This window comes from Miniopterus natalensis, chromosome 7, assembly GCF_054644295.1.
Source record: "Miniopterus natalensis isolate mMinNat1 chromosome 7, mMinNat1.hap1, whole genome shotgun sequence".
NCBI lineage: Eukaryota > Metazoa > Chordata > Mammalia > Chiroptera > Miniopteridae > Miniopterus > Miniopterus natalensis.
Window position 1 is genome coordinate 80,731,994 of NC_142087.1, and position 69,011 is coordinate 80,801,004.

Consider the following 69,011-nt stretch of genomic DNA (forward strand, 5'->3'; position numbering starts at 1 on the left):
ACAAAAAACAAGCCCCAAATGAAAGAACAAGAGAATTCTCCAGAAGAAGGGCTAAGTGAAATGGAGATAAGCAATCTATCAGATACAGAGTTCAGAATACTGATTGTAAGGATGCTCAACAGCATGAGAAAAGATATGGAAATGATGCAGAAAAATGAAGAATGACATAGCAGAAATAAAGAATGTATTGGAAGGAACAAACAGCAGATTAGAGGAAGCTGAGGAATAGATCAGTGAATTAGAAGACAGGGTAGAAAAAAAACACTCAATCAGAGGTCCTAAAAGAAAAAAGGATTAAAAAACATGGGGACAGTCTAAGGGAGCTGTGGGACAACATGAAATGTAACAATATTTACATCACAGGAGTACCAGAAGAGGTCAAAAGTAAGCAAGGATTAGAGAACCTGTTTGAAGAAATAATGGCAGAAAACTCTCCTAACCTAATGAAGGAAAAAGTCATACAAGTTTAGGAGGCACAGAGTCCCAAGCAAAAAGGATCCAAAGATGCCCAGAAATATCGTAATTAAAGTGCCAAAAATTCAAGACAAAGAGAGAATCCTAAAGGCAGCAAGAGAAAAGCAATCTGTTACCTGCAAAGGAGCTCCCATAAGGCTGTCAGCTGATTCTCATCAGAAACTCTACAGGCCAGAGGGGAATGGCATGAAGTATTCAAGGTAATGAAAAGCAAGGATCTGAAACCAAGAGTACTCTATCCAGCAAGGCTATCATTCGAAATAGATGGTGAAATAAAGAGCTTCCCAGACAAAAAAAGGCTAAAGGAGTTTATCACCACCAAACCAGCATTTCAGGAAATGTTAAAAGGACTGCTGTAATAAAAAGCAGAAATAGAGAGAGAAACATGGGCATAAAGAATTAAAATGGCAATAGATAAGTACCTATCAATAATAACCTTAAATGTAAATGGATTAAATGTTCCAATAAAAAGACAAAGGGTAGCTGAATGGATAAGAACACATTACCCACATATATGCTGTCTACAAAAGACCCACCTAGAACAAAAGACTCACACAGGCTGAGAGTGAAGGGATCGAAAAATTTTCCATGCAAATGGAAATGAAAAAAAAAAAGCAAAAAAAGCTGGGGTAGCAATACTCATATTGGACAAAATGGACTTCAGAATGAAGACCATAATGAGACAAGAAAGTTCACTACATAATACTAAAGGGATAGATCCAACAAGAGGATACGACCCTGATAAATATATATGCATCCAATATAGGAGCACCTAAATTTGTAAAAACCTTCTGGAGAACTTCAAGGGAGAGATCTACAGCAATACAGTCACAGTAGGGAACTTTAACACTGCACTGCCTTCGCTGGATAGGTCTTCCAGACAAAAAATCAACAAGGAAACAGTGACCCTAACTGGCACACTAGATCAGATGGATTTAATTGACATTTACAGAACATTCCACCCCAAAGCTGCAGAATGTACATTCACCTCAAGTACACATGGGACATTCTCAAAGATAGACCACATGTTAGGACACAAAACAAGTCTCTACAAGTTCAAGATTGAAATTATATCAAGCATCTTCTCGGACCACAATGGCATGAAATTAGAAATCAACTACAATGAAAACACTAAAAAACATTCAAACATGTGGAGGCTAAATAACATGCTATTAAACAATGAATGGGTTACCAAAGAGATCAAGGAAGAAATAAAAAAGTTCCTGGAAACAAGTGAAAATGAACACACAACAACCCCAAATCTATGGGACACAATGAAAGCAGTCCTGAGAGGGAAGTTCATAGCACTACAGGCCGACCTCAAAAAATAAGAAAAACTTCTAATAGCCCGGCCGGGCGTGGCTCAGTGGTTGAGCATCGACCTAGGATCCAGGCGATCACGGTTCGATTCCTGGTCAGGGCACATGCCCGGGTTGTGGGCTTGATCAATGACTCTCTCATCATTGATGTTTCTCTCTCTCTCTCTCTCTCTCTCTCTCTCTCTCTCTCTCCTTTCCTCTCTCTGAAATTCATAAAGGTATATTAAAAACAAAAACAAAAAACAAAAAACTTCTAATAGACTCTATAACCCTACAACTTAAAGACTTAGAAAGAGAACAACAAGAAAAGCCCAGAGTAAGTAGAAAGAAGGAAATAATAAAGATCAGAGCAGAAAGAAATGACATAGAGGCTAAAAACAGTACAAAAGATCAATGAAACCAAGGGCTGGTTCTTTGAAAAGATAAACAAGATTGATGAACCTTTAGCCAGACTCATCAAGAAATAAAGAGAGAGGACCCAAATAAACAAAAGCAGAAATGAAAGAGGTGACCCAATAGAAATAGAAAGGATTGTAAGAAAACACTGAGAACAACTATATGCCACCAAGCTGGACAACCTGGGTAAAATGGACAAATTCCTAGAAAAATACAACCTTCCAAAACTCAATCAAGACGACTCAGAAAACCTAAATAGGCTGCTAACTGCTGATGAAGTGGAAGCAGTAATCAAAGGGCTCCCAGCACACAAAAGCCTTGGCCCGATGGCTTCACCAGGGAGTTTTAGCAAACATTCAAAGAAGAACTAACACCTATCCTCCTCAAACTATTCTAAAAAATCCAAGAGGAGGGAACACTTCCAAGCTCTTTTTCCAAGGCCAGCATTAGCCTAATTCCAAAACCAGATAAAGACACTACAAAGAAAGAGAATTATAGGCCAATATCCCTGATGAACATAGATGCTAAAATCCTCAACCAAATATTAGCAAATCGGATCTAGCAATTAATTAAAAAGATCATACACCATGAAAAAGTGGGATTTATTCCAGGGATGCAAGGCTGGTACAATCTTCACAAATCAATAAGTGTGATACATCACATGAACAAAATGAAAGACAAAATCACGTGATCATATCAATAAATGCAGAAAAAGCATTCGACAAAATCCAACACCCATTTTTGATAAAAATTCTCAGCAAAGTGGGGATAGAGGGATCATACCTCAACATAATAAAGGCCATATATGACAGACCTACAGCCAACATCATACTCAATGGGCAAAAATTAAAACCATTTCCCTTAAAAACAGAAACAAGACAGGGGTGTCCACTTTCACCACTCTTATTCAACATGGTACTGGAAGTCCTCGCCACAGCCATCAGACAGGAAGAAAACATCAAAGGCATCCAAATTGGAAAGGAGGAAGTAAAACTCTCATTATTTGCAGATGTCATTGATACTGTACATAGAACACCCTAAACACTCCACCAAAAAACTACTAAGTTTAATAAATGAATTCAGCAAGGTAGCAGGATACAAAATTAATACCCAGAAATTGATGGCATCTTTATGCACAAATAATGTACTCTCAGAAAGAGAAACTAAAAAAACAGCCCCATTTACCACTGCAACAAAAACATTAATGTACTTAGGAATAAACTTAACCAAGGAGGTAAAAGACCTGTACTCGGAAAACCACAGGACATTGCAAAAAGAGATAGAGGAAGATATAAACAAGTGGAAGAATGTATCATGCTCATGGATTGGAAGAATTAACATCATTAAAATGTTCACACTACCCAAGGCAATCTATAGATTCAACGCAATTCCTATTAAAATACCAAAGACATATCTCACAGATCTAGAACAAACACTTCAAAAATGTACATGGAACCAGAAAAGGCCCAAGTAGCCACAGCCATTTTGAGAAAGAGGAACAAAGTTGGAGGGATCACAATACCAGATATCAAGTGATACTACAAAGCCACTGAAATCAAAACAGCCCAGTGCTGGCACAAGAACAGACCTATAGATCAGTGGAACAGGGCAGAGCACCCAGAAATTGACCCAAGGAATTACGCTCAATTAGTATTTGACAAAGGAGGCAAGAGCATACCATGGAGTAAAGACGGTCTCTTCAATAAATGGTGCTGGGAAAACTGGACAGGTACACGCAAGAAATAAAACTAGACCACCAACTTACAGCATACACAAGAATAAACTCAAAATGGATAAAAGACTTAAATGTAAGATGTGAAACCATAAAAATCCTAGAGGAAAATGCAGGCAGTAAAATCTCAGACACCTCTCGTAGCAATATGTTTGCTGATACATCTCCTAGGGCAAGAGAAACAAAGGAGAAAAGAAACCAATGGGCCTGCATCAAAATAAAAAGCTTCTGCACAGCAAGAGAGACCACCAACAAAAGGAAAAGGGAGCCCACTGTGTGGGAGAACGTATTAGCCAATGATACACCTGATAAAGGGTTAATGTCCAAAATATATAAGGAAGTTATACAACCTAACAAAAGGAAGACAAACAATCTAATTAAAAATGGGCAAAGGACCTGAATAGACACTTCTCCAAAGAGGACACATAGATGGTCAACAGACATGTGAAAAAATGCTCAGTCACTTATCAGCAGAAAGATGCAAATTAAAACTACAATGAGGTATCGCTTCACACCTATCACCCATCAAACAAATCAACAAACAACAAGTGCTGGTGAAGATGTGGAGAAAGGGGAGCCCTAGTGCCCTGCTGGTGGGAATGCAGACTGGGGCAACCACTGTGGAAAACAGTGTGGAGTTTCCTCAAAACATTAAAAATGGACCTGCCTTTTGACCCAGTGATCCCACTTCTAGGAATATACCCTAAGAAACCCGAAACACCAATCACAAAGAACTTATGCACCCCTGTGTTCATAGCACCACAATTCACAATAGCTAAGATCTGGGAACAGCCAAGTGCCCTCCGTAGGTGATGGGTAAAAAGCTGTGGGACATTCACACCAGGGATACTACGTGGCTGTAAAGAAGAAAGATCCCTTACCCTTTGGGACAGCCTGGAGGGACCTGGAGAGTGTTATGCTGAGCAAAATGAGCCAGTGAGAGAAAGACAAGGACCACATGACCTCACTCACATGTGGAATCCAAAGAACAAAATCGATCCAGAGACACAGAAGCATGGAGCAGACTGAGGGGTCTCAGAGGGAAGGCGGGGCTGGGGGAGTGGGTGGGGAGGGATTAACCAAAGAACTTAGAGGCATAAATGCATAACCCACGGACTCAGACTATAGTATGGGGAAGGCCTGGGGGGGGGGCAGATGTGGGGTGGAGGGGATCAATGGGGGGAAAAGGGGACACCTTTAGTGCTCTCAACAATAAAGATAAATTTAAAAAAAGAAAAGAAAATCAACAAAGTCAAGACACAGAAAGTCAGGCCTTTTATCTAATTCTTCACACTGGGCGGCTCCGTTGATTCCGAGTCTCCAGCCTAGACTAGCATACATGTCACGTAGGCCTGAGATTACCTGAGCACCAGGCAAATAGGTCTTCTTCCTTCATTTCCTTCAGAGAAATGTGGGAGGAGACTGAACATACCCAGATCTTTGGTCTATGGGATGCTCACTCCAAGTTCATGCTCATTATTGGGATCTTAGGGACAGTGATGTCTCCATCATGTGCCACTGGGAGGGAGGACTTCGTGGATCATGAGATAAATGGAGTGATGACTGTTACAATCAGGTACACCTCTGCAAGCCCATCCTGAGGCTATTTTCTGTTAAGTGAAAACAGTTGGGATGGATGTTCTCAGGAGCAGGCAGAACCCCTCACTGCTGACAGGCTCAGAGTTAATGCCACCACAGTTGTCAGGGCCAGGGGAACATGCTGAGCTCTTTCCCTCCAAAACAGCAACCCAAAGCAATGTTGCCTCCTAAGGAAGATATGGATTGCTGTCACCACCAAATAACTGTAAGAGGCCCCATGGTGATTCCTGTGACTCCCTCACGAGGCCACAGTCCACAGGATTGGGCAATCGCCCCAGCCAATTATAATTTCCTATTGGTGGGAACATTTCCAGGGGAAGACACAGAAAAGCCAACTGCAATGGATTTTGCATGAAGGAAACCTGAGTGGCGTGAATAGAACACTCCACACAGCAGAAGCAGAGCACATTTTTCAAGTGCACATGGAACATTCACTGAACCAGACCATATTCTGGGAAACAGAGCAAACCTCAACAAACCTGAAAGAATTGGAATGGTGTGAAATATGTTTTCTGACCACAAAGGAATTAAACTAGAAACCAAGGACGAAAGCTACCTGGGAAATCCTCAAACATGTGGAAATGAAACAACGCACTCTAAACAACCCATGGGTCAAGGGAAAGTCACACGGCAGTTAAAGATATTTTGAATTAAATGACAATGAACACACAACCAATCAAAGTTGCAGGATAAAGCTGAAGCAGTACTGTACTGAGAGAGAAAATGATAGCACTAAATATTTACATCAGGAAAGAAGAAAGGTACTGGATCAGTGACCTGCACCCCACTTTCAGGAACTAGGAAAAGAAGAGTACCTTCAACCCAAAGAGAGCAGCAAGAAGCAAACACTAGACATAAAAGCAGAATCCATGGCATTGAAAACAGAAAAATTATAGAGACAGTCAGTTAAACCAGAAAGTGGGTTCTCAGAAAGATCAATACAAGTTATAAACCTCTAGCCTAATTAAGAAAAAACTTCAATACAAGTTATAAATCTCTAGCCTGATTAAGAAAAAACTTAGAAGACATCAGTTGCCAGCATAAGAAAGAAGTAAAGATGCTACACTATAGATCTTAGACATCACAAAGGATAAGGTCATAATTTAAACATTATGTCTATAAAAGTGACAAATTAGATGAAATGGACAAATTCTTTGAAAGACATAAACTTCCTAAGCTCACTAAAGAGGAAATAGTAGGCGATCTAGCTTTATACATATAAAAGAAATTGCATTTGTTTAAAACAAAAACAAAAAAGCAAACCGAAGTCCAGGCCTCGATGCTCAGGCGTGAACTGCACCAAACACTAAGGGAGAAATGGTTCAGATTCTCTTAAAGCCCAGAAAGCGGGAGAGAAGAAACTGCCTCCCAACTCATTTTTGAGGCCGTTACCTAATAGCAAAACCTGAAAGAAAGATTATAATAAAAATGATCTTCAGGCCATTATTTCTCCTGAACATAGAGAAAAAAAATTATAACCACAAGGGCAGCGACCCGAGGCCGGCAGCGCCTGCACGGAGCGGGAGGAAGGGCAACGCAGGAGCAGGGCAGGGCCCGGGGACCAGGGGACACGCGAGGAGGCAGAGGCGGACAGCCTCCGGCAGGATTCAGCGTCACCTTAGGGTAACACACTTTCCGCAAGCTCGGAACATCAAGGGCAACTGACAACTAACATACTTAACCGCAAAACGCAAGAACAAAACAAAAACATGTATTTTAGCATCTGATAAAGGTTTACTTTCAAAATGTAAATGTACGTCCAGCAGGGCGGGGCTCAGCGGTTGAGCGTCGACCTGCGATCCAGGCGATCAGGGTTCGATTCCCGGTCAGGGCACATGCCCGGGTTGCGGGCTCGATCAATGACTCTCATCATTGATGTTTCTCTCTCTCTCTCTCTCCCTCTCCTTTCCTCTCTCTGAAATCAATAAAGATATATTTTAAAAAAAAGTAAATGTATCATTTCTCTAAAAATATTAAACACACTCGTGTTACAGACAGCACAGACCAGTGCAGCCCATTCTTGCTGCTGCTCCTGGACAGCAGCCCCGGGGTCACAACAAGAAAGAAAGTCAGGTTCGGGGGTAACAGTAAAAGTCTCCATTCATGGATGACGTGCTTGTCTGCGGAGAAAATACAAAAGATTCTACTCTCAAAAGCTTCTAGAATAAATGCATTCAACAAGGTCAGTTCATCAATTAAATTTCTATACATTAGCAATGAACGATTACAAAATGGGACATTTCCAAGTACCACTGAGAGGGCACTAAAACCGTGGCAGCGGGGGCTGACGTCTGACAAGACCGCTCGCTGCGAAACCCCAACCGCTCGGGAGGGCGCGGCTGGGCCTGAGAAAGCGGGCAGAGAGTCTCTTTCCAGGGTTGGAATACTCAGTATGATTCAGGTGTAAATTCCGCCAAGATTGAACTGTATGTTCAGTAAAATACTCACCAAAGTCCTGCAAAGATTTTTGTAGAAGTTACAAGCTGATTCTAAAATTTATTTGACAGGGCAAAAACAAAACAAAACTAAACAAAAAACCCCTCTAAGTGCAAAATGCTGTTTGAAAGAAAAAATGGGCCTCCCGGTGTGCAGTCTGGCCCGGAGGGAGCTCAGAACTTACCAACCACTCCATCCAAACAGGGAAAACTGAACAAACTAAAAATCAGCAACCGTTAGATCGCAGGGCGAACCGTTGTCCCCAAGTTGGAGAGTCACAACTGGAGCAGCTGCCTCCGCAGGAACCAGCAGGGCAGACCCCAATCCAATCTCCAAATTGCTGGAGGGTCAAGTGCTGACAATCCTGAGGGTTAAAAACTCTGGGGTGACCCGGTGGTAGGAGAACCACCACGCTTTTGTGGTTTGGCTTCCAGGAGCCTTGCTAGATCCTCCAAGAAGTATCCGAGAACAGTAACCTCTGGCTTCCAGGCAGGGCCAGAGGTAGTCACTTTTATGCCTTGTGCCCTGAACTCAACAGGGCCACCCTCAGGAGAAACTTCTTGATGCAGCCGACCCGGCGAGGGTTTAATCAGGCACAGCCTCCTTGGGGCATGGGAAAGACCCAACTCCAAGCGGCTCCAGCCTTCCCCAGGGAGGACAGGGAAACGCACTCCAGTTCCCCAGCCACCCTCCCACCCAAAGGGCTGGAAGGAACAACAGGAGCGGGAAGCTCCTGGTCCACGGGCACAGGCTCGCCAAAGATGGGCCGCCACCATCGGGCTGGAGAGCCCGGCCCTCCCCCACGGCGCTGCGGCTTTGCAAGAAAGGCTGTTGTCTAGGGTCCCTTTTACCCAGTGCATCCTTCCAACAAAAGTTAGAAGGCATAGCAAAAGGCAAAAAGCACAATTTTGAGAGACAGAGCAAACACTAGAACCAGACTCAGAGATGACAGGGAGGTTGGAATGATCAGACCAGGGGTTTTAAAATTATGATTAATAAACTAATGACTAAAGTTAAAAAAAAAAAAAGCTAATGGCTTGAATGGAAAAAATAGACAGCGTGCAAGAACACAGGGTAATGTAAGCAGAGAGAGAGAAATTCTTAGAAAGACTAAAAGCAACGCTGGAGATTAAAAAACACTGTAACAGAAAGGATGCCTGCGATGGGCTCAGCACATCTGTGACATGTGTTATTACATGTCACAGATGTGTTGGGGCTTTTTACAAACTGAAGGCGAGACCCTCCACCAGCAAGATTACGACTCACTTGCACGGGCCTGGAACCAGACCCGCAACACCTCCGAGCAGTGCTGGTACATTGGACACGGCCGAAGAAAGAATCTCTGAGCTTGGGGATATGACAATAGAAACGTCCAAAACTGAAAAGCAAAGAGAAAGAAAACACTGGGGAAAAATAAATAAATAAAGACCGGAACAGAATAGCCACGAATTGTGAGACAACTGCAAAAGATGCAACATACTCGTAATGCGAACACCAGAAGGAAAAGAAAGGAAAAAAGGAATATAAAAAATATTTGAAACAATAACAAAAAATTTCCTCAAATTAATGTGAGACGCCAAATCACAAGTCCAAGAAACTCAGAGAACATCCAACAGGATAAATGCCAGAAAATATACCCAGGCATGTCCTATTCAAACTTAAGAAAATCAAAGATAAAGAAAAAATTTTGAAAGAAGCCAGAGGAATGCAGCCGCCTAACCTGTAAAGGAGCAAAGATAAGAATTTCATCTGCTTCTCAGAAATCATGCCAGCAAAGACAGAGTGAAACAAAATCCTTAAAGTGTTGGGAAGAAAAAAAAACAAAAAACAACCCACCAAGCTACAAAATAGGCCACATTCTGGGCCATAAAACAGACCTTAAAAAATAAAAATCATACAATGTCTTCTCTTAGGCCACGGTGAAATAAAAATAAAAATTATTAACAGAAAGATAGCTGGAAAATCCCCAAGTATATGGAAATTAAACAACATACTTCTAAACAATACATGGGTCAAAAAGAATTTTCAAGAGAAATTTAAAAATATTTTGAACTGAATGAAAATATGTTTTCAAAATCTGTGGGATGCAGTGGAAGCTTGGAGGAAGATTTCTAGCATCAGATACATATACAGGGTGTCCCAAAAATGTATACACACTTTGAATAATTATTAATTCTGATGGGTTAAATCTAAAAAGAAATATCAATTGAGCTATCAGCTGTTAAAGTGTGTATATGTTTTTTGGGGACACCCTGTATTTGAAGACAAGAAAGATTTAAAATCTAAGTCTAAGCTTCAACTTTAGGAACTAGAAAAAGAAGAGCAAATTAAAACCAAAGTCAGAAGAAGAAATATAATCAAAATGAGTGTAGTAATCAATGAAATTGAAAAGAGGAAATCAATAGAGAAAATCAACAAAACCAAAAGTTGGTCCTTCGAAAAGTTTAATAGAATTGATAAGCCTTTATTTAGCCAGGCTAACTAGGAAATAAAGACACAAATGACTAATAGAAAAGAGAAGACATCACTACAGATACCATGGATATTAAAAGTATTATAAAGGAGAAAAAAGTAGAATAAAGGAATATTATGAACAACTCTATGCCCACAAATTTATAATAACCCAAATGAAATGGACTGATTCTTTGAAAGATACAGTCTGCCAAACTCATGAAGAAATAGACAACCTGAGAGGGCCTATATCTATTTGAAAAATTGAATCAATAATTAATAATAACCTTCCAAAACAGAAAGCGACAGTCCCACATAGGTCACTGAGGAATTCTACTCACCCTGTAAGAGAGGAATCATATCAGTTCTCTCATCGCCTTCAGACGGCAGAAGCAGAAGGAGTACTTCCTAACTCATTCTGAGGCCAGGGCGACCCTGTTACCAAAACCAGACAAAGACATCACAAGAAAACTACAGGCCAACATCTCCCAGGAACACAGATCCAACAGTCCTCAACAGAAAATTAGAAAATTGAAATTCAGAAAGAATTATATACCGCAACCAAGTGAGAGATTTATCCTAGGCATGCAAGACTGGATTAACATTTAAAAATCAATTAATGTCGTCCATCACATCAACAGGCTAAAACAAGAAAAATCACGTGATCATATCAATAGAGGCAGGAAAAAAAGTCTGACAGAATCCACCCCCCCGTTCATGATAAAAGCTCTGGCAGCCACCTCCATCCCGTGGCAGCCCTCTCTTGGTGGCTCCAGGCCACATTTTCTTGATCCGCGGAGGACACCTCATCCGGGCTGCACTGTAGAGTCGCCAGCTCCCAGCTGGACGTGAAGCCATGGTATGGCCGTCTTAACCCGGATAATGTTTGAATGGGGGGATGTAAATTTAGGAGCTTTTGATGGTCACAATTTCTGACATGGGTCAAAAAGGTCTACAATCCTTTTAATTTAATTTTTATTTTTTTAATCCTCACCTGAGGGTATTTTTCCCATTAATTTTGAGAGAGAGTGGGGGGGGGAAGCATTGCTGTGAGAACATCCACTGGTTACCTCCCTCATGGGCCCCACCCAAGGCCGTGGATCAAACCTGCAACCCAGGTACCCGCCCTTGATCCGGAATCGAACCCGGGACCCTTCACTGCGAGGGCCGATGCTCTACCATTGAGCAACACCTGCCAGGGGTCTACAACCCTTTTCATATGTTGCTGGATTTCGTTTAGTTTGTTCTTTTCCTAATTTCTTGAAGGAGGAGCTTAGGTTATTGATTTGAGACCTTAATTATTTTCCAATACAGGCATTTGCAGCTGTAAGTCTCTCTTTAAGCCCCGCTTTAGTGACATTTCCTTATGTTGCATTTTCATTTTAATTCTCTTTGAAGTATTTCTTTACCTCTCTTGTGATTTCTTTCTTTGTTGACTCATAAGCTGCTTAGAAATGCTGTTTAATTTTGAAAGTGTTCAGGTTTTCCCGGGACTCCTTCTGCTCTGGATCTCCACTTTAATTCCCTGTGGCGAGAACATCCCTGGTATCACTTTAGTCTTTAAGAGTCTGAGTCTCATTCCGTTGTACAGCTTACGGCCTAATCTGAAAATGCTTCATGTTCTCTTGAAAAGAATGTGTATGCTTTAGACTTGGGTGTTTTCTATAAATGTCAGGTCAAGTTGGTGGATAGTGTTTTTCAAATCTTCTGTATCCTCGCTATTTTTTTTTTTATTGTGGTTAAAACACATAACATAAAATTTACCATCTTAACCATTTTTAAGTGTATAGTTCAGTATATTCACACTGATATGATACAGATCTCCAGAACTTTTTCATCTTGTGAAACTGAAACCCTATACCTATTAAAAAGTAACTCCCCTTTCTCCCCTCACCCTAGCCCCCGGTAACCACCATTCTACTTTCTGTTTCTATGAATTGGATACTTTAGATACCTCCCATAAGTGGAATTCCACCATACAGCATTTGTCTTTTTTTTTTTTTTTTAATATATCTTTATTGATTTCAGAGAGAGGAAAGGAGAGGGAGAGAGAGAGATAGAAACACCAATGATGAGAGAGTCATGGATCGAGCCCACAACCCGGGCATGTGCCCCGACCAGGAATTGAACCCTGATCACCTGGATCCTAGGTCAACGCTCAAGCGCTGAGCCACGCCCGGCCGGGCAGTATTTGTCTTTTTGTGACTGGCTTAGTTCACTTAACATAGTGTCCTCAAGGTTCCTCCACATCGTAGCCTGTGACAGGATTTCCTTCCTTTTGAAGGCTGAGTAATATTCCATTTTGTGGACAGACCACCCTTTGTTTACCCAGTCGCCCGTCAGTGGACTCGGGTTTCTTCTACCTCTTGGCTATGGTCAATCGCGCTGCTATGACCATCAGTGTGCGCATAGTCTTTGAGATCCTGTTTTCAATTCTTTTGACTATATACCCAGAAGTGGAATTGCTGGATCATATGGTGACTGATTATATTTAACATTTTTTGAGGCACTATCATACTGTTTTCTATAGTATTGCACCATGTTACAGTCCTACCCTTGCTGGCTTTTTTGTCTAGTTGTACATCAGTTGTTGAAAATTAGGTATTAAAATCTCCAGCTATTATTGTTGACTTGCCTATTTTTCCTTTCAGTTCAGTCAAACTTTCCTTCACTTACTTTGGGTTAACCAACAGAGATTGATACATGAATATACATTTATAATGGCTGTTATCTACCTCATGTATTGGCCCATTTGTCACTATGATTTGTTTTTAAGTCTTGAAGTCTATTTGTCTGATATTAATGTACAAATTCCAGCTCTCTATGGCTGCTGTTTGCATGCATGTCTTTTTTCTATCCCTTTGCTTCCAGCCTATGTGTGTCTTTGACTCTATGGGGTTTTGGTTTATAGACATGCAGTTGGGTCTTGCTTTCTCATCGAGTCTGACAACCTCTGTCTCCGAGGCAGCTTACTCACATTTCACGACATTCCTAATGTGATTGGATTTGTGCCTCTCACTTCCCGCTTTGTTTCCATTTGTCTGTGTCTCACTTGCTCTTCTTTACTGTCCTATTTTATGTTAAATGTTTTCACAAACCACTCTGATTTATCTGTTAATCTTTCCTTTTTACTATTTTTGAGTTATTTTATCAGTGATGGCTCTCGGGATTACAATATGCATCTTAATTTAGCACAATCTGCTTCAGAATAATATTAATTTAATTTCAGCAGAATATAGAAACTTGGCTCCAATATGTCTCTTTTTTTCTCCCCCATTCTTTGGGCTGTAATAAACCCAACCACACAGTGTGGTACAATTATTGTTTCATCCAATCTTATATATTTTTAAAGGGCAAGAGAAGAAATAGAACCCATTTATAGAATCTTTTATATTTACCATTTCTGGTAGTCTTCATTTCTTCTTGTGAATTCATTACTGTCTACTGTTAGCTTCAAGAACTTTCTTTAGTATTTCTTATAAGGCAGGTCTGCTAGCAACAGATTCTTTCAGTCTTAGTTTATCTGAGAATGTATTTATTTCCCTTCTTTTTTTTATATTTGCTGGGTATAGAATTCTTGCTAGACAATGTGTTTAATCTCAGCAATTTGACTATGTCATTCCCCTGCCTTTGGTCTCCCTATGGGAAGTTGGTCGTTAACTGTATTTCCCTAGTTGCTTTCAAGAATAGGAACATACTCAGGTGAAAATGTCACAGATTCATACTGTTCTTACCTGAAGTTTAGTAAGTTTCATTAATAAACACTTCTCAGTGACTCTATGTCTTTGGTTAATTTCCAGAGCCCTGCAATGGCTATTTTTGAGTTTTGCCCAGCTTTTGGGGAATAGGGTTTATTGACCTCACTCTGTCATCAGGCCACACATGAAAAAATGTTCTTTGTTGTTTCTTTCTTTCCAGGTGGAATGGGAAACCACCGAGGGTCTCAAATAGAGAAGGAGCCTAATCTGATTAACATTTTAAAAGAATAGTCCTGGAACTTGTATAAGTTAATTATTGCTGCATGAGAAATTACTCCAAATTTATTGGCTATAAACAACACACTTCTGTTTTCTCATGGTTAGAAATTTGGAAGCAGCTTAGCTGGGCAGTTCTGATACACCGTCTTTCCTGAGGTCACCTTCAAGACAGCTGGTTCTTCACCGGGCACGGAAGCTCCACTTCCAACCTCACCTCCTTGGCTGTCGTAGGGCTCAGCTCCTCACCAGGTGCTTCTCTCCATAGGGTTGCCCGTGTCTTGGCGTGTGTCTCCTCCAAAGTGAGTGACCCAAGAAACAGTGGGACCACGATGGAAGTCCTGGTGTCATTTTATGACCTAGTCTGTGACATCTCACACTGTCCTGCTATATTCCATTCATTAGAAGTGGATAGCTAAGGTCAGCCCACAGTCAAGAAGAGGAAAACTTAAGCTCCACCTCTTGATGAGAAGACTACTAAGAGCGCTGGGAGAAGCAAGAAGGAAATTTAGGGGTGGGAACTGCACTCCCTCCAAATCATTACACGCACTGCTGCCGATTCTTCTCACCGTAACAAAGTGTGCTCATGGTTTCCCATCGCCTCTACCTTCTGGAATAGAGGTAACGTCTTTAGCAAGTACTGAAGGCATTCCAAGATCTCATACTACTTTCCAGCTTTCTCCCTCACGGCCCTTTGCCCCTTCCTGCAGATCAAGGGAACCGAGTCATTCCTCATTTCCAGATGCCCTTCGCTCCTGCCCCTTCTCCCTAAACGCCCCTTTCTCTAATCTCAACATGCTCAAGTCCTGCCTACCCGCTAAGTATCTGCACAAAAGCCATTTCTTCCAGGAAACAGCCCCAAACCATCTCAGCCAGAAAGAAGGTCTTCCTCTTCTGGGTTCCCAGTGTGTCATTTTTATCCTCGGACTTCAGTGATCTATATGCATATCACATCTCCCCTGGTGGATCTGCAGCTCTTTGATGGCATGGGTCACATTCACACTCACCTCCTTGCTTTCCTCTTGGCACCCAACCTTCATCTAGAAGTCCCATAAGTATTTGTCAAGTTTACTTGCACCATAAGGACACAAATTATAGCAAAAAACAGGGGAGTTTTACAATCTTTGGTGTTTTTCATGATAAAGTGATTTAGCAAAATGTAAAAAGGCAAAACATGTGGATGTTTGGGGAATGGACTATAATAGAGTAAGGACAGATGTGGCCAGGTTAGCTTGAAGCTATTGCCGTTGCTTAGGTGACCTAATGGAGATCTGGACTAAGAAGGTAGCAGTGGAGATGAGAGATGTGGGGAGAGTGCCGGTACGCTTTCAGGGAGCTCATACAGGAAGGATTTGGGGTGGATGGGGAACAGACGTTAAGGATGGCTTCCAGGTGATTGGTATTGGTGACTGTGGAGCTGGCGGCCCCATTTCCGGCAGAGATGCCATGAGATGACTGTGGGAATCCAATGGTGAGGCCGAGGGGCAGTTAGGGCACTTAGGTACACAAGCCTGGAGGTGGGAGAAGACACAAGGCTTGGAGATGCAGATCTGAGAGTTCTCAGCAAATAGATAGTTTTGAAGCTGTGGGAAGGATGAGATCCCCTAGGAAGAGGGTGGAGGTAGAGAAGACTCCAAGCCTGAGTCCCCAGGAACTGAAATATCTAGAAAACATGCATGGGGACAACAGGGAAAGAAGTTTGAGAGGGAATGGCTGAGGGGGTGGGAGGCAAATCAGGCAGGTGCAGTGCTGCGGACACAGAGGAAGGACAGTCTTTCAAGAGGTCAGGGCTGTCTGTGCCAATTAGTGTTGGAATATCAATTAGAATGAAGACAGAAAAGTGCTCTTTGGATGTGGCAAAAAGGTTGGCGTTGACAGGTGTTATTCAGTGGCATGAAGGACACAGAAGAGAGGAACGGGCTGATGCACGAACAGAAGATGAAGGGCTTAAATATTTGGGTGTTTACTATGCACCCACTGGCTAAGACCCTTCAGACCCCATCTGTCTGGCCTCCTGAGCCTTTCCCAGATGTGTTCACTTCATCCTCGAGCCTGCCTTAATCTCAGTGACCAATGGCCTCACGTGGATGTCTTGTTAACAGCATCCTAACTGGCCTCCCAACCTCGGCTTTGCTCCCTTTGGATCCTTTCTCCATGGCAGCCAGAACGACCTTCTAAAAACCTTACATCTGATCATGTCACCCTGGTGTGTAAGAGCTTTCAAGGGACACCTATTCCCATGGGGATCAAGTTCATACCTCTTGCACATTTTTAGGTCATCTGACTCCTGCTTCTCTCTCCAGCATCCCCCTTTCTCCCCTTTTAACGTCTGCACTCCCGCCGCCTTCTTTCACTGTCATCTTCATCTCTGCTGAGGACTCCACAGTCAAGCCTGGAGTCTCAGCTTAAACATCATTTCCCTAGAAAGGTATTCCTTGACCTCTCCGCGAGCTCAAGCCCTACCCTCTGCACTTTCCCTATCATGAGAGACAGTGTTTCTTTTTTCCAACATTAGCACTAAACTGTGTCCATGGTTTACAGCTATATCCCAGGACAAGACACTGAGAAGGGGCTCCATCAACATTCCTCGAATGAATTAAGTGAAACCAACTCCTCATTTCCATGGAAATTTTCCATCAGAATTTTTCTTAAACAGGAAAACATCTTAAAATGACTTTAGAATATTTATTTTAAGTAATGCAAGCTAATTTGGACATTTTCAATAGGCTTTTCAAAAACAAGTCAACAAATATTTCAGGAGACAAGGCCTATATACCAAATCATGCTAAATCACTGCGACTTACAGACGGGATATAATGCTTTCATTAAGGGCTGTTTATTAATCCACTTAATGAGGAACCTTTTGGTTGAGGGAGAGGTGAGTTAAATAATCCATGCTTCTATATGAGCAATTAGTTATACATGTATTAATTTGTCTGCTTTCAATTCAGGCACTATTTTATAAAAGGAAATCCAAGAGGAGAGAAGGTAGGAGTTTAACAGCCATCCATTCAGAAAGCACATGAAAATGAACCTGCAACAAGCCACCAGCAGGCATTCATGGACTTAATACCCGCTCATTTTGTGAACAGGAGCTGGAGTCACAGACTTTCACCTCCAGCCACCTGCAAGGCTTCTCCACCTGGAGGTTCCGAAGGCACTTCCAATGCTGCGCGGCCTTATCTGAACTCATGGTAGTCCCCTGCAGAAACCTGCCTTCCTCCTGGGTTCCCCGTCTCCCCCGGGCACCATCCCGGGCACACTTCGTGCCCCCCAAAGGCTGCCGCGTCCTGTGGACTGAATCTCAATCTTACAGCAGCTGCCCCAGTCCCCTCTCAGCCCCTTAACTCCCACCGAGGAGAAGTACCTTACCCTGCGTTCCCACTGCCAAGCTCCCCAATGTTAAGTCTTCCCCCCTCAGCTGACAGACGCAGCATCGAGAACCCAGATACGGTCTGTCGCTCCCGCAAAGCAAGCAAACCCCAAACCCTCAAACGTTTCCTTCTTGTCATAGTAACTAATACTTACTAAGCGCCTTCTGTGTGCAAGCTCCACGCTCAGTGCTCTAAGTGCTCCCTAATAGCCCGCCGTTAAAAATCCAGCTCCCCGCTAGGACCTGGCGCAGCCTTCCTCGGCCTCTTCATCCAGGCTTCTCCAGGGCCACCAGGTGCCACTTTCAATGGCCTTTGTGTTCCAAGGACACATGGCAAGCAGCTCTGCTCTCCTAAAATGTTCTCTCCTGGTCATGGCTTGCTTGACTCCTTTTGTCATGATTCAGAGACCTTCTCCGATCGCCCAAAGGCACTCTCTCCTGTTATCACAGAACACTAGTGCTTGCCACCCTCTGTTCTTGTTTTATTTGTTCCCCTCATCCTGCTCCCTGGTAGAATGGAGGCTCCCTCCCCCAGGGCAAGGATCATGTCCAATTTGTTCACCTATGAGCTCCAGGAGCAGCACAGAGCCAGGCACTTACGGGCACTTGGTAAACACTGTCCGAAGGAATGAAAGAAGGAATGAATGAAAGCACAGTGCTTTCCTGGGGAGCCCTCTGTTCACCATTGCTATTATCAATATCTAGTGCTCTTGTCTCTAATGCCCTTAAAGCATCCAGATCAGGTGGTGTTAACATCTCTGTTCAAAACGGTCCCTGACCGTCTTCACGCTCTTGCTTTTGGACTTCCTGCTATGTGCTGGGAACTGTGCTATGGGCTTAAACAACATCATCTTAGTAAAACAACATCATCCTAGTAAAAGCTAGGAACATTCCAGGACAGGTGGAACGGGGAAAATGAGACAGAGAGTTAAACAGCAGTTTGCAGCCACCCAGTAAATCCTACCTTCCCTACACCCAGGAAACTGAAGAGTAAATGGTTTACACTTCTCCTACCAGCCAGAGGGTAAAGAGCTTAGTTCACCCCACTCAGGGAGACAGACAGAGAAATCCAATTAGTGCCACTGCTGACCACACCCAAAGACAGATAAATTAAGAGAATGAGCCTCATTTTGGTACGTCAGCATAAAGCTGATGAATATAAGACCTCCCCTAAACGCCCAGCCTTCAAAACCCCAGAAAATGAAGGTCCCAATATGTGCTCTGCCCCCCAGGGGAAGAGGCCAACGCCACCTCCTCCCCTCTTCTGAGGAACCCCACAAGATTTGTAACCAGAGAAGCAGCCAACGGGCAGCAGTAACTCAGTCCCAGTGTGCTCTCCCTCCAGGGAGCACAGGCCTCCCATTTCTCCCCCCCCAACTTCTAAGGGACCCCAAGAGACTGGCAACCAGGGGAGCAATGGGCAGAGGCAGCTCGTCCTGGACTAGCCCCTTGAACCAGTCTCCAGGCCCCCTCTTCCCCTTTTCTCTGACTTCCCAGGGAGCCAAGGCAGCCCAGCCCAGGCTCCCGTTACTTCTGTGCCTTCCTTGTTTCATTGTCTAAAGTATATTTTTGGTGCGGTCAATAGATTCTTGCTTTCTTTCCTACACTTTCTCTCTTGATTAAAATCCTTCCCTCAAGAAGACAAGAACCGAGGTTCTCCCCGTCTCCCAGGTAAGAATCTCAGTTATTCTCAGCAGGTACCACAGGAGGTGGGCTCTCTTTCCCAGGGCTGCCTTATGACATTTGTGGGCTCTAGGCACTTTGGCCTTCGTGGGCCCTTCTTTCAGAAAGAATATTTAAAATTATATATTATACTGCATTAGTTCTTCATACCAGTTATCCATATACTAATAGAATCCAGGCTGAACTCATTGTTATAACAGTTGTTCTTCTGATTTAAAAAAAAATTAAAACATTTTAGTGGGCCCTAAACACTGTCTGATAAGTCAGCCCTGCTATGGGGCCAGTGGTCGGATGAGGAAACGGATTTCAGGGCTGAAAGTCGCAGGGAAGAAGTGGAGAGGATGCGAACCCAGGCCAAACACGAGTCTAGTGCAAAACTTCCAACCAGGCAGCGCTCCAGGCTCAACACAGAAAGTTCCCGGGGCCGCGCCCCGCCCAGCTGCGGCCGGGCCCTTGGCACCTGGATCAGCGAGCCTGGGGCCTCCCTCGGCGCCCCGCCCCTCCCTCCCGGCCCCGCCCCTCCCTCCCGGCCCCGCCCCTCCCTCCCGGCCCCGCCCCTCCCTCCCGGCCCCGCCCCTCCCTCCCGGCCCCGCCCCGTCCTCCCGGCCCCGCCCTCCCCAGCCTCGGGCTTGGGCTGGCGCGCGCGGCCGCGGGGGGCCGGGCCGCGGGGCCGCGCGGGAGCTCGCCCGCTCCATCGGGCGCATGCGCCGTGTCTGCGGGCTCGCTCGCGGGAGAGGATGGCGAGCGGCGCGCCGGGCGCCATCATGGACGAGGAGTACTTCGTGAGCGCGGCCGAGCGAGGCGACGAGGCGGACGGCGGCCAGGTGAGGGGCACCGGGCGGCCCGCCCCGCCGCGCCGGCCGCGGTCGCCGTGTGGCGCAAGCACAGCGCGTCGCCCCGTCCGCCGCCTTCCAGCCCTGCCGGCGGGGCCCGCCCCTCACGCTCTGCCCGCGGGGGTCACGCACGCGGCGTGTCGGCCCAGCTCCTGCACCGGCGACGCGCGGCGGGGGGCGGCCCCCAGCCGTGACCCGAGGTGGCCCGGCCCGGGCCAGGCTCTGCGCCCCCAGATGCCTTGCCTCCATTGCCACTGTGTCCAACTGCCGGTCGCGCGTGGTCCAGATGGGCCGAACTTGGGGCGGCATCGGGAGCCTCCAGGCCGGGAGGCCGCGGCGCCCGTCACGTGGCGCCTTCGAGGCCCGGGCTGTTAGGGCCCCGCTCGCGGCGCCTGGGCCGGGGCGCGCGCGGGGTAGTCAGCGCCCCGCGCTTGCGCAGGAGGCGTGGCGGAGCCCAGCTGCACCCCACTCTACCTGCTCAGGGAGGGGGAGGAGGTCAAGAAAGGGGGGGCGGGGCATGAGCTGAGTTTTGGAAGATTTTGCTAGGTCCATTTTTGTGACCCAAATCCTGTTCCCGGGGGGCCGTGTTTGCGGATGGTGGGAGGCAGAGAGACATGGTGTGAAGTCCACGTGGTGGAAGCTAAGAGCTACTTTGAACAGTTCAGTCTGGTCGCCCATTGAGACGTGAGACTGGTCAGGTGAGCAGCTGGAAGGTTGACATCACGCTAGAGCTTGGATGTGTTTTCTGAGCAAGAGAGGAGACGTTAAGCAAGAAGGAGATGTCAGTTTTGTGGCTTATGAAGATGCCTGTGGCCAGGCCACTCGGTTGGAGTGTGGTCTGTGCACCAGAAGGTTGCTGGTTCGATTCCCGGTCAGGGCATATACTTAGGTTGGTGGTTTGATCCCATGTGGGGCACCTACCAGAGCAACAGATTGATGTTTTCTCTTCCATTCTCTCTCTCTAAAGTCAGGGATAATAATAGTAGTAAACATATTCTCTGGTGAGGGTTAAAAAATAAAATTTTAAAAATTCCTGTGACATCCTTGTGAAAGGTGATTGAAGGGCAGGAGGGAGGCCGAGTCACTAGGGGAATGTTGGTCCTGACACCCACAGAATAAGGAGGGAAAGATGCAGAGAAAGGCCACATGGGACTGATAAACTGGAGATGGAACTGATGGGTCTCTGTGACAGGCTGTGGGGTGGAGTGAGGGAGGAGAAATTGAGGAGGATGCCTAGGTTTGTAGGTTTGGGGTAACAGGCAGATATGAAATATTTTACTAAAATATGGATTGTCGCCTGGCCGGGCATGGCTTAGCAATTGAGCGTCGACCTAGGATCTAGGCAGTCGGGGTTCGATTCTCGGTCAGGGCACATGCCCGGGTTGCAGGCTCCATCCCCCGTGCAGGAGGCAGCCGATCAATGACTCTCTCATCATTGATGTTTCTCTCTCTCTCCTTCTCCCTTCCTCTCTCTGAAATCAATAAAGATATATTAAAAATATATATATACAGATTGTCTAAAGATCTGTTTAGAGGGAAAAGGTGAGGTCAGTTTTGGATGGGATGAGTTTCGAATGCTGGTGAGGCATTTGAATGGAAATGAGAATAGACTGCTGAATACTTGAGTCTGGAGAGAGAGATGGGTCTCCATCCATCAGTCAATTCACCAAGGCTCAATTCTAGATTTGTGGGCAGGGAGGTGGCATGGCCCAGGAGAATGTGGAGGAGGAGGGAAGAGAGTGCAGGGTAGAAGCCTGACTTAAGGCACGTGGGGGAGCATCAGGGTGAATCTGGCCTTCCTTCACAGCCTTGTTCCGGGCTCCCCATCAAACATGGCCTCAGAGGGGACTCCCAGCTCTCCACAGGGGTGGGCTGACTTCTCTGTGAAGGCCCAGATGGTCAGTATTTTAGTCTACTCAGGTCTCTCACAACTACCCAACTCTGCTGTTCTAGGGGGAAAGCAGCCATGGATACTATGTTGTTAAAAAGTGGGGGTGGCTGTTGTTCCAATATAGTTTTATTTACAAAAACAAGAAGAGGGCTAGATTTGGCCCTGGGCCAGGTTCGCTGAGTCCTGGCCCAGCTCTTGCCCTACATAGAGTCAGTTGCGTGGAGGTTGGTCTCTCCAACTAATTTGTGAACTCCTGTGGAAAGAGACATACCTTGTCTTATATTTTCCTAGGTTCCCTGGTGATACAGTGCTCAGTGCTTAGTAAGTGTTCACAAGCACATACTTGTTAACTAGGATGGCAGTGTGAAAGCTGGATAGACCCTGGGGTCATTTGGTCCATGGTCATCACAGCATCGTGCTGCTCGGTCCTTAGATTCAGTAACATGCTTAAGGTGGTTTCCAGGCAGAATGGGGACTAGAACCCAGGCAGGCCTGGCTGTTCGAAGGAAGTTAGTGATCTTTACTTTCTAAAAGCAGGTTGGCGGCATATGCCTTCAAGAATCACTACATTGACTTGGTTGGAAAGTGTGAAATGGCACGTAGGAAATACTAATAGTAAAAACAGTAATAGCTAAAGTCTACTGAACTCTTACTGTCAGGTACTATGCTTGGCTCTTCCAAAAATTAGCTTGTGGAATCCTCACAATAGCCAAATGGAAGTAGGTACTATGATGTCCTTTGTTTAACAGGGAAGGTTTCCAGAGATAAGGTGGCTTGTGTGACCGTGTGCACAGGTTCTCCAGGGTGGAGTCTAAGACAGACCCACTTGATGTGATTCTGGATCCCATTTTCTTAGCCATTCATTACTGTCCAGCCCACTCCATGAGAGTCCCATGGATGTCACATACAATAATGTACTGTGTGTAGAATACTTTTGAAGGGGACAGTGTGAGAGAGACTGACAGTGAGATTCCACGATCTTTTGTTAATGGAGAAATGACCCCCAGCAGGAGGAGGAGTATGTGGAGGGAGAGGACGATGCTGAGGTCCAGCAGGAGTGCCTCCACAAGTTTTCCACCCGGGACTACATAATGGAGCCCTCCATCTTCAATACTCTCAAGAGGTCGGTGTGTGAAAAGGGTTATTTGCATTGGGAGGAGGGTGGGGGTAATTTAGAGAAAGTTTTGTAATAGACCCAGAAGATGACCTATGAAAGTAAGAATGATATGATACTGGAATGGAAGGCCTCCAGGGGTCCCCTCCACACTTTGAAAGTCTTAATAACCGCCGGTCTGGTGTGGCTCAGTGGTTGAGCATTGACCTATGATCCAGGAGGTCATGGTTCAATTCTCAGTCAGGGCACATGCCTGGATTTCGGGCTCAATCCCCAGTGGGAGGTGTGCGGGAGGCAGCCGATCAGTGACTCTTTCTCATCATTGATGTTTCTATCTCTGACTCTCCCTCTCTGATATCAATAAAGATATAGTAAAAAAAAAAAAAAGGAAAGAAAAGACAACGATAAAAAATTTTACTTTTTAAAAATATATATCTTTATTCATTCCAGAGAGAGGAAGGGAGAGGGAAAGAGAGATAGAAACATCAATGACAGGAGTCGTCATTGATAGGCTGCCTCCTGCACACCTCTCACTGGAGATCAAGCCCGCAACCCAGGCATGTGCCCTGACTGGGAATTGAACCGCGATCTCCTGGATCCTAGGTCGATGCTCAACTGCTGAGCCACACCCAGCCAGGCAAAAAAAAGTCTTAATAACCTTCCTCCTTACCCACCTCCCTGTTGTCCTCCACCCTATGCCTGTCTATCTTCATTCTAGTGTAAGAGTTTATTTGTTCGTTTTCTAGGTATTTTCAGGCAGGAGGTTCTCCAGAGAATGTGATTCAGCTCTTGTCAGAGAACTACACTGCTGTGGCCCAGACTGTCAACCTGCTGGCCGAGTGGCTCATCCAGACAGGTGCTTTACCGTGGCCCTAGTCCTGGCTCCTCCTCCCCCTCCCCCGCTGAAGACCTTTGGCCTGTTACAGTGCTGATGGACTGGAAGGCTTCCTTGTTTTCCAGGGTTTAAGACTGAAGGAAGTCAGAGCTGAACTTCTTTTCTGTCTTTCCTGCTTGATTCTTATCTTTGACTCAGTGGCAGGTTTACAGAGCGCCTAATAGTGTGATTCGCGTGCTGCCTTCCGGCCTGTTGAGGAGCGATAGGATTCCACAGTGTGTTCAGGGTGCCATTTTCAGAGGCCTGTTAGAGCAAGCAGCAGCTAATGGACAGTTTAAGACTGAGTATTGTCTGTGGCTTTCAGCAGATGTGATCAGAGTAGAACCTTGCTGTCAGTCACTGAACTGGCTGCGGGCACTTCACTGAGTAAGACTTCCTGGAAACGAGTCCTCTCGTTGCTGTCACAGTGATTAGACACAAGTGTCTCTCCTCGCTGGCATCTCTCCTCCTGGGCAGGCGCCTGCCTTTCTGTCCTCCTGCCTGTCTTTTTTTTTTTTAAAATATATCTTTATTGATTTCAGAAAGAGGAAAGGAGAGGGAGAGAGAGAGATAGAAACATCAATCAATGATGAGAGAGGCATTGATTGAGCCTGCAGCCCGGGCATGTGCCCTGACCCGGAATCGAACCCTGATCGCCTGGATCCTAGGTCGACGCTCAACCGCTGAGCCACGCCCGGCCGGGCCTCCTGCCTGTCTTTTCAGTCATTTGTCCTTGTCCTTGGCCAGGTTTGAAGATGTCCTGTCCCTGTAGGCAAGGGTAGAGCATTCTGTGTCTGCTCTGTGCTTCTTTGGTTCTTACCATTGAGCGTGATTAATAAATAAAACTTTTTAGAAGAGGTCCCAAAGCCTAAGTTGTCAGAAGCAGTTCTATGATATTTGATTCATGTATAGACTGGGTCTGTCTACTTTTTCTAAAGTAACAGTGAATTGAGCGGTTGCTATTCTTTCGCAGGCGTTGAACCTGTGCAGGTGCAGGAGACCGTGGAGAATCACTTGAAGAATTTATTGATCAAACATTTTGACCCCCGCAAGGCAGACTCTATTTTTACTGAAGAGGGAGAGGTGAGGGATCATTTTTCTTCTAATACCAGTCACTAGGGTCTTTTGCAAATTCCACGTGTATAGTGGAGTGTGGTACATTATGCAAGAAATGTAAGAGTTGGGGACTAAAATGAGGGTGTGAGGCAGAAGTTGCATACAGTCAGAATTGCCCTTTAAATGCCACACTTGGTCTAGTGGGGAGAGGCACACAGGTAGCAGCTCTAGAGAAAGAACAGCTCTAGAGAAAGACCTACACCTCCCATGCCATGCTAACTCTGGGGCACAGGCTCTAGGGTGCTGTGGTGTGTTCTTTTAGGTCGTCCAAAAAGCAGACCCCAGGGCTGGATTAGTGTGCAGGAGGTTTTGGGGACACACCTGCAGGGAAGATGGGTAGTGGCTGGAGGAGGCTGCGGGAGCTGTGATGCGGGTCTGAGGGAGGGAAGGGCTGTTGCATAAGAAGAGCCTCAGATAATAGTGCAGTTGTCAAAAAGTTCCAGCAATGTCACCACAGAGTCTGCAAGTGACAATCACCTGTCACTGGAGCCCTTGGAGCCCTGCCACTCTGTTAGTGTCCAGGAGCAGCCTGTGGGAAGCCTGGCTTTGGCACAGAGGGCTGGTGGATTCAGAGTGCAGCCCCTGCAGCCACACAGTAGGAGAGCTGAGAGTCATTCTCATGCCGCTTCATGGGTGATGGGCAAAGCCACCTGCGCTATTTCAGTTGCCTTTTGCTGTGTGCCCAGGTGCACAGCTGACTTAGCAGGAGGCAAGTGTGCATGTGATGCCACTCCTGTGCACACGCTTCCGCGGGACTCTTGAAAATCTCCAGGAAGCACTGCCACATGCCCTGTGCGGAGTCGGCTCTCCAAGAAGCCACGAGCAGCCTTCAGCTCTGCCACTCAGTGGGGCATGAGCAGCTCTGGGACTGTGGGGCCACACCTGATGCCCCCAGGACTCTGCTGTTCAGCTGGAATATCCTGTGATTGTTTGGACAACACAGACTTCACTTAAGCTAACGCTGGGCCTCTTCTCTCACTGTGTCTGTCTGTCTGTTGGTAGACCCCAGCTTGGCTTGAACAAATGATTGCACATACCACTTGGAGAGATCTTTTCTATAAACTGGCCGAAGCCCATCCAGACTGTCTGATGCTTAACTTCACTGTTAAGGTAGGAAGAGGGCCAGAGTCAGAGAAAAGACAAAAACGGTCATGGGTGACAGTTATTTTGGTCGGTTGGTTGGTGGGTCGCCTTTCTCCCTTGAAAGATCATATTTGCTTTTTTGGTAAAGGCCTTCATCGTTTCACTTTTTAGTAAGCCTTACATTGAGAAAGAAAAGCACAGAATTTGTATCTGTTTTTGGATCATATCTGGTGTTTTAGGATTTTGCAGGAACATATTTATAGAGTCTGTTGTGTCCCAAGAGGGACCTTTAGGAATGCCTGGTCTGTCTCCTTCATCTTAAAAAGAACCCGAGCCAGGTGGTCAGCCTGGTCCACAAACCTAGTTAGAGGCGAAGCAGGGATCAAAGTAAAGGGATGAGACCTGACACCAGTGCTTGCCTGCTCCATCTCACCACAACTACTGACAACAAGTCAACTTTCTGTGAAATGTGTGGTCGCTACACATTTGGTGCTGATGCTGTGTTTGGTTCCTTATTTCTGTGTCGTAGCTTATTTCTGACGCAGGGTACCAAGGGGAGATAACCAGTGTGTCTACAGCGTGCCAGCAGCTGGAGGTCTTCTCTAGAGTACTTCGTACCTCTCTGGCTACAATTCTGGATGGAGGAGAAGAAAACCTTGAAAAAAACCTTCCTGAGTTTGCCGTAAGTTCTTTGTTTATCTCAGAGCAGAAGGAGGCAGTTGGGTCGAGCATTTCCAGTATGAAATGCTCCTTTCTTTAGAGAACGTCCAGGCCTAAGGCTCCTTCCAGATGGTAACTTCCTGCAGAAGAACTGTGACATCTGCTCTTTTCTCCTCTGTTGTTGCTGCAATCATGAAAGCCCAAACTCTCTCTCCCTGCAATATTTCAGAAAATGGTGTGCCATGGGGAGCACACGTACCTGTTTGCCCAGGCCATGATGTCCGTGTTGGCCCAGGAGGAGCAGGGTGGCTCTGCCGTACGCAGGATTGCCCAGGAGGTCCAGCGCTTTGCCCAGGAGAAGTGAGGCAGTGTTCATGCTCACCCTAGTCCTTCTTGGTGCCCCCCACAAGGCCCCCATTGCCCGTTTCCACAACCGAAGACTCTCGTCCCCTTAGCTTGACATATAGGCAGCCTGCCTTTTACCCCTGAGCTGGAGAAGTCAGGGAAACTTTAGTATGTGTGGAGGGTTTGCTTCCTCAAGTATTGCTTTGATGAATGGTTTAAGTACTTGATGATTGTTCAACTTACTGGATTTACGAACCTGTATTTTCATATATTGGGATTTATCAATAGCAAATAAGAATAGTCTTGAAATGGTTATTGTCTAATTGTTATATTGTAGCCCATATTGTAGAGCAAGGTTAGCTCTTATTTTTATTTTTTACTAGTGGAGTCCTACTTAAGGTATTTAGAAAGTGTGTGGTTCCTTTTAGAAAGTCTGCAAGCTGTATCGGAACCCTTCCTTCCTAGTAGCTCCATGTCTTGTTTCATGGGTCAGTTAGTGTACTGGTGAAAGGCAGGAATAGGAACACACAGGGATCCCAGCAGTCAAAGCATTAAATGAGAAAAAGGGGAGGAAGGGGTTATTAATGCTATGTCCCCCCTTCGTAACGATGGGATATATGATTGTTTTCATCCAGAGGCCACGACGCCAGTCAGATCACGCTAGCACTAGGCACAGCTGCCTCCTACCCCAGGGCTTGCCAGGCCCTTGGGGCTATGTTGTCCAAAGGAGCCCTGAATCCAGCTGACATCACAGTCCTGTTCAAGATGTTCACAAGCATGGACCCGCCTCCTGTGGAGCTCGTAGGTGGCTTCTCATTTTCACAGTAAAGCGGGACACCCCAGTGCTGATTGGAAGGGGGATTGTGGGAAGTCTGTGTTTCTCTTAGTTCTCTTTTAGTGAGTACAAATTCCTGTTGCAATGTTTCTATGCTTTTCCTGACCCCATCCCGCACTGAGCCTATACACTGGAGCAGCTGCTGGGTGTGGTGCAGCCTCAGCCCTACCGCCCTCAGGCCTGCCACCATGGGTGTGCCTGGACTTACCTGCCATCTCTCTTCTTCGGCCCTTTCCAACGCCTCGTGCGTCCTCAGATCCGGGTGCCGGCCTTCCTGGACCTGTTCATGCAGTCGCTCTTCAAACCTGGTGCCAGGATCAACCAGGACCACAAGCACAAGTACATCCACATCTTGGCGTATGCGGCCAGCGTGGTGGAGACCTGGAAGAAGGTACTGTCAGGGGCACAAGTGCAAGAAATCATGAGCCCATCTAGTCAGGAGTGGGTTTTTTTAGTGTATTCATAGTCATGGGGGTGTATGACACTTAAATGGGCTCCTGACTTCAGAGTAGGGAGGGGCTTTGCAGGGAGAAGGGGCCCATAGCAGGTCACTCCAGCTGCCAGGCATGTGCTCCGTGGGCCTCGCTCATGGGACATATTTCCAGAACAAGCGAGTGAGCATCAACAAAGATGAGCTGAAGTCGACGGCGAAGGCGGTCGAAACTGTTCACAACTTGTGTTGCAACGAGAACAAGGGGGCCTCGGAGCTGGTGGCCGAGCTGAGCACGCTCTACCAGTGCATCAGGTGAGCAGATGGCCTGCGTGCCAGCTCCATCCTCCTGGGAGGAGGGGAGGAGTTGCTCAGAAACCCACAGGAGCCTCAAAAATACTTTCTTCGTCTTGTTGAACGTATATAGAGAACTTTAAACTATTTCAGCAGTAGGAGTGATTCTCAGGTGGCACTCGACAGAAGTCTGTTTACAAATTAGACTGACAAAAAGGAGGGCCAAGCAGAGTCACAGACATTGATTTGGAGAGAAGGGTCTATTTACAGTTAGACCAGCAATTGTGCCAATTATGTCAGTAAGAATTCACTAGAGGAAAAAAAGAATTCACTAGAAAAGCATATAAATCAGGTGTTTCTTAGGCACCTGAATCTTTTCCTGTTAGCCTGTGATGTAGGGACAAGGGGCAGGTTTGCTAAATAACAGTGAACTTCAGCGCATCCTCCAGCTCCCACAGGCTCGGGTGGACGCTCTGCTGTCCAGCAGGGAGGACAGTAAAGCTGAGTGCCAAGTGCAGCTCTTCCTGCGCCTTGGGAGGGTGCCATCTCCTCCCTCACTGTTGGGCGTCTCCCTGCAAAGCGTATCAGAGAATTGAGGGGGTAGATTGAGCTTGTTGTCATTGTTTTTTTAAACCTTTCTGTTTGGTTTTGGTGTTTGTTTTTGAAAAAATGTTGAAAGTGAGCATTGTGCCTTGTTATCGGCAGGTTTCCAGTGGTGGCGATGGGTGTGCTGAAATGGGTGGACTGGACCGTGTCGGAGCCACGGTACTTCCAGCTGCAGACTGACCACACCCCCGTGCACCTGGCGCTGCTGGATGAGGTAGGCCAGAGGGCCACACAGCACGCAGTGGGTCCTCACTTAATGCCCGCTGTCTGTAGGTGCTGCAACTTTAAGGGAAATGGTCTGACCATAGGTCATAGGAACCAGAGTTAGTGCCTCCAGCATCCCATCAGTGTCAGAACAAAATGACGTTGAACGAAACATTTTTCAGGACCTGCTGCACTCTGCCTCATGCTGTTTGTGCCTGTGTTTCTAGCACATCTGTTTAGTGAGCTCAGAAGATATTTTCATCAGAGTTCTTTTTTTTTGCTTTGTTTTTTTAAATCCTCACCTGAGGATATTTTTTCTGTTGTTTTTTAGAGAGCGGAAAGGGGGAGCGGGGACAGAGAGGGAGAGAGACACATCGAGAGAGACACATTGACTGGTTGCCCGCTGCACGTGCCTTTGGCTAGAATCAAATCCTGGACTCCTCAGTCCGTGGGCTGACACTCTAACCACTGAGCCAAAACGGCAAGGGCTCATCAGAGTAATTTCTGTCCTAAACGAGGGTTTTACTTTGAGGACCTCATTTCATTAACTGTGTAGATGTCTCAGTTTCTATCAAGTGAAGCTGACAGTCTGGGCTGAGTGTGGGGGACTGGGATAAGCTGTTTGGTAGCTGTGACAGTGGCTCTGTGTGCTGATGATGAGCCAGGGACTGCCCTCGTGCTCAGCAGCGCTCCTGGCCTGTTTGCAGATCAGCACCTGCCACCAGCTCCTGCACCCCCAGGTCCTGCAGCTGCTTGTGAAGCTTTTTGAGACAGAGCATTCCCAGCTGGATGTGATGGAGCAGGTGAGTGGGCGGGGTGCTGGGCAGCCCAGGTGAGGGCCCTCTCTAACTGACTTCTCTGTCCACTCTTGTAGCTGGAGTTGAAGAAGACCCTGTTGGACAGGATGGTGCACCTGCTGAGTCGAGGTTATGTACTTCCTGTTGTCAGTTACATCCGAAAGTGTCTGGAGAAGCTGGACACTGACATTTCACTCATTCGCTATTTTGTAACCGAGGTCAGCAACATGCCATTTGTTTCATGTTCCATACTGTTTACACTAACACAGCGCCCTTTCTGGTTTAATCTAGTGTGCTTTGTACCTAACCCTGAGAACTGTGCTTTCTGATAATTGTGCTGATGACGGTGACATAGATACTAGTTTACCAAGCACCTCCTACCTACTGGAACTGTATTATTCTACCTGCATCACCCCTGGGTCTTAGTGTGGAGACTGCTGCTGTCACTGGGGGGGCGATACGCTGGGAGGGGAAGGTGGTTTTCTCCAGATCTGACATTTCGTCAGCCTGCGGTGCGATGCTGCCAGCGGGGGTGGGGGTGGGGGTGGGGGGGTTGGGGGGGTGGCACGCGTGTTTGGGGGAGTGACCTGCTGTTCCCTCCTGGCAGGTCCTGGATGTCATAGCTCCTCCCTACACCTCTGACTTCGTGCAGCTTTTCCTTCCCATCTTGGAAAACGACAGCATCGCAGGCACCATTAAGACCGAAGGTGAACATGACCCTGTGACAGAGTTTATAGGTAGGCTGGACCGGAGTGTCCCTCTGCTATGGCTCACATGTCACTCTTTTGCCTCCTGTTTCTAACCTGTGCTCCTCCCGTTTGTTAAGCTCACTGCAAGTCCAACTTCATCCTGGTGAACTGACCACAGCACCTCCAGAGCCGAGGCAGAACATTCCAGACCAGGGAAAACGCCTTCCAGACCAAAGGCGCTCAGCCAGCACCTTGGAAAGGTGTTCTCAGGGGAGGAGGACTTTTCAGAAAGAAAAACGTTAGCAAGAGAAGCGGGAAACCGCTGTGAGGAGCGGCCCGCGCTCCTTGTCAAGCCTTTCACAGTACCCTCTCCCCAGCAGGGACAGTTCACGTTGCCTCTCAGGGTGGGTGGTGGGAATTCAGAAGCTGAGACTTCAATGAACTGCTTGCGAAGCTGACTTAGGTTTTCTCACAAGAACCTGATTAGTTCTTTCATTTCATTGTTCTAATTTCCCAAGAACAAATAAAACCCTTCCTGCTGCTGGAAGGCGGAGACCCTGGTGGTGTGTTCTTGTGCATGAATAAGCCGCGCTCAGGCTCCGCCTGTGTGAAGTCCCATATTTTTATTCACCACTTGGGCGATTTGAAACTGCTGTCTCCCCCCTCCAGCCCCCCATTTCTCCCAAAGTGACAAAAGAACTGGTGACAAATGACACATTATAGACCACAGTTGCCAAAGAGAAAATACCAAACCATCAACTGAAAAAAATTAATGTCTGCAATCACGTCTTGGGCAGGTAGATGGTTCACTGCAGTCCCACAGGGGAGCTGCCCTGTGCCGGGGTTTACGCCATTCCTTGTGAGACTCTCCTGGGGGATGTGCTCTGCCAGGATCATCCGTCTGCATTTGGACAGGCCCCCCTCTTGGTGCTCAGTGCCCTCACCAGTCCTCAGCAGTGTGATTTCAATGTCAGCCCCCAGATCCTCCAAACCATGGCAGTGTCAAAGCAGGATCCACTCTGGTTCACGATGTTTCTTAAAGAACTGCTCTTCTGAGACATCTGCCTTAAACGATGGGGTCCCCAAATGAGCAGTTTTCCTCGATAGCAAGGTTGTACTTAGCGCCCTTCCCATCTTTGTAGGTGCTGGTCACTATCCGCATCCAGCCTCGCTCGCCCTGTGACAAGTGGGAGCTCGTGTTAGCTCATTGCCTGGCCTGAACCCCCTCCCTCTCAGCACACAGACCACCCTCTTCCTCCGCCTGTCACTCAGCGCAGGTCCTACCACCTGCCCAGCTGCCCCTCCCTTTCCCAGGCAGGACCCCTGCTTGCAAATACCTCTTGTGAATATTTTACTTAATATTTTTCATATATTAATATGAAGCACAGTTCGCTTCATGTCAAAGTCTAATTCATGGAACCAAAATGTGGATGCTTTGGACCAGATGACTTAACTTCCTACTAATACCTCCATGTGTAGTAATTTAATACAAAATATTGACGTTGCATCACTTCGACATTAATCATTTCCCCACTTCATAATAATGAATGTCTGTGTCTTAAATCATTAATGGTTCATGCTGCATCTTAGAAATTAAAATTCTGGCAGTCAGTCTCTCCTGGATTTGCAACTCAAATCAAAAGTATGAAAAAATTATATAGGATTACTGGGTGGAGCCAAAACGGGCAGGGAAAACGACGAGATGGCTGTGAAGCAATAAACTAGCTAATCTGAAACTTCTAAAGCAGAGCTCCACCACCCGGCCATTCCCCCAGGAGACACCTGGCAACGTCGAGATGTCTTGGTTGTCATAACTGGTGGACGGGCCAGGATGCTGCTAAACGCAGTATGCCCAGGATGGCAACAGCCCCCACGCAACTCAAGTGTCTGAACCCAGATGTCAGTGGTGCTCAGGGCTGCGGCTCCTAGCCACACGGCCACAGCACCATCGAATGAGAGGAGTGTCAGCAGGAACCTTACCCATGGTTCGCCCCATGAATTGCGGACAATCCAGTACTCAGTCCCGTCGCTGACGCCCCAGCCCACCACAGAAACGATGTGGTTAATGTAGCTCTGCTCCTGGTACTCCGAGTAGATGCCTCCGGTGTATTTCACCATCTTTTCTGTTGCCATTATCCCGCAGCTGGGAGCAAGCAGCCAAAGAATTAGCACTGTAAGTGTGAATCAGTAAATCCGACTGAGATAACACCAGTCAGGTGAGTCTGCCGAGTGTCTGGCCCAGCCCGCAGTCCACAGCACTTGCAGCCTGGGGCCTTTCCACACACTGCCCTTCATTCACTCCCAACCACCCTGAGGGGCCCACCAGCCAGTTCAGCTCCACTTCCGAGAAAACTGGCAGCTGTCTCGAGCCTAGCAAATAAAATTGGCCCGAAGGAAAGGGGCAGAGTGACTGCGGCCTGCACCCTACAGCCAGGTCTGCTCACCTGATGGGACCATTGGCGTAGATCTCCGCCATCATCTTCTCTCTCCCAGAGACGGAGCCATAGTCGCCCACTTTCCAGAGCGTGTAGTTCTGGATGGCCTCGCATTCCTTGAACTCCGTGCACGTGCCGCACTGGTTGAACTTGTCACACTCTGGGGGGTGCACGCAGAGTCAGCACGGGGCCTCTCATCAGTAACCCGCCCCACGAGCACCCAGGCCCACTCCACTTGGCTCACTAAGGATGGGAGTCCTCTCACCACCAGGTGCTGCTTAATTCTGCTCCCTCAGCTGCACAGGAGTTGTGAAAAGCCCCTCCCCAGGCCTTGGCAGAAGGCACAGAACGTTAATTAGCACATAGTAGGCACTCAAATGGCAGGCTTTTTTCCTTTAGAGGCCTGGAGAAGGGCCCTTTCATAGCACTCTACAGCTGAAAGAGTGTAATTAAATGATTAGCTCTTAATAAGATGTCTACTGCTGGCTAGTGAATAGGCCAGTCATTTGGGAAAAATAGGATATTTTGATTATTTTGGTTTGAGGTGATATCAAGAATTGGGCAAGAAATTAAAAAATGCAGCCCTTAGTTCTATAAGACTCCACCCCACCCATTGCGTATGTTCCTCCGGGCCCTTAACCTGCCTTTTCTGGGCTTGCCTGTTACCTATGTTGCTGTTCTAGCTTCTTATCTGTCCAGGTTCCTCCCCAGGACAGTAGACTCCTTGAGGGTTAAACTGGCATGATGTGTCCTTTGGTCACCAAATGCCCAGCACAACCGGAAAGGGCTGGGTCTGTGGCCACATTCGCTAAATACAAAGACCAGGCTATTTATTGCAAACAGCCAGGTTTCTGATGAGCTCCATCTGCCTGTCATGCAAGGTGGGTTACAGGGCCCGGCCTGGGCTGGACTAGACCAGTTCAGGGCTGAGCAGTGCAGGGGGAGGCCCCAGGGCCCGTCTGATTCTGGGTACTTAGTAGTCATTCCCTCCTCCCTCCACCTATCCCTCTCAGTTCTCTGACCCCTGCTGCGTTTACCACTTCAACAAGACTGGCCCAACCAGTGCAGGGGAATTCTTTGTGGCTGGGCAACATGGCCCAGGAGGCAAGTGAGGGCCCAAAGGTGTGGGATGCTGCCTGAGACTGCTGTGTGCCTCAGAGGGCACGGGGCTGGGCAATCCCTTTTGTAGAAGGAGAGGGCGGTGTGGGAAAGCATCTGGGCTCCCCCTAATGCCCCTCCAGTCTCAGCCTTTGAATGGGTCCCAGCTCTCTGCTCCAGCTGCACGAGAGCTCCCACAGAGGCAGGTGACTTAAAACTGCCAATTATGGACTTTTTTTTTCATTGGTGGGGGGAGCAGCCTGAAAGGAACGTGCCAAAGCCAGGGATTCCAGGCCAGCTTGGGTCTGCTGGTCCATGTAGGGCCCCTGGGCTCCAGATCCACCTGAATGCACACAGCCCAGGGTCCTGGGGAGGGGACCCGGCTAAAGCCACATTCTTCCAGCTGGGTCTGCTTGCTTCCAGTTTGGGCAGCAGCCTGCCTGCGCTCCCCGCCCGGCTCCCGGAAAGCTTCCTTGCCCCTGGACAACAGCCACCTGTGCCTCTCTCGCAAAGGCCCACGAAACCACCAAGAAACCAACACATCAGAACTCCAAAATGCGGCCAACTCTGGCCACAGGCTGAAGACACCCCTGCCCAGGCCTTTTCTGGTGGCCTTAATAAAGACTATGGGCTCCCTGCTCCCCCAAACCCACAGGGTTTGAGCCTCCCTCAGCACCCAGACCAGGGTGAGAAGCTTGGATTGGCCTGGGCTCAGGCTGCCCTTTCCCTGGGAAGAGGGGGGCAGGGCGGGCGGGGCCTACCCTGGTCCTTGGCCTGGTAGTTGTTGCAGGTCTCATCTGGGATGCCGTGCCTGTGGGCGTAGGCCCACACCTCCAGGTCGTTGCCCCCCTCGCAGGAGCCAGCCTCCCCGCAGTCAATGACGTTCTGCACGGACAGGAGGGCTGAGGGCCACGCCCCCTTCCTCTTGATGTTGATCCGATCTGAAAGGCAGCACCCATGGGAGTCAGCACCCAGTCTGCCCCGCTGCTGCTGTGGTGGCCCTGTCCCTCTCTGGAGGGCCCTCTCCAGACCGCCTCGGCTTCCCGGAGCCATCTCCCCTGGCCCTTCCCTGCACCAATGTTCCTGTCCACACCCCCAACTGGAAGCGGCATGTGGGCAGGGCCAGGCATGTCTGCTGAGCTGTAGATGCCCCAGAAATGCCAGCTGAGGAGCTGAAAGGGCCAGGAGCAAGGACAGGAGGGCACTTCTGTGAGCAAGTGCAGCCAGGACCTCCAGGCAGTGGGGAGGCTGGGCGGGATCCAGCCCCGAGGACATTGCACCCACTGCTGGTGGGACTGGGGGGCACAGAGGCGGGGCTCTGAACAGCCAGCCACCATCTGGTCACTGGTGACGCTTGCACTGCCTGTGGCCCACACCCCGCCGTGGGCAGCCAGGGACAGCTACAGGTGGCCACTGCACCTGCCTGGGGCCCACCGTCCTGCAACCAATCCTACCCATGGCTCACTTTCCACTGTCCCAAGGTGGTTTCACAGCCACACGCCCTGCCAGGTGCTACCTCAGGGCCTCCTCTAGCTTTCTGCCCTAAGTCAGAACTGGTTACAGCGAGCAGCTGGCCCTCCACAGCCCCTCAGGGCATCGCCGTCCTCTCGCGCCTCTTCCCCCTCCCCCAGACAGACAGAAGCTTCTTGCCACATGAGGTCTGCGTGGTGGCGGACAAAGGACAACAAGCGTCAGTGTGGAAGCATGAAGTAGGTCTGACGAGGAGAACGGGAGAGAATTGGGGGGGCGAAATGCAGAGAGGGTGACAGGACCTCCCTGGGGCGGCGTCCCTGGGGGGGGTCTGGGAGCGCAGGGTCTGGCATGAGAGGGTCCCTCCTGTGCTCCAGCCTGTGACACCCACACTGGGTCCCCACATGGGACAGGGAGCTCTGGTAGGTCAAAGAAGGGTCTTGTGTTTTATCTGCATGAAACCTCAGGGGGTTTCAAGCAGAACAGAAGCACGACCCAAACCGGGTTTGGCCAGGCTCGGTCTAGCCACCTGGGACGGGACGGCAGGGAGGCCGGTCCAGCAGCTCCGAGACAAGGCCAGGTGCCGGGCGTGCGGCTCAGGCTGGGGTGGCTGAGGGGCTGCCGTGGAGGTGCAGGGTATTCTGAGGGGACGAGATCTGTCGCAGGATTATATGAGGGCACGAAACAGGAATCAGGGTGACTCAAGGCCCTTGCCTGAGTGACGGGAAGGATCCCATTGTCACTGAGGATGGAGAACATGGTTTTCGGTGTGGATGAAGAAGGGGTTCTACAGAAAGTAACCTCACAGGGTGAGCCGATCATAAATTCCCAACTGGGCAGGTGATGGAGGGCAGACACGGCCCAGGCATATAACTTATTTTTAGTAATGATTTCTCTTTGCTCTAAGCCATCCCTGCCCATTGCTTGGGTGCATCTAGGTTAACACACCTTTGAAACATCTCTTTTCAGACCCCTCAAGTGAAACCACCCCCAAGGGAGCACTTGAGCTTGTTAACCAGCCTATAATCGGATCTCGCCTGCTCCCTCACCTCCCTGTAACCCTTCTCACGTTGCCTCCTTAATTCCAGATGCATAAAAGCAGCTGCAAAACTGTCCTTCTCTGCAGCATTTGAGATCTTGCTGCCCAGTAATTGTCTGCAGTTTTGGCTCAAATAAACTCTTATAAAAATTCTCTAGAGGTCTGGATGTTCTTTTGTCCACAGGGGTGAGGGTGGTGGTGGGAAGGATGGGCTGTTTGGACTGAACATATGAGGATTGAGGGGTGAGGCATCCAAGCAAGAGGGAGGGAGAGTGCATCTTTGTGTGTAAAGCTGAGGGGCGAGTTCAGGTGGAGGTCGGGTGGAGCCAGGGACTCAGTCCTGGGGAACCCTATGATCAGTAGTGAATTTGAGAGGGCGAGGAGCTCTGAGAGCATAGAAGGAGCTGGGCAAGTGTTACAAGGACAGATGAGGAAGGTGGAGGCCCAGGGCTGACCACTGGACCTGCCTGCATGGCAGCCCCTTGCTGGTGGCCTTAGCAAGAATGGTCCGGGTGCAGTGAGGCTGCAGTGGGCTCAAGGATGGAGAGGAGGAAGCAGGGAGCCCGGCAGACGGGTGGTAGCTGGAGGCAGGCTGGGGTCATGCCCTTGTTCCTGTTCACAGTGATGGCCAAGTCTGGGCACAGGGAGGAATGGCCTTGGCAAGGGACTCACACACGTGACGCCCAGAGACTGGAGGGAAGGCAAAAACTACAGCCAGATGCACTGGATGGCAGCTGGCTGGGCACCTGTGGAAGTCCCCTTCTGAGGGCTTCTATTTTCTCAGTGAAATTGGAAGAATCCTGCTGCTGGGGAAAATGTTCAAGGTTTGAGAAGAAAGCAGAAGAAGCAGCCCTTTGCCCAGGAGAGAAATTCCCCTCCAGAACTGTGGCCGGTTTACTGTCTGAAAGGGACCAGTCAAAGGTGGCCCCAGCCCCCCGTCTTTCACAAATAAAACCTGGGCATGTGACTCCCTCTCTCAGCCCCTACAGTGCTTCCCCAGGCCCCTCCCCGGGGACTAGGCCCCTGGGGACTTCTGAGGGCCTTCCTTCTCCCCTCCCCCACAGTCACAAGGCCCTTTCACTTCCCCAACTGAGCCAGCCGTCCCTGCTTGGCCTTTGCCCTGACCGTCTGCCTTAAGGCTGCCATGCCCTGCCTGCCCGGCCCATGCCTCACAGCAGTTCCCGTGGTTAAAGCTCTGGCCCTGTCTATCTTCTGGCCACCCCAGCTCCCCCAAGGGTTCCTGTACCTTCCAACTGGGCCTCAGCCTACCTGCTCCCTTCCTCCTCTTTCCTGAAGGGTCAGGTGTAAACTGCAGCCCCCAGGGGTCTCTCATCAGTCTCCCAAAAGAGATGGGGCAGGGTCACCGGGGAGACCCTGCCAGATGCCACTCCTTCAGCTGGCTGCCCCGTGAGCTCCCAAGTCAGCCCTCGGGGCAGCTTCCCGGTGGGCAAGTCCCTTCTCCAAGGGACTTCCAGGGTGAGGCAGGCTCCTGGGACCCTGGGCTGCCACTAAGGACACAGAGCCCCTCTCACATGCTGCCCTGGAGCTGAGGGAGGCTGGACGCTGGCCTCTCCTCCCTCCCCAGGCCAGGCCCAGCAGCCTTCTCCGGTGGTTCCGACCTCAGTGGCTGCCTTCCTCACTGACCAGCCGGCTAAGGCCCCGAAGAGAAAAGGGGACAGCCACTCACTGCACTGTCATTGGCTTTTGAAAGCAGCTTCATCTGCACCCAAGACACCGGCAGGGTCACTGAGTTTGCATTTCTGGCTCCATCCCAAGTGGCCGGGGTCACAACTTTGGGACAGAGAAGGCCCCTGGAGCCCCCCGTCCCTGGGCTCCTGTCCTCGTGCTGCAGGGCACCCGCAGGCCCCGGCAGGCGCCCCTGCCCAGTGGGACACCATCCAGCCTTGGCCACTTGGCCTCTTCCATCACGAGGCGCAGCAGCGGCCAGCTCGCCTGGTCTGAGGGCTCGGGCTGCAGGCTGCGTCCGGCCGCCCCCACCTACCGGCCATGGCGCTGGTGCTGCCGTGGGCCCAGCAGGAGCCGCAGTACTGCGGGATGTGCTGGTTCCGCGTGACGCTGGCGTAGTTGACCCCGTCCACGCCGCGCCAGTCCCAGCTCCCGGGCAGATCCGCAGGGCGCAGGTACTCGTGAGGCCGTGGGTACGTCCTGCGGAGAGACCACCACGGACGTCAGCCCCGGGCCCCCGGGCCCGCTCCCCAGAGTGAGCGGGAGGGGAGTGAGCCCTCGGCCGCCAGCCCACCCCAAGTGCAGGCACCAGGCTCCCCGCAGCGCCCCAGGTGCAGGAGGTGGGGCCGGCCCAGCCCGCAGACGCCGGGGCTCCCCTGGATGTGAGAGAGGAGAGGCCCCCAAAGGGCTTGACCCTCAAAGGTCAGGGGGCGCGGGGCGCCCGGGAGGCAGCAGGGCCCGGCGCGCACGAAGCCCGGGGCCCGCCCGCGCCCGCCCGCGCCCGCCCGGGCCCACCTGCGCCCCAGGCTGGACGGCGCGTCGGCGCGCGGGGCGCGGTAGCAGCCAGGCCCCGGGAGGAAGCGCGCGGCCCGCGCCAGCCCCGCCAGCAGCGCCAGCAGCAGCAGCGGCCTCGCCGCGCCCGGCCCCGCCATGGCCCCGCTCGCCTCTCGTGCCCCGGACCCGCGCCGGCCTCGCCCGGACCCCGCACCCCTTCGCCCGCGGCCCGCCGGCCCTTAAGGCGGTGGCGCGGTGCAGGCCCACCCCCGGGGCGGGGCGGGGCGCGCGCTCCTGGCCCGGTGACCCCGGCCCCGCCCGGCCGCGCGCCCGGGGGAGGGGCCTGGCCGGGGTCACGCGCCGCCGGGACCCAGACCCCAGGCCTGACCCCGGGCCTGACCCCGGGCCTGACCCCGCGCGCGGCCCGGCGGCGCGACCCGGCACCTGGCGGGGCCCGCGGGCCGGGGGTGCGGGGGCGGCGGGGCCTCGGCGTCCCGCCGGCCGTGGACCCCTGAGACCCCCCCGGGGAGGTGCCCGCTGTCCCACCTCCCATCGCGGCCCAGGCTCCCTGGAAAGCCCCGGGGGAAAGCCACTGTCCCTGCAGCATTGTGCCCTGGCCTGTCTCCTGAGCTCCGCCTGGCAAGGACCCGGCCCGGGGGATGTGGCCCCTCGCAGAGGAGGCGGCGCCCCCAGGAAGCGCTCCCTGGGCACAGAAACCGTTAGTTCTGCTTTCCTCCCCAAGACGCGGGAAGGGCTTCCTGCTGACACAGCGCCTCAGGGGCAAAAGCGGAACCAAAAGCAGAAGTGGGGCCCCTGGCCTTGATTTCCTAACTGAGGCCTCATCCCTCCCTCCTGCTGCTCAGGCCGCAGAGCGGCCTCGCCTGTAAGCCAAGGGTCGTGGCCTCTGGTGGGGTCTGCACAGGCCTGGGCTGGGGGACCTCAGGTGGACGCCAGCTGCCCCTCCCCTTCTAAGTGGGCACCCGCCCCGGGCCCTCCTACCCTCCCTGGGCCTGCCCCTAGCGGGCAATCAGAAATCAAAATGACTGCCTCCTGGACTGCCAGCAATTTCCGTGGCCACCCGTGGAAGCACCGAGGTGACCACGGTACCTCAGCAGGGCTGGGACGCCCGTGGGGCAGTGGCTGGCAGAGCAGAGCCAGGTCTCGGGTGAAGCCCAGGCTTTGCTTTGTCAGCCCAGAAGCTTCAGTCCCTGTTTCTGAAAAGCCACCGCAGAGCTGGTGTAGTCACAGCCCCATCCTTTTATGTGCTCTTTCTCTTCTTGGAAAGCCAGCTCCTGGGAACCCTTAGTGCCACTCAGTTTGTCATTAGCAGGTGACCTGCAGTCACATAGGGCCCTGGGCTCCGAGGGCGGAGCTTGATGTAAGGCTGCAGCCCACAGATTCCGTAGCGGGCCGGCCTGATCGCGTGGCCTCCAGGGGCCAGGGCTCGGGCAACGGTCAGGCAGGGTGGGAAGGTCAGGTAGCCCTGTGGAGTGCAGGTTAATCGGAGGGAGGGACAGTGACATACTCAGGCTGGTGGTGGGTGGGACATCCAGGGTTTCCCTGACACAGAAGCGAGTCAGGCTCAGAAAGTGATGGGAAAACCAGGCAGCAGGCTGGGTGTCCAGACATTGAAACCACAACTTGCAAGGCAGATGCGAGTGAAGTCTGGTGTGGCAGGCCCTTCAGCCCCCATGGGGCGTCAGACATGTGGCCCCAGCGCCCTTCACGAGTGAACTTCCTGTGATCAGTGGATGCTGACCGCTCTGAGAGGGCGCGACCTTGGACGGACCCAAGGCGAGCCTAGACCTGCAGACGGTGGTCAGCACAGGCCTCGTGCACCGTGAGGGAAGAGCGCGGGTCAGCATAAAAGGCCCCTGGGGCTCAGGCCGGGGAGGAGGCATTGAAGAACCTGCTGGACTGGCCTCCAGGTGGCCACGCCTCGTCTCTCCTCACAGCAGATGCACCTGAGCAGCAGCCTCCAGCCCTGCAGACCTGGAATTGGGTTCTGTGAGGGTATTTGTGAGAATGACACATCTCCTCCAGCCTGCAGCAGAGGGGCTCGGGCAGGGCCCCCGCCAGCTCTAGCTGCTCCCTCCTACCCATCTGGGGCGAGCCTTGAATCTCGTCGGTGCTTGAGGCTTGGAGTCCCCCCTGAAACCACTATAGAACCCTTCCTCTGGAGGCCAACCTGGTGCCCTGGCTCTTTCCTCCAGGGTGTAACTGAGTAATACCCACTCCCAGTGGTGCTTATAGGCAGAGACACTGACTTTCTAGAATAGTCACCAGACTGGGAAGCATCTCTCCTCTTTAGATGTTGGCACAACCCTATGAGGTAGGGTCAGATTCTATCTCCGCATTTTATAGGTGGCAAGACTGAGGCTCCGAAGAGGTCAGGAGACGTGTAGTTAGCATGAGGCTCGTGGGTGGCAAGTTGGGATCTAGTTCCCCTTGTTTTTTTTTGGTTTTTTACCCCATAAAGTCTCCTGACACACATGTGATCCAGGGCCAAACACAAAAACCTATGATTTCTAAAAACAAGGTTGATTTCCTCCTGGTCCCTATAAAGAACACACATACTTGATCGTCGGCCCAGGGCTGGCCCACTCTCCCCACCTGCAGGGGGGCGCAGACAGGTTGAGTTTCTGCCTCTGGAATTGCCTCAGAACCTTCATCCCCCCTTCCTTCAGGCTGTGCCCTCTGGCTGCCGCCCACAAGCTGCAGACACTTCCATTATTCCGCATTCCTGAGTGTGGCCACATCCTGGACACCGGGTTTGTCGGGAGGGATGCTGACCGGCCAGGCAAGTCTGGCTCCTCAGGGCCCCTCGGCCTTCCTGTCGGCCGCAGGGATCCTCTCCGTCCCCGTGGCCCGAGGTCTGATGCTCAGCCCGAATCCCAGGTCCCTTTGCAGCGGAGGCCTTCTGATTGGGTGGGTCAGGTGCAAGATCAGTCCTGCCGCTACCCCCAAAGGCCATCCTCATCACACCCTCTTCCGGCCGCACACATTTGCTGGGGAGGGAACATGCCTCCCCGGGAACCCACCCATGAGGCTGGCCGTCGGCATCACCTTCAGAACACGTTGGCCACAGCGCAGCCTTAACGTGGAGTCCACCCGGGAGCTGCCCATGAACTTAGCCGCGGGCCTCGCCCATTCACCGGGACAGACCTGGTGGCTCTCTGGTCAGGCAGTCGAGGTGTTTGCTGAGCACCTGGTACTGACGAGCTGCTGTGGCAGCCCCGGGACAAGCGGGGGCAGGCCCCTGCCTGTGAGGAGCTTGCACTCTGGAAGGGGCATGCGGAGAAAGGAAACCGCGCCCAGAGGAGAAAGTGCTTGGAAATGAATAAAACGGGGATTGCTGGAGACACGGCCTCTGGGGAGTTTGCTCTGGGCAGTTGCCTTAGCTCTCCAGGGAGTTGAGACTGAATGAGGGCACGGCCACGGGAAGTGCTGGACTTCGCAGGCAGAAGGAAGAGACCATGCGAAGCCCTTGACACTCAGACATGCTTAGTGGGAGCGGCCACCTGGAAGAAGCCGGAGGGCCTCAAGGCAGCAGGGACGGCTGGCAAACAGGCGGGACAAGGGCACGGAGAGCTCGCAGGGGCCCTAAACACCCTCGGACCTCTGCCGGGGGCACAGCTGCTGTGTCCTGTCTGCCATCCGAGCCCATGCTTCCGCAGGCTGGGGCGGACTGGAGGTGCAGGCTCCGTGCGCTCCCTCCCGGGCCCTCCCTGGCATCTCCTGCCCAGGACCTGAACCCCACACATCGGTGCGGTAAGGGGGGTTACCCTGGTGGCAGCTAGTTCCTGAAGGGCGCGGGTGAGGCCTGATTTCTGCTTTAGATCCCTCTGGTGGCCACGGGGAGGGTGAAATGACAGAGGGGCGCGTGAGGTCGGTGAGGCTGCTGTGGTCGTGGGGCACGGTGAGTGGTGACGCCCCTGGAGAGATGGCGACAGCGGACACACGGGGCAGCCTGTCTGGGAGGCGGGGCTGGCAGGACCCAGGCGTGGGGCAGGGCTGAGCAGCCGGGCTCCTCGGATGCTGAGCTGGAGCCCGGTGGGCCGACCCCTCGACACCTTGCATTGAGCCCCTAGATGAAGGGGCTGGAAGACCTGCAACCTGACTTGTCTCTGCTTTGCCGTCATCCTGGGACTTGAGCGGGCCGGGCTGCCCTCCAAGCCCCAGGTCCCTAAGCGAGGTGCGGGGAACTCGGTAAAGGCCGGGAAAGGGGACCAGGGCTGCACGTCTCTGCCGCTGGAGAGCCGGCCCGTATTCCTACTCCCCTGAGGTCCTGAGAGCCCCTGAGAGCATCTGGCCAATATTTGTTGGATAAACAAATGGCTTTCTGGGACGCACACAACAGAGATTCCTTGGACGAGCACCGGGCTTGCAGAAGTTTCTGTTTCTGTTTGGTGTCAGCTCCAGGTGCCGACCGCACTCTGCCCATCGCTGCTCCCGCCCGGCCCGTGGCTTCTCAGGACCTGTCCACCGTGGGGGGGGCGGCGCTGCCGGGAAGGTTCCCGTGTCCCCGCGGAATCACAGCGGCTCGGGAAGTGCGTGTGCGTGCGTGCATGGGCGCCTGTACATGTGTTCATGCATGTGTGCGCGTGTGCATGCGTTTCCTCCTGGACATTGGAGATGGCACAGCCCAGCTCCGATTCTTGATGTGCCCAAAGAGATGGGGCACGCCGGCTGGGGGACAGGGTCCGAGGCTCCTCCGGGAAGCCTGGCTTGTGGGAAACAGCCATGTTCTGCGAGTCCCCTCTCCCCCAATTGCTTGGTCTTCCTCCCAGAACTTTCCTTTACAGTTAGAGCACACACGTCGAGGCAGGGACAGGAAAGGAGCTCGCTCAGCTGATGAGCTGCCCACACCCGCTGAGTCACTCCTAATGGCCCCTCAGATGTCATTTTCTTGGTAAGATGTTTGGAAAAATTTCTGCTTCTGAATCACAAGCAAACACTGTAATTCAACAATCTCCTCTGAGTTATTCAGGGAACTTCAGTGTACTCAGCAGAGGGAGATCAGGCGGATGAAATCAATGAGTTCTGAGTGCTGTGTTTTTCCTAATTATATTTCATTTGTCACAAGAGGGGGCCTCCATCTGACCCCAGGGGTTCAGCTCCTGGAGGAAGCCTGCAAGCAGCCGATGTGAGGTTTTGGGGTGACACTTGGTTTCTTATCATCTTAGTTCTGTTCCCATAATAGACCCAGTGACACGTAGGAAAAGGCTGCTGCCCCGCGTCTCCTCGTGGACTGGACAGTGTGCTGGAGGGGGGGGGTGTCCACTAAGGGCCCGCTGGTCGCACTGGGTCATCTCGGTGTCTTCAGACAGTGGCATTCTTGTGGAGCGGTAGTGTTACCTACCGTGCGTGCTCAGGGATGTTGTTGCTCCTTCCCTCTGCCCTCTGCCCTCTGCCCTCTGCCCTCTGCCCTCTGCCCTCGGGGGTGATGCTCGCAGAAGCCCTGAGCTCCAGCACAGTCCTACTAACCTGCCTTTGCCACAGTCCTTTTCCAGGGGACAAAAGGACTGTCCTTCATCACAGATGCCCACTCTCAATCCCTTGCTGCAGTTCAGGGCTGGTGTCACCTCCATCCTGGCAGGAGATCAGAGCTCGGGTAACGCTGGCCACTCATGAGACATCTGTTGTTCACCTGTGTCCCAGGAAGGAGCCGCTACTGCTGGTCTGAGAAAGACACTAAGGATTCCACTGCCATGGCTTTCACTTAATTGGCCCTCAAAGCAGAGGTCCTTCCTCAGGGACACAGCGACCTTCACCAGAAGGTAAAGGAATGCAGACGGAGTGGATGCTTTCCGACCTGGGCCTTCCTACTCTTCTGTTTTGCCCAGACATTTTTAAACTCAGAGAGCCAGCCCTCTGCGCCCACGACTAGCTCAGCCTGGCACACAGGGGTGCGCACTACCTAGAAACAAATGGCGCCATCTGTACAGTGAGCCACAGCCTCTACCATCCTACACAGCAGACTTGGAAAACACCGCCTGCAAAGTCAGTCCCCACAGTGGGCCTGGGGCCACTATTCCGCGTTGCCGCTGCGAAAACTCAGGTTCAGAGAGGAGGTGGGCCCCAGGAGTGGCTGAGCTTCAGCACTGGGGACTGTGGGCGCCCTGCCCAGCATCTGCCTTTGCCCCCAGCAGCGTCCAAAGCTCAGCGGTCCAAAGCTCAGCGTAGCACTGGGACTGAGTAAACACTGCCAGCGGGGCTGGGACTCAAAGCAAACAGGGCTCCTCTTCTTTCCCCTTTTAGCCAACTGCCCCATTAACAGAAAAACCTTTTAAGCGCTCATCTAGAAACCTGGCCTTCCCCTCCCTGAGCAAACTGAGATGGCCAAGAGGAATGTGCTCCAGGGAGGAGGTGGTGGGGGACCCAACACAGTGGCTTCTGCTCACAGGGCAAAGAATGAACACAGGGAGGTCAGGAGTGCCCCTCCGCCGGCTGTGGTCTGGGCCCACAGGCCCTAGGAGCAGCCCCAGCAGCCACCGCTCCCCCTAATAGCGCGCGCGGTTACCCCACCGACAAGCCACTCCTGACACCCAGGTTTCTTGGAACAGTTTATACTTTCAGCCCAGACCACCTCTTAGGGGACAGAGGAAAAAGTCCTCCGGCATCAGCCCTGCCCCACGTGAGGACATACTGAGTAAATACATTATCACCTTTATGACAACTTGCCGTTCTGAGTGTGGCTGCTCAAACTTGCCCAGCTGTCTGTGTGCGCTCCGCAAACATTTGCTGAGGCCGTTACCCAAGGGGCAGGTGGGGGACTCAAAGGTGGAAAGACAGTGGCAGTTCCAGGCTGGGGGAGATAAGGCATGCCTCTAAGTGATTAGCAAACAGGGTGGAGGAAAGTGCTGGGGCGGCCAGGCGGGGTGTCTGTGACCCAGGGGCTGCGGAAAGTCACGGTGCTCCAGGGGGGCAGCAGTTGGGCTGTCCTGGGGCTCTGGAGGAGTCGGAGGAGCAGGGGGAAGGTGGGGAGGGCAGGAAGGGGATGAGGGCAGAGGGCACCGAGGGAGGGGGGATAGGGTGACATCTATGAGCTCGTTTTTTAATTTGTGGAAAGTACTGCTAGGCACCTGCAAATTCCTTTGTCTTGAACTCACACTTTCTTCTCTTTACCTTTGGGGGTGGCAGAGTTTGAACCACAGCATCTGTGATTTGAGTAGAAGGAAATTCCAAACTGGAGAAGTGTTACAAGAGTGCTAATTCTACAGTTTGGGGAGACTTTCTATAGTTAACATTGTCTCACCTTTCTCCTCATGTATCACATCGTTACTGTGTTGCCTAAATGTTTGTGACTAATTCACAGCCCGGTGACTCTTGACCCTGAATGCATCATAGTATCTCCTGAAAAAAAGGATTTCTATTTGCATAAGCCCCAGGCCCTGATCACATGTAGAAACTCTAACGTGGATACAATGTTATAGTGTAATGTACTGCAGTGTATTCAAATGTCCATAACTGTCCTAGTAGCACCCTTCACAGCAACTTTTCTCCTGGTCCAGGGCCCGACCCAGCGTCACACGGTCCTCTTCTGGACAGTGGCAGACAAGAGAGCTCTGGCGCTGGCCCCAGGGGGGGACAAAGTCCTTCCCCACCTCTGGGTTTCTCTTCAGTGCACAGCTTGGGTCCTTTCATTCTGTAGATGAATGCCTTTGGGAGTGGGGAGAGGCTACCCACCCCCTCCCCCAAGTCTGTTGTTAGTAACTTTCCTGTACCACTGACTTCACGTCTTGGGCCTCCCTAGGCCTACAGAAAGTGCACAGGGTTCAGGAGTCAAGGGTCAGGACCCGGCTTGGGAGGCAGGGCTGAACCCTCAGCGACATCACCCAGAGGCAGGGAGGATAGGGACCAGGGACTCTGGGTCTGAGTCCAGGTTTGAATCCATGCCCTGGATGAATGTGTTTTCCTACATGAGTCACCTACTCAGAAGCTCCGTGAGCTCAGGGGTGCCCAGACCTGTCCCTTCCATTCCTGAACTCCCAGCTTCCAATGTGTGCCCGGCACGTGGAGGTCCCTGTTGGTAGCTGTTCAGTGAATGGGGGCCTGCCTTGGGGTTCCTGGCACATGCTGGAGAGAGCCCTCAGGAAGCAGGTGCTTGCCGGGGACCCTTGCCCATGTGCCAGGGGCTTCAGGACTGAGACGTGGCCCTGTCTGCATCCCTGGTGCTCTATGCTGCTGGGCAGGGCTGGCTGCGGGTATGAGGTGTGGGGACTGGGACTGGTTTTTCAAGTTGTTTGCTGGGAGCTCAGGGAAGCATGCTGAAGACCTGGAAGAGTGGGGTTCACCCTCTGTGCCCCCTCGGCTGGGCCTCAGTGAAATGTGGTTGGGAGTCCATCTGCCTTTTGGAGAAATCAAGGTCTGCTCAAGGAAACCAACGGCAAGCAATAAGGCCCCGGACAGCAGGACAAGAGCAAAGGGGATGACAGAATGCAGGGCCAGGAAGGGTGCTGAGGGCCAGGCTGAGCTGCCGCACCATGTGCCTCACCAACCAGTGCCCAGGGTCCATCACACAGGCCCACACCTGGTGCTGGGCCTCTGGGCACCGTGCACGAAGGCAGCCTTTGGTCTTGATCTCTAGGAAATGACCAGGCAGTATTCTGCGCTGGGAGAGGAAAAGAACACCCCCTTCACTAGGATGATAGGCGGAGAGCACAGAAGGGTGGGGGTGGGCCTCTGGGCTGGACACACCCTTGGGTTACACTGGAAGGGTAGCCGGGTCAGCTGGTCGCATCACTGTGATGACCAGAGTCGTGTTGGGCTGACACTGGTGAAGGGCGGCTCTCGTGGAGTCTGAGGATTCTGTGAAGATCTTACCCTTGGGCAGAAGGCAAGGATGCGTGAAATCGTGCACATTCAGATTGGCCAGTGTGGTAACCAGATCGGAGCCAAGGTAAGGAGCCTTCCATTTCTAGGACTAGCTCCACCACCGTCCACAGGTGCAGCCAAGCAGACTGCATACACTTGCTGGGTGTCTGATTATTAAACAATGCCTTTAATTAGAGACAAAGGAAATAGTAAAGTTGTAAAGGGTTAATTTAATTCACATTAATTTTGTTGGGTTTTGCGTATTATACATGTCAACCATTTTTACTCCTATCACCTTTAAGCAATGAACTTTTCATATCTAAAAACAGTAATTTGTCTCCAGTTTTCTAGTTTGCTGGGAAACTTGACACAATTTCACTAAACTATCTTTCCCCCTCTCCCATATTTATGTTATAAAGTTAGAAAAGATCAACTACTGTTCTATTTAATATGCAACAGAAAAGGAAAGAGGTAAACCTACAAGTCTTGTGCCCAGTAGCAAAAAGAATTAAAATACACCCTCTGGGATATGTGAGTTTTTCTCCTCCCCCCTTAAGTTTTCTGTGCAGGACCTGGCTCAGTTGGCTAATGCTAAGAAAACCCCAACCCTAATCTTAAGATGACCAAACAGTATCTGATTCTCATTGCTGCTTTAAAATGACTTTTACAAGTATCAATTGTATTAAAACTGTCTTTAAATTTTAAAAAGTTGTGGTAAAACACACAGCCTAAAATTTACCATCCTAACCATTTTAAAGTGTATCTTGCAAAACTGAAACTGTCCCCACTAAAAAGTAACTCCACAGTCCTCTCCCCGGTGCTAGGCCCCACCATTCTGCTCTGTCTCGTATCAATTTGACTTTTCTAGGTCCCTCATAAGTGGAATCATACAGAATTTGTCCTTTTGTGACTGGCTTGTTACTGAGCATGATGTCCTCAGGTTCATCCATGCTGTAGCAGGTGTCAGAATTTCCTTCCTTCTTCCTTCCTTCCCTCCCTCCCTCTGAGAACGTTTTTATTGATTTGAGAGAGAGAAACATCGATTGTTACCCACTCATCCACCCATGGACGTTGGGTTGTTTCCCACTTTGGGCTGCTGTGAATGACGCTGCTGTGCTAAGACCAGTCTTTGACGCAGGAGTTTAAAACCCAGGGCAAAGGCGGTTACTGCCTGGAGAGAAGCACTGCCGTCCACACCGGTGATGACTGCCAAGTGGCAGCCCGTGGAGAAGGGGAGGCCCGAGCCCACTGCCCTGACGCTGGGAGACAATGTGAACGAAGGCCTGCCGGGGAGTGCAGGTCCAGACAGAGTCTTCGCTCTTACTCCAGAACTGTGTTGTCTAGTGGTTAGAACCCCAGCATCTACGAATTATTTGGGGCCATAAGAACTTGAAGTTACGTTGACTTTGCGGTGCCACAGAACTTAGCTTGATTCATTCTTCCACGCCCTGAACAGTGCTGGTCATTCACTAGAAGACAGACCACAGCCGGAGCAGAGCTGTCATTTATAAGACATGGCTGGGAAAAACCCCTTGGGAACTTTAGCATAAATGAATATATTTTCATTGCCCTGGACCATGGGCCTCTCCAAGGCAATGAAAAGAAGCCGTCTCAGTAACTGTTTCCCTACTGAGAACTTGGCAGGTATCTACGTTAATAAAAACTGTGTATGTGACTAAAAGTGTAATATGTTTCAAATAGTCACAATAAGCTCTGTTTGATGTTGAATTGTGTGCACACCTGATCATCAAAAATACGCATCGCTTGAATCGTGCATAGATGTCCCAGTTCTGTTCTGTTGGGTATGCTGCATGAAAATAAATCTCCAAAGTGAAATGAGATGTTCCTGTAAAATCAGCCAAGAGTTCAGTCCGTTTGCATTCCAGAGTCTATACGTTACAAGTTTGTAGCACTGCTGGGTGAAATTAGAGCTACACTGTCTGATGTGAAATTCTAAAACAGCTTTAATGTGCACAATGGCCTGAATTCAGTAAGAGCAAAATCCAGTTTAATAACTTGTGCTGACAGTTCATTTGGGGAGTTCGGGTGCGTATAGGAGTCAGTCTTCAGATGTACGTGTGGTAGAGGCACGAAGTGAATTACGCTGCGGAGAGGAAATTTATGAGGACGAAGAGCACGTCTGGGAAGGTATGGTCAGGGAGGCCCAGGCGAGTGGGCCCAGGCCTCCTGTCTTCCTGCTCAAGCTGCTGACTCGAGGGAGCCAGCCTGGCCTTTTCCGGCTCCCTCTGCACACTGACCACTCCTTCTCTGCTTTCAGTTCTGGGAGGTGATTGGTGAGGAGCATGGCATTGACTCGGTTGGGAGCTACGGCGGGGACTGCGCCCTGCAGCTGGAGAGGATCAGCGTGTATTACAATGAGGCCCACGGTAGGATGCTGCGCTCTGGGAGCAGTCAGTGGTCAGAGGGGGGACCGTGAGATGTCCCATGAGTGATGTCTGGGCAGAGCAGCAGGATGTCAAGCGATGGGTTCCCAAGCCTTGTTCAAAGAAGACGCTAAATAAGGTCACACGTCTTAACACCCAGTTTTAGCACCAACCTTCCTTTTTGGTTTTTGAATAAAAACCAGCAGCATTTCCACTAGGAACAGACTCTCTGTCATTGGCAACACAACACAACGAAACAATAATGGAAGAATTTTTAAGGTATTTTATAGATTTGTGCAACTTTTGTTGGGGTCAGGATGTGATTGCAAATCTCTATCACAGACACCTTTGTTGGGGGGAGGGGCAGTATCACAAGGTTCTGTTTTGATGAATCATTAACATTTAGAAAAACAACAGTTTGCTGACTTCTTCCTATTTTTCTGCACAGGTAAGAAATATGTGCCCCGAGCTGTCTTGGTGGACCTGGAACCTGGGACGATGGACAGCATTCGATCCAGCAAACTGGGAACTCTCTTTCAACCAGACAGTTTTATCCACGGTAGGTTTTTCTGGACAGTTCCATCGGGAGGAGAGGATGCCTGCTAGTGGTGTCCTCCTCTCTCCACCCCGCTTCCCTTGACTCTGGGTAGGTAATCACGATTCCTCTGCCACAGGTAACTCTGGGGCAGGCAACAACTGGGCCAAGGGCCACTACACAGAGGGAGCAGAACTGCTCGACAGCGTCCTGGATGTCGTGCGGGGCGAGAGCGAGGCCTGCGACTGCCTGCAGGGCTTCCAGATCGTGCACTCGCTGGGCGGGGGCACGGGTTCGGGCATGGGAACACTGCTTATGAACAAGATCCGAGAGGAGTACCCCGACCGCATCCTCAACTCCTTCAGCGTCATGCCCTCGCCCAAAGTGTCAGACACAGTGGTGGAGCCCTACAACGCCGTGCTGTCCATCCACCAGCTGATCGAGAATGCCGACGCCTGCTTTTGCATCGACAACGAGGCCCTCTATGACATCTGCTTCCGCACCCTGAAGCTGACCACACCCACCTATGGCGACCTCAACCACCTGGTGTCCTTGACCATGAGTGGCATCACCACCTCCCTCCGGTTCCCGGGCCAGCTCAACGCCGATCTGCGAAAGCTGGCTGTGAACATGGTGCCCTTCCCCCGCCTCCACTTCTTCATCCCTGGCTTCGCCCCCCTCACCGCCCAGGGTAGCCACCAGTACCGGGCGCTCTCGGTGGCCGAGCTCACCCAACAGATGTTTGATGCCCGCAACACCATGGCTGCCTGCGACCCCCGGCGGGGCCGCTACCTGACGGTGGCCTGCATCTTCCGGGGGAAGATGTCCACCAAGGAAGTGGACGAGCAGATGCTCACCGTGCAGACCAGGAGCAGCAGCTGCTTTGTGGAGTGGATCCCCAACAACGTCAAGGTGGCTGTCTGTGACATCCCACCCCCGGGGCTGAGCATGGCTGCCACATTCATCGGCAACAGCACGGCCATCCAGGAGCTCCTCACCAGGGTGTCGGAGCACTTCTCAGCCATGTTCAGGAGGAAGGCTTTCGTGCACTGGTACACTGGCGAGGGGATGGACATCAATGAGTTTGCCGAAGCTGAGAGCAACATCCATGACCTGGTGTCTGAGTACCAGCAGTTTCAAGACGCCAAAGTGGCTCTAGACGAAGATGAGGAGGTGGTGGCAGAGGCAGAGGCGGAAGCAGAGGATAAGGAACATTAACCACAAGAGCAGCTGTGAGCAGTAGCAGCAGGTGCATCCTCCTGGTGGCAATCCCAAGGCTGCTCCGCTGCGTGGCTCGGCCGGCCACACCGCACAGCCACTCAGTGCTAGCTTGGACATGGGGCTATGGGTGGGTGGGGCGGGGACTTCACTGACGGCTGCAGGCGCTTGTATTCCATGCACGCTGTGTGCACTCCTTTGAATAGTAAAGTGAGTTTATCACAAAGCACTCCCTTTGTTTACAACTGTTTACTGGGTGTTTACTGTATGCACAGCACTGCGCGGGCATCAGGACAGCAGGGATGTGCGGGGAGAACAGCACCCTGTAAACCTCAGCACTGAGGTGCACCTGGACTTGGCTCCCCGGCTGCTAGGGCTCTGCCCAGCACCCTACTTTCTCCTTACTGGCTTCCAGGAAGGCCAGGTAACTAAGTTGTACTGGGGACTCAACTGAGGTGAGTCAACACCCACAGGCAAATTGTGCAGCCCTTGTGTACCATGCAATCTCCAACTGGAAAGAGGAAAGAAGTGTGGGCCTCTCCACACAAATTCCCCAAAACCAAAACCAAACACAACAGGCTAAACTGAGGCATGCCCCTGACTAGCCAGCTTCCAACACATGTATTTACATATTTAGGCTTCTTACTGGTGTTAGACTCGGGGCCTCATCGACTACCCTCTTCGCCTTGCAAGGTTACTTCGAAACGACCCTCCCACTCCCATCCGGTCACCACTTTCTGAGGGTGCTCCGTAGCCTCTGTTCACTCAGAAAGGGCACAGTGGAGGCTCAGCTACCATCCACACAGAAAAACTGAGCAGCGAGGGCTGCAGTGCCCTTCCTGTTTACGGAGGACATCGTCTCCTTAGAGGACTTTTACAGTTCAGATTAATTTGCAGAAGTTGCCATGAATGTCTGCAGGATGACACAGCTTTAACTATCACACTGTTTTAATTTTCTCTCATTGAGCATCATCAAATAATCTATAACTTAATTAGTTTACCTATTTCTGACATATAGCACTGTGTCCCTTCCAGGGCTATAGGGTTTAATGGCCTACAATTACCAGTCTACCCTGTTTGCTCCACAGACAGCTGGGAATGGGGAGAGGCTGCAACTCTCACTGCAGGAAATATTCACTTGCAGGCACTGGGTCCTTGCCTCCCGACTTGCTTCTGTAATCTGCAGTAATAATGAGGCGGGGGGGGGAGGGGGGGACGGGAATGACAGTAGCTCATTCTGAGAAACTTCACTTTTCACAAATGCATCAAGAAGAAATGACTAAAACTGCCAAGAGAAATTAAAGTCTTGCTGTCGGCAGTATAGCAAACCTTCTATTTACAAAATGAAAAAAAGAAGTTTTAAACACTTTCTACTTGTGGTTCAAGAATCACTAAAAAAAAAATCAGATTTAATAAGAAGCTGCACCTGTATGCTCTTACTTTGAAGTTCATAATTTCCTTAGATGCTGAGAAGACTTACAACCTGTGATTACATAAGAATTTACACACATGCTTCCTCTAGCACTTTCCTTCTCAAATCTAAAAAGGCAATTAAGTGGATGCGAGGAAGGATATAAATCTAAATTAAAAAGAAAAAGACTTCTGCTGACTTATATTACTGTAAAGATTTTTGTTTGCTCAATAGTAATCATTAAAGTACAAAGAAATTGAATTTTAAATGGCTCAACTGCTTTATTTCAGACAAAATAAATTCCTTTTCTTGGAGTCTAACTACTCAGACTGATTAATTAAAAAAATATTTAAAAATGCATCTTACCAGCCTACTCTTTCATATGGTAGAAATAGATTTAAAAAAAACAAACAAAACCCCAAAACCCAGAAACCAAAAGAAATCTGTCCCCTCTGATTTTGAAGAGCCGATTTCTTTAGCAGTATGGTTGCTACGGAGACATTGGTCTTTTGGAGACCGACACAGTAGAATCAAAATTTTGGAGCTTGTCCAATTCCTTCACTTCATACCCAAGAACACTGCAAGAGCAAGAGATTAACAACACCCTCAACCATCCCCAACTAGTGACTAAAATACCCACAACTAGATCTGATCAGGTCCCTGGTAACCTGGACAGTCATGCCAGCTACCCAGCAGAGCTGAATGCAGAGTTTATTTCATCAGTTATCAGCTCAGGGTATTTTTTTTTTTTTTTAAACACAGAGAAAGAGCCTCAAGGAATCTTTGCTGGCAGTAAATCTCTCTTATACAGTTCCTTTAATCTTTGCCATGTCACAAGCCCTGTCCCTAAGTCTCACCTCCAATGATCACATTTGCCTCCCTAATAAATGACTTATCTCTAATTACTTGGCTAGAAATAATTTTGCCCTTTGCCTATCAGTTACTTTTGTCTGGTTATCAAAAAGGCGCAACAGCCTCGTGATTCACTGACTCTTGTTTGTATGAAAGATGCTTCCTAGTCCCTCCATCACTGACAATCCAGGTGCCTTGACTTCAAAACAGCAGGACAACAGCCCGGGGCAAAGGACTGCAGGAGCTCTTAAGTGGCTGCCCTGGCTCTCCCACTCACTCTGCTGCTGCTCCCGGCATGCCCTGTGCCTGATAATTAAATAAAACCTACAGGTAATTAAATAAAACCTACAGGTCAAGTGTCCCAGGGGCAGGTAGTCGGTCTCCCTGAGCTGAGAACAAAGACATTTTCTGGGCTCCTTCTGGCCATTGCTAAGAGGCTGATAAATTATTATGAGCTCAAGTGCCATGGTGAGAGCTGGTCCTGATGCATGAGCTGAACCATGTTTCAAAATTTCCTGTATAAACTTAGTTCTCTATTCTCCAAAAACAGTTAAAATCAAGCAGTTAACTCTGCAATGCAGTTTTACTTGGCCAAGTGTTTCCAAGTTTCAAAGAAAGATAAAAACAAAAACTTGCAACAATTCTTCATCCGTAAATATTTAATGACTAAATGAGTCACCTTGCAAACACCATCTAACTGTCGTAATCATCAGGCCCGAGACTGCAGTCAGGAACCTTGGATTTTAATTTCAGCTCCAGAAGCTGGTGGGTGACTGAATGGCTTTGCCTCATTTCCTATGAGCAACACTCCCAGAATGTAAAGATTTTCACCAGACAAGAGGGGCTTTCTGTGCTTAGATAAATCCCAACATTAATAGTTCTCTATAGGTCTAAGTGCGCAACAAAAAAGTGAATGCAACAGTTTAGTAGTTCTCTTCTAATAGAGGGTTTCAGTGATTATTTTCACTTAGGCTACTGGGAAAGCAGTACTACCTATGGAGACCACTGCCTGCACAGAGGGAGGAGGCCGGTGGGGAACGACCCACTGTGGCTCTGACATGACCTCTGCAATTCAAAGAAAAGGGAAAACAAGGGCCTCAATGACACAGTCTGTCTAGTTAATGTCACGAAAAAGAACACTTTCTATTTTGACACGTTTTCAAACTGTTTTCTGTATCTCTTTGGTCACTAGATATTAAACCCGGTTCCCCCACTTCAGACACCTCGGTTCACACGGTCATGGCCCCGCAGTTGTGTAGACAGTTCCTATAAAGGAAAGGAATGAGTCGAGTTGACAGAAACCAACACAACAGCGTGAGGGAAGCCTGCTTCAGTTTATTGGCATTGTCAATCTATCAACGAGACAGTATTTCCCCCCCATGAAGTGAGATCGTTTTCAATCTGCCATAACATGTGCCCACACGGCTTCACCTTGAAAATGTGGCATCTCAAGCTTTAGTCAGGGTCTAGGAGGAAAAAAGAAAATGCAAAAGTTGCTAGTCCTCTGTGTTTTCTTAAAAACCCAACATGAATGGGGAAAATAACTTCCTTACAATGAATTATATAACTGTGGCTTCAATTCACACAGTTGGTGAGGAACATTGGCTCTCCGCAGGGCCTTAGCTGAACAGGCACTTACTTCCCTGCTAAGTAAAACCAAACACTTGCCCAGCAATAAAGAAACTAATTTGCCTTTAAAAGACACTAAAATTCCCCTGTGATGATGGGGTGGGGGCCAAATCCCCTGCAGGACATGTGGAGAGTGGCCAATGTTTTGTTTATGGAGCTGGACACTACTTCCTGACCCAAGGATATCACAAGGTCAAGGGAGTGAGATGCAGGGTTTGGTTAGATTATGCTGCAGAGAAGGGCTGTGATTTTGTCAGTTAGCTCACTGTTAAAAACAAAACAATCCAACATAAAGCCAGGTCTCCTCACTCAGAATTAAGAGAACAGACAGAGAGCCCCCAGAAAAAGGGCTAAATTCAAAACACTGCATCTCCAGACTCATAATAAAATATTTACTAATTCAAAATGAAAAGTGCTTAGGGGAGACAGTTCCAATAAGTAAAATTGCTCATAACCACAAGCTGCCAAAGAATTAATATTTATCACATCTCCCTGTTATTGTGGGTCAGAAGCTTTTTAAAAGCAAAACAAGAAAACTAAATCTAAAAAACATCTCTCTGATAATCTGCCTTGCTTATCTTTGAAATAACAATGTCAAAAAAGTGGTTTAGAGAGATCACTTTAGTAGTTTGGAGCACAAAAGTCCGACTGGTCAAAAACGGTCTTGTCACCTACAGAAAGTAACTTTACGTTGCCAACACCTTTGGAGAAGTGCAATGAGCCAAACCCTCTGAGAGCACAGTGCACTTGGCAAAGCAGGGCTCACTGCAGGGTCTTGCAGATTTTCCTGCTTGATAAATGGCAGGACTTTCACCTGCACTTGCAGCCCTTCTGTTCAGGTAGGATTTGCGAGAACATTAGCAGGTGTGGGGGAAACAAAAACACAAAGGACTGTAATTTTTCATACTCCTGAACTGTTATGTAATGCCAACTGCAATTACAGAAACGGGGAGTTTATCCTCCAGGTTATTTGACTTGGTGAAAATGAAACAGGTTTAATTAAAATGAGATGGCTCTCTACCTAAGCATTGCTAAATGAGCTGAAAAATCAACGTGCCAATTACTTCTGTTTGTCAGTGCTTCAAACAGCATTCTTTGATTTTGCCACACGACTGCTGTAACCTATATGCTTTAGCCCTTTGCGGTCGTGTTAAATTTGGACATGGGTGTCGTACTGGTCGGAATTAAGAGCTTTCAGAGAAATTATGAACTGATACATGAATGAATAGAGTTAAGATTTGTACGGTTCCTTGCTGTGGTGGCTGAGAGCAGACATACAACCGGAACGGTAAAAAAGCTTTGGTGGCTGAGAGTAGACAAACGACCGCAAAGGGTTAAATTATTATCCCACTAACTTCTACATGTACTGACTTACCAAAAATGGGACAAATTCAAAAGTAAAATTACTTTGACTTTTTCAAGTACTCTAAATATTTAAGATACAACTGTTCTCAGTCAGAACTTACACATTATTCCTTCTTCACTTTCACAATTTTTACACTGCTGCCGGAAGTCTTCTCGGCGCTTGCTCTGAATTCACTTTTCAGTGCATCCCTCACTGCTTTTGCACAGATCTGGGAGTATCGGATGTAGCTAGGAGAAAATGAGAGATGATATAAAGTTAATTATCAAGGATCCAGCCAGACTGGTTGTGAAACTGGTTTCCTTTTTCTTCCTATATTTTTAATTTTAGTTTGATGGTGCATTATTATGAAACTGGGTTTAGAAATGACAATGCTAAAAACAATCTATAAAAAGACCAAGAAGAAATGTACCAGAGTCTTAACTGGTGTTAGGATGGGTGGGCTTTAGTTTTTCTACTCTGTATTTTTTCCTTGCTTTAATATATATTAATTTAAAATAAAACATGCATAGATATTTTTTAAAAATCCCACAGCACAGGAAATAGACCAAAATGTTAAATGGAGTCTATAACATGAGGGATTTTCCCCAACTTCTCTACTTAAAACTTTTTCTTATATTATTTTTATAAGGTAAAGGATATATAATTAAAAGAGAAAAAAAGCTATTTTGAACGAAAAGTTCTTCCTCTGATTAACTATTTAAAGGTTTCACTGAGAATATTGGATTCTGTTTCACAATTCTGCCATGAAACATACTTCCCAATCAAGGTTCCCAAATTAAACTGCAATGGTCCTTTGAGAGCATCATCAATTCTAGCAAAATATCTAACCGCCTGCTTCTTCTTTGGTGGATGGACTCCCATCAACATCTTATTTTCCAGAAGATGTCAACTCACTTTTTACACTTTCTGAAAACAGGAAGGGGGGGAGGGTAGGGGGAGAGTGGTGCTGTCTAGTTTCTCATGTTTTCAGATGTGGGGTTTTTTTTTTTTGGCCAAGAGGTAGGCGTTCCAATGCCTGCTTCCACACTTACTGGGTGACCTTCAGGCTGTTCAATCTTTCAGCTCGTTTATTCACCCGGAAAACAATAGAATAAAATAGACGAATAATTATTGCCCCACAGGTGGGTGGGAGGAGGAGAGACAAAGTGTGAAAAGCATGAGTCACTGCATCCCTCACATAGTAGGTGCTTAATGAAGGGTACCCATTCCTGGACCTATCGTCCCAATTCTGCAAAACTCTGCTTGACCTCACAAGTCAAGAACTCTTGGGTTGCTCAGGTGTCCCACGGGCCTCTACCCACCACTAGAAGGTGCTACTTTATCCAGGCAGGTGAGGTGTGTCACCTGAAGAAGGTACTACGCTCGACTGGGTGACAGGCAGAGAAATCAGGTGTGACAGGTAGCACAGGAACCTAGACGGGTCTTTCCGTTACACTAGAAGCTATGTCCTCAAATGGGCTCCGTATCTTAGCGTCCATGAGCCGCCACTACCTATGCGCAGGGCTCTCTGTAGGTAAGAGCAACGGGAGTTAATTCAAAATAAAAAACAAGTGTGTCTCATTGTAAAGGGCCCCATTTTGATGCTGGTAAAACCAGAAAAGGCTGAGTGGTCACATCAAGAGAACTGTCCCCCATCCTTCCAGCTCCCAAGTTTTATGTCATTTGTCACTTGTACACCGCAGTGTCATGAGAAGGGCAAAGGCGTCCCTGAGAGCCGCGGTCTCCGGCACGGCGTCGCGTTCGCCCGAGGCCTCGGTGTCGCGCCAGGTGCAGGGCTGCACCGCAAGCAGGCGCGCCGATTCTCGCGCGCGCGGCCCCCACGAGGCGCCCGCCCCCGAGTTGCGCGGGCCTCCCCCGCCCGCCCGCCCGGCTGCCATCTTGGACGAGCCGCCGTCCGACCCCCGCGAGCCCGCATGACCTCCGACCCGGCCGCCCCGCGCGCCCCTCCTGAGGCCCGGGCTTACCTGAGCCCAGCCTGTCGCCAGTAGGCCACCATGATGTCGCGAGGCGGGGAGGCTAGTCAGACCGAATCGCGAGGACGCGTCAATGTCGGCTCAGCGCGCGACCCAGCGGCCGGAAGGTCAGGTCGGAGGAGCGGAAGGGGCGGGGCTCCCGACCTGCCAATCCCGCTGCCTCGGGCCCCGCCCGGGCGTTTTGAATGGCCTCTGCTGCCCCGCTGCCTGGAGCCAATAGGAGCGCGCGGCCCAGGCCGCGAGTGCCAATCCCCGGGCAGGCTGGCTGGCGGCGCCTGCCGATTGGCTCGGCGGGTGCCCGAGTGTGCCCCGCGGGCTTCCGTAGTACCCAGCCGGGGCAAGGGAGAGCCGGCGGGAACACGAGGCCGCGTGGTCTGGGGTGCGAGACGCGACACCGGAGCCGAGCCGGTGTGGGGCGCGCCACGTCCCCGCATGTTATTGAAAACACTTCCAACCCCAGGGCGGGGCAAAGACAGGCGGGGCAGGAGGGGGATGAAAAACGAGGGACACCCACCCCCAGACGTGGAAACCCGTCCCTGCGCGTCCAGTTGGAGGGGACTTGACTCCAGCAGAGCTGGGTTAGAGCTCGTGGCACTTAAGTGTATTCTTAAGAAAAAACACCTTATTTTGCTCTTCATATTTTAAAAAATTATAAGCAGGAAAAACCATAGTTAAAAGTTTTTATTAACACAAGAAAAGTTCTTAGTGTAGATCCACTTTTAATATTAAATAGGATAAGATGCTCCTAGTCCAAGAGTAATCTATGAATACTTCCAGTGCAGTCCTCTCAAATACATCTGCTTGCTGTGCATTTATATTTTAACAGGTGAAAGCCATAAACTACCAACTACTTAACCGAAAGGAAAATAGTAATTTTATCATTAGGTCTGAGTAAAACAAAATCGAACAGAATAAAATTTGTTAATTTTTTTTATCATCAGGGCATTCATTATACCTTTTTCAGAACAAGTATAATTTACATAAGTCATACAAGGCAACTTTTTATTAAAAATCAGTATTTAGCCATGTTTTGTTTAGCTTAAATGTTATTTCAATTGTAAAAACCATTTTTGGTTACAAAAAATAATAAAAAACCTTATTGAATTTCACTTGCTTTTACAAATGCCCCAAGAAGTCTTAAGCTAAACAATATCATAAGTAGAAAAACACTAATATTTAAGTAGTTTGTATCCTATTTCTGTGGTTTTTGTACATATATTGCCTGGTTGCTTTTACAGGAAACCTGACTAGAAGTTTATAACATGACGCAAGTAAAATAACGGCAAGAGCTAATCACCTTTTAACAAGAATACTCTCTAAGCAACAATGGCAAGTATCAAAGATATTATTTACTGGTTGATAATGAACTGCTACAAAATATGAAACACAATACATTTACTGGATTGTTTTTCAGAGTGCAGCAGCCCTTTGGCTCCCAAAAGGAGGATTTTCCATAAATAAAAGCTGCAAAACAATTCACATAGTGGTTGGTTTAGGCAATGCTTTTTCCTCCTTATGGTTCTTCTTCCCCACTGCCCCTGCCCTCCTGCAGTGGCAACGTATTATTAAAAACATTAAGTACCTGGGATTTGTGCCTCAAGATCAAGACATCATTTGAGCAATTTCAAATGATGTACAGCTCCTCATGTAAAAAAGATGTTTTGTGGTCATAATTACTTCAAAAAGTAATTAAATTCAAAGAACCTGGCAGATCATGTTTTAGCAATTACAGAACCATGATTCTGACACATGGCAATTTATAAGTTAGGCAAATGTGAAATGCTAAAAGATGTGAACAGCTGCTCTTCTGTGTAAGTTTAGAGTGCTGCAGAATTCCAGTAATGACTTTATTTTTTCACTTAACATAACCAGCCCACGATACAGCAAACTAAGTCATAAAGTACAAATCCAAGGAAGGTAATACCTTTACTTAGTTACAAAACTTTGGCAAATCAATACAGTACTCTTTGATAGAATAAATCACATTTTTGATAGAGTTATATATTACTTGAGTAATAATTTTCACTCCAAAAATGTCATTTAAGTACCAAATTAAAACATTGTGGTTTTTAATGGTGGCTTATAGCAGAGCACGTTATTTTATACAAATTGGTATCTTTTAAAACTATGCAATTTCTCCTAGAAAGTGAGATCCCTCTTGAAGTTTACCCAGCAGAGCAATTTTGTCTATTTAGAGGTGGTTCTGCTTTGTCCTGGTGTTGGTCCAAGCCAGGTAGAGTTCCAATGCATGAAAAGCTTTACAATTCAACCTGAAGGAGATTTAATATACTAACACCAATTTTCAAGTACTTTTCAAAAATTGTTAAAATTTTCACATAAATATGGAATCTTCAAAACTCGATAGTCATTTCAAACACTAACAATTTCAGATGTTCCCTTTTATTTAGAAACCCTGTACCTCCTTGTTTTGATCAAGTCACATAGCCTTTCTTCGGCTTATTAAAAAAATTCTACCTAAAATATAGTTGTGTTTTTTAAATAACAAATAAATATAATATCAGCTAGTAGAGATCCGGGGGACTGGGTGTTGTAACCAACTTTCATCATTTCTCTACAAATGCTGCTGCTGCCATCGGTGTCCTTATGCTCCCTCTTGCTGAAGCTGTCAATTCTTCAATCTCTGCATTTAATTTATGTATTACCCATTCCATTGCTTCTCGGCCCTTTAAAAAAATCCAATACATTTATTGTTACCAAGTGAGAGCAAAGGCACATTATCAAATAAATGGCACATCAGGAAGGAGCAGGGAGCATTACAAATCTAACTAAGCCTCACTAAGATGGACCGATTTTGTCCTTGCTGCTGCGTCTTGATTTACTGAATGACAAATACCTTGAGCAACTGGCTTGCTCTACAAACTGATTTTCATTTTGTATGCAAAAAATGTTCTCAAAAGAATCTACAATTAAGTGACAGTGCTGTTTTACTTATATCATGATTAGAGTAGTGCCCTTTTTGGGGGTGAGGTCAAACCCCTTTTCTTTTTGTCCATAAAAATTAAACCAAAATCCTATATAAGTTCTAAACCAAAGATTTAAACCAAAATTCTGAAAGATCTGGTCCCTGACTTCTTAACCATTCTCCCCTGGGACTCTCTGCAATTCCTCGAGGAAAAGAAGCAGTGGCATTTCATTTTTCCTGCCTCAGGGACTTTGCACACTCAGCCCATCTGAAATGCTCTCTGCACATCCCTCACAACCAGTCGCTACTATTCAGTACTCACCACCACTCACTGAACACACAGTGAACACTCTTGAACCTTCCTGTACTTTTCTTTTCCTAATGATTTGCTGTGCAATGAATGTCGCCTTCCCTCGTTCCACGAGGGCGGGGACCGCATTTCTTTATTTCCTGCTGCCCCCCCAAGTCTAGCCCAGCACTCTGCCTGGCACAGAGTGGGAATCTATCTATGAATATCTTTGGACTGCTGAATGATTACATTAAATGTTATAGAACAGTGCACTAAGCATCCTTTTCTCTAAACTTATTTAAATCATGTGCTTTCAATGGGGCAAAAATTAGCTGAGGTGGTGGTGAAAAAAATATTTTTTTATGTATAAAGCATATCTACCTACCTACCACCTACCTTTCTATCTACTGATCTACCTATCATCTATCATATTAAGTAACTACACGGGGTAAGGTGATTAGGAAAAAAATGTCTAAAATGGATCTGGGACAGGGGGAGATGATAATGAAAAAAGGTTGAGAATTGGTGCTTTAAACGACGACACATGGCGATATGCAATTGAGCATTTCCCACATGCTGGTCCCTGGGCCATGCACTTTCCTTATCTCATTGACTCTTCAAGTCTAACCCTGTAAGATGGGCAGTTAATCTCAACTTCACAGATGGTAAACTAAGGCACAGAAAGGTTAACTTAACTGCCCAAGGTTGAAAGGGCTGGTAAGAGTTAGAGCTTGGGTGTGGACACCCAGATGTGCTGAGCCCCAGAGCCTGTGTGAGTAACAAACAAAACCCACGAATAAAAGCAACCAGGAGACAGCCTCACATACTTTACTGGCGTTGGAAGATATTGTGTTCGCCATCAGCCCTTCCAGGTAACTACTGAGGCTGACTCCTTTCACAGTGATGATGGCCTCTTGAGTCAAAACAGTTCTGGAACAAAACAAATTCACACAGCCTCAGAACCATCTGAATTTCATTTTTAAAGGAAATATTTGGTAAAAAAATTAAAACACCTGTAAAATAAGTTTGTTAAAACATTTTTTTCTTACCTTTCTGGGTCCTGAGGATGTGGTTTATATATAAGTCTCTCATCTACTGAAACCATATTTGTAAATGAAATCTACAGAAATTAAAAAAAAAAAAAAATCAAATCATTTTTGAAATCAAGATTAGAAACATTTCCAAAATTAATTTACAAACCCAAATCTTGCTAGCTAAGTATAAAGAACAAATAAACCACTTAGATATTACTGTGCAAATAGAATTCAAATTTTACTATTCATTGCTTACTTTTTATTAAAAAGTAATTCTACAAAAGCATTACAAGAGTAATAACATGCACAGAATCCTGAATTCATTTTATTGAGTGCTGAACCCTAGAAATGCTAAGCAGGCTCACTGGAGCGGTGAGGCTAAGCTGCAAACAGGCAAAGATGACAGAACATGTGAGTGCTGACTGCCTAAACCCCCACGCAGAGCCAGATTCACCTCTTCAGTTCTAAGAGAAACAAAAACTTAGGCCAAATAGTTTAAAATAAAAACAAAAGGAAGCCAAAACTTACATTAGTGGATTTAAGTTCCATTGTTTTCTCTACAGGATCAACTACAGAATGTTCTTGCACATATGTTTTGGTTCTTGCTGCACCAATCAGCTAAATAAAAATCCACAATTAGTAATCAGAGGAAGGATTTCTAACAAGTGTATCAATAGTTTACTTGAAAGTAAAATGTGTTAGTCTTGAACCAAAAATCTGTTTCTTTAAAAAAAAAAAATGAGGCATCAGACAAAGGTCAGAAAGGCCTATCTGAGAGAGAGTATCAGGAATTCACACCCCATGGATGAGATGAGATTCCACAAAACACCCTCCCAGAGGCGCTTAGCAAGCCGCCCACCGAGGAGACGTACTGTAGGAGGCAGGATGCTGCACCTGCCAATGTGACCAAGGAGCAGGGGACTGAAACGTGGGGCTCAGAGTATCTGGAGAAATCAGGAAAAGGAGAGCTCAGGAGTGCCAGTCAGCATCTTCCTAGAGCCATCCAAGGGAGAGGGTGCCAATACCTCATTCTCCAGACAGGAAACAGCCATGTAATAAAAGAGGACATTACACCCAGTGAGTGGCACTCCCAAGGCTCTGGCCCCAAGGGAATCACCCAAGTTTGCTTATTTCTGTGTCCCCATTACCTAATGCAGTAGTTTGTACAAAGGAAGCAATCAGTACCTTCCTGTTGAAAACTGTGCACTTTCGTTTTCTGGGTGGATCTACCTTCGAGAAAGGGAACTTCTACCGAAAACTAGGTCCACTTATCATACCAGAGTTCTCCCATACTACAAATTTGCATTCTGGTTTCTTGCTGGTTAAATCAAATCACTAAAGCCTGCTTGCTTGTACCTGAATAGAATTACGTTTTGAACTGTATGGGGAGGAGGACCAGACCTTGGAATAATGTGGCAACAGCCAAGTCCAAGAAAATGCTGCTCTCCACATGTGCACGAACCACTGCTGACAACACAGCGGTCACCTAACAGTCCACCAGATCATTACTTCCAAATCTTACTATTCGTCTCAACTTGCTGGCAAAAGCAGGAAAAGCAGAATATAACTCTTTTTAGATTACAGAGCATTACCTGGCTTCCTTCAGAAAGTTTTATTAGGTGCCTTCATGAAGACTGTAATAATATTTCCAATTCATTATACACTCATAACTCAAGTTTATTATAATACAATTTGAACTGATGCAAAAATGACATTTAGAATCTGCTCCCACAACCTATTTGAAATTATAATGTGGTTTGGAAAACTTTCTCCCCAGCAGTCACATTTCTGCAGGAATAAAGACACACTTACAGATTTCACAATGGAAGGCAGTCCCCACTCTGTGCTGAGAAGTCTATGGCTGTGCAACTTTCCAGAAGGATCTACATGTCTGTCCAGTACATCGACTCCAACCACGCTTGGGTTCATAGGGTTTGGGTATTTCTGCATTGCAGCTGTTGTAACAGTTTCCCACGGGTGGCTGCAACATAAAGCACAAACATTTCAAAATATGCATATAAATTAAGCCAGTTTTATAATCCACCAAATTATTCTTTACAATGGAAGTTTAATTTACTTAGGGACAATTATTTTCTGAAACACTGACTGAAAGATGATTTTGGGGGCTCAATCTACATTTTAAACCTATATAGGTTTCAGTATTTTTCAGCGCACAGGTCATATGGTGCAATTAATTTCTTTAAAGATTAAAATAGCTTATAGAGCATCACAGTAGTTTCTTAAACAATCTTTCCTATTACCCATGTCCACTTTCTCATGTAAATTGTTTCTAAGAACCAAATTCATAAAAATGTAGTTAAAAATTATGTTCTACAGAAACAAGCAGCAGAAATTGTTATATTATCCTTTTGTCTGATCCCAATTACAGTATGAAGCTATAAAGTAACAAGAGTAAAGTAACTTATATGCACTGTAAATTCTTAGTGATTACAAAAAGATTCAAACATCACTGATTTAAATACCATATTAAAAATGTATTTTTCTCTATATTAAGGTAGTAAATAACAGTGACCCCGCCAGTCAATCTTTATCCATTGCTTTGCCCCAAGGAATGATTCTGATTGGCTTGGAAAAGATCACTCAATATAATAAAATGTTTTTAAGATGCTCCTAATATGCTATTTTCTAATATTCTTCCTAATATAGTAAGATCTGCTCATCTTCTAGGATTGAAATGGAATTTGCCGCAACTTTATCTCTCGACAAAGCACGTGAGCCTGGTGATTCGAATGTGATGTACATTCGTTCACTTTACAACTTATGTGCACAGGAGGCTATACAAAAAACACCCTGCTCAAAGGAGCCCGCGTTAACTACACTGACCAGGAAAGGCGCCTTAACTTTTCAGAGAACTGAGCCTGACAGCTACTTCGCGTCCACAGAAGGAAAATCTCAATACCATTCATTTCCCAGAACCCAGGACAACTAGTGACATTATTTTTAATGTTTTCATTTGTGCTACAATATTAAATGAATCTCATTTTGTTTTTAATCTCAGGCCTTACTCAGCAATCAATGCAGTTATAAAAGTGGAGCTACTTTATTAATCTACACAGTCCCCACACATAGGACACAGGACAAGCACTGACTGTTACCAAGGCGACTATCTAAAATGAAAATCAGACAAACCCTTTGCCCAGCTCCATCTAGTACCCTACCATGGCCAGCTGGACTTCTTGCACTTAACTCTTTCCCCCATCCCCTCAAAAAAAGAACAACTGCATGGCTTCAGGGTAGTTGTGTAACATTTGTAATTCAGCCCTTCTCTCTTCTCTGAGCCAACCTGAAAACACCAGTGTTGACTTAGCTTGAACTAAGACTGCTTTATGAAACAGAACTGGCTCAAACATTACAAAGGCGGCCTATTATGATTAAGTCTTCCCACAATTAATTTAAACTCTATCAGTGTAATTATGTGACAAGACCTCACACTGAAACATTCAAAGACAGCACCAAAGGGCAGTCTGAAGAACCTGGTGGTGGCTTACTGACCTGTCCAATTTCTTCACCTATAAAACGAGGCGGGAGACACTGTTAACTCCACTGAAGCAACAAATTCTGCCAGTCCCAAGAACAGTACCTGGTACATAGTGGGCACTCACAGCTGCTGAAGGAGTCAATGAATGACTTCACAACTGAATGCCAACTACATGCAAGGCCTCAGAAGAAAGTATGGGAAACCAAAGATGGGTAAGACACAGAATGATGACTTAGATACTATTGTTAGATAGGGTCATCCTTAAGATGGGAGATTTTTAGGAGAGAATACTTTAATTTCAGGTACATGAAGTTTGAAGGGCCAGTGGGGCATGTGAGTAGAGAGGTCTGGTAGGACCTGAAAATAAGGATTTGAAGTTCAAGACTGGCTGAAGCCCAAGGTACAGATTTTGGTGCACCCTAAGTGTGTATGAATCAGCTGGGACCTTGATGGAAAAGCCCTGAGTATCTAGAGAGAGTCAGGATGAGGACTTCTTCTCCCAGGACATGCACAGCTTTTACTTGAACATGTCTATCTTCTGGGAGGAGGGTCCCACAGCCTTTCTCAAATCTCAGAGAAGTCTGTGACAAAAAGAGAAAAAAAACAATTAAGAATCTCTGATAAAATGCCAGACAAGAATCTCACTGAACACTTACAACGAAGGGGGAGATTAGAGGGAAACATTAAAAAAGGCCAGAGCGGAGACGGGCTGGGGACAAACCAGGGAACAGAGTGTCAGGGAAGACAGAGAAGAACGTTCCAAGGGGACACAGTGCCAACAATAGAGAAGAACGTTCTAAGGGGACACAATGCCAACAATAGAGAAGAACGTTCTAAGGGGACACAATGCCAACAATAGAGAAGAACGTTCTAAGGGGACACAATGCCAACAATAGAGAAGAACGTTCTAAGGGGACACAGTGCCAACAATGGAAGCATTTAAACCTGGAAGATCACAAGGAATAAACCACCCAATCCCAGGGGCTGAAACGGAGCAGTGAAGAGTGCGACCCAGGTGAAGAACACTAGAAACACTACAAATTTAGGGTCTTTGCCCCAGAATGATAATAGACCAGGAAGAAAAGATATCTGTGTCTGTTTCACTAAGTAGGTAAGAAGTTTACAACTTCTTTTAAAATTGCCCAGGGAAATACTGTTAAATCAAATGGTTAGACTAGAACACACTACAAAGCTCTGAAAGTTAAAACAGTGTGGCTACCAGAGCAAGATCAGTGGAATTGAAAGAAAAGCTGAGAAATGAATTCACATATAAATCTGGGCAGTCTGGGACAAGGGTGGCGTTGCAAACCAGGCAGAAGAAGATGAATTGGTCCAGTGTGCTGGGGTGACTACTAACTATTTAGGCAATGA

General features: G+C 48.5%; 5 protein-coding genes across 5 annotated transcripts in view; 2 read left to right on the forward strand and 3 right to left on the reverse strand.

Moving 5' to 3' along the window:
- The first annotated feature begins 20,149 nt into the window (after positions 1 to 20,149).
- NELFCD (negative elongation factor complex member C/D) lies at positions 20,150 to 31,768 on the forward strand. The gene is made up of 15 exons (XM_087819204.1): positions 20,150 to 20,261; positions 23,169 to 23,284; positions 24,022 to 24,131; positions 25,123 to 25,232; positions 26,268 to 26,375; positions 26,878 to 27,030; positions 27,238 to 27,368; positions 27,989 to 28,154; positions 28,445 to 28,579; positions 28,794 to 28,933; positions 29,618 to 29,732; positions 30,430 to 30,525; positions 30,597 to 30,737; positions 31,127 to 31,256; positions 31,346 to 31,768. Exons 1-15 carry the CDS (start codon positions 20,175 to 20,177, stop codon positions 31,378 to 31,380), a joined length of 1,773 nt encoding a protein of 590 aa, XP_087675330.1. The 5' UTR covers positions 20,150 to 20,174; the 3' UTR covers positions 31,381 to 31,768.
- A 43-nt stretch (positions 31,769 to 31,811) lies between these two features.
- Positions 31,812 to 39,868, reverse strand: CTSZ (cathepsin Z). Its single transcript, XM_087819205.1, has 6 exons — positions 39,732 to 39,868; positions 39,253 to 39,416; positions 35,503 to 35,682; positions 33,653 to 33,803; positions 33,189 to 33,351; positions 31,812 to 32,385 (listed from the first exon to the last, which is right to left on the reverse strand). Exons 1-6 carry the CDS (start codon positions 39,866 to 39,868, stop codon positions 32,275 to 32,277), a joined length of 906 nt encoding a protein of 301 aa, XP_087675331.1. The 3' UTR covers positions 31,812 to 32,274.
- Positions 39,869 to 48,555: 8,687 nt separating this feature from the next.
- On the forward strand, positions 48,556 to 52,787 carry TUBB1 (tubulin beta 1 class VI). Its single transcript, XM_016203345.2, has 4 exons — positions 48,556 to 48,612; positions 50,806 to 50,914; positions 51,360 to 51,470; positions 51,586 to 52,787. Exons 1-4 carry the CDS (start codon positions 48,556 to 48,558, stop codon positions 52,662 to 52,664), a joined length of 1,356 nt encoding a protein of 451 aa, XP_016058831.1. The 3' UTR covers positions 52,665 to 52,787.
- A 3,455-nt stretch (positions 52,788 to 56,242) lies between these two features.
- ATP5F1E (ATP synthase F1 subunit epsilon) lies at positions 56,243 to 60,007 on the reverse strand. The gene is made up of 3 exons (XM_016203331.2): positions 59,887 to 60,007; positions 58,023 to 58,149; positions 56,243 to 56,393 (listed from the first exon to the last, which is right to left on the reverse strand). Exons 1-2 carry the CDS (start codon positions 59,916 to 59,918, stop codon positions 58,026 to 58,028), a joined length of 156 nt encoding a protein of 51 aa, XP_016058817.1. The 5' UTR covers positions 59,919 to 60,007; the 3' UTR covers positions 56,243 to 56,393; positions 58,023 to 58,025.
- A 554-nt stretch (positions 60,008 to 60,561) lies between these two features.
- PRELID3B (PRELI domain containing 3B) overlaps positions 60,562 to 69,011 on the reverse strand; it is a 9,354-nt gene continuing 904 nt past the window's right edge. The window contains exons 2-6 of the mRNA XM_016202668.2: positions 65,954 to 66,122; positions 64,670 to 64,759; positions 64,157 to 64,227; positions 63,935 to 64,037; positions 60,562 to 62,579 (exon numbers count right to left, since the gene is read on the reverse strand). Coding sequence (XP_016058154.1) covers positions 62,460 to 62,579; positions 63,935 to 64,037; positions 64,157 to 64,227; positions 64,670 to 64,759; positions 65,954 to 66,122 — 553 coding nt within the window. The 3' untranslated portion in view covers positions 60,562 to 62,459. The remainder of the gene's footprint in view (positions 62,580 to 63,934; positions 64,038 to 64,156; positions 64,228 to 64,669; positions 64,760 to 65,953; positions 66,123 to 69,011) is intronic.

Bases quoted from the DNA above. Each gene is read 5' to 3' on its own strand.
- NELFCD (XM_087819204.1), top strand. From the start codon at position 20,175: ATGGCGAGCGGCGCGCCGGGCGCCATCATGGACGAGGAGTACTTCGTG. The intron at 28,155-28,444 runs GTAGGTGGCTTC...GTGCGTCCTCAG, and splicing joins ACCCGCCTCCTGTGGAGCTC to ATCCGGGTGCCGGCCTTCCT. The intron at 28,934-29,617 runs GTGAGCAGATGG...TGTTATCGGCAG, and splicing joins ACGCTCTACCAGTGCATCAG to GTTTCCAGTGGTGGCGATGG.
- CTSZ (XM_087819205.1), bottom strand. From the start codon at position 39,868: ATGGCGGGGCCGGGCGCGGCGAGGCCGCTGCTGCTGCTGGCGCTGCTG. The intron at 35,683-39,252 runs GTAGGTGGGGGC...GCTGCCTTTCAG, and splicing joins CAGCACCAGCGCCATGGCCG to ATCGGATCAACATCAAGAGG. The intron at 33,804-35,502 runs GTAGGCCCCGCC...TGCACCCCCCAG, and splicing joins CTACCAGGCCAAGGACCAGG to AGTGTGACAAGTTCAACCAG.
- TUBB1 (XM_016203345.2), top strand. From the start codon at position 48,556: ATGCGTGAAATCGTGCACATTCAGATTGGCCAGTGTGGTAACCAGATC. The intron at 48,613-50,805 runs GTAAGGAGCCTT...CTCTGCTTTCAG, and splicing joins GTAACCAGATCGGAGCCAAG to TTCTGGGAGGTGATTGGTGA. The intron at 51,471-51,585 runs GTAGGTTTTTCT...CCTCTGCCACAG, and splicing joins ACCAGACAGTTTTATCCACG to GTAACTCTGGGGCAGGCAAC.
- ATP5F1E (XM_016203331.2), bottom strand. From the start codon at position 59,918: ATGGTGGCCTACTGGCGACAGGCTGGGCTCAG. The intron at 58,150-59,886 runs GTAAGCCCGGGC...ATTTTCTCCTAG, and splicing joins TGGCGACAGGCTGGGCTCAG to CTACATCCGATACTCCCAGA.